Source organism: Borostomias antarcticus, assembly GCF_949987555.1.
Source record: "Borostomias antarcticus genome assembly, chromosome: 1".
Taxonomy (NCBI): Eukaryota; Metazoa; Chordata; class Actinopteri; order Stomiiformes; family Stomiidae; genus Borostomias; species Borostomias antarcticus.
The window spans coordinates 54,462,835-54,534,923 of NC_140234.1; the positions used below are offsets into that span (position 1 = coordinate 54,462,835).

The 72,089-nt window shown below is 44.6% G+C and overlaps 1 protein-coding gene across 1 annotated transcript; it reads left to right on the forward strand.

The window, feature by feature from the left end:
* The first annotated feature begins 36,427 nt into the window (after positions 1–36,427).
* LOC311316581 (uncharacterized protein) lies at positions 36,428–38,270 on the forward strand. The gene is made up of 8 exons (XM_084447465.1): positions 36,428–36,473; positions 36,563–36,652; positions 36,782–36,898; positions 37,001–37,072; positions 37,186–37,412; positions 37,505–37,662; positions 37,751–37,845; positions 37,948–38,270. The coding sequence occupies exons 2-7, from the start codon at positions 36,604–36,606 to the stop codon at positions 37,767–37,769; spliced, it is 642 nt and encodes a 213-aa protein (XP_084303591.1). The 5' UTR covers positions 36,428–36,473; positions 36,563–36,603; the 3' UTR covers positions 37,770–37,845; positions 37,948–38,270.
* The last annotated feature ends 33,819 nt before the right edge of the window (positions 38,271–72,089 follow it).

The window sequence follows — 72,089 nt, forward strand, 5'->3', positions numbered from 1 at the left end:
CAATGGTGAGTGGTGGTCATTTGGTCATTCACTACAAGTGTATCTATTCATACATCTCAGTGAGCAGTGCATCTCCCACTCTAGGACAGCATGTAGTTTGGCAGGTAGAGCGGCTGGCTGGGGATCACAAAGTCCCCGGCTCAATCCTAGCTCCTGGCAGTGCCAATGTGTCCTTGAGCAAGACACTGAACCCTAAAATCGCTCATGTCCTGGGCCTTTCTGTTTTGAGTTTGTACTGAACTTCTCCCTTTGTTCGCAAGGGTTTCTAATATGAAAAACATGCAGAAGAACAGATCGCTAATGCTGTCCATCCCTGCCGCGCTGCCTATAGCCTACTGTCTGCTCCTGGCCGCCCTTGGGGGACGACGGGATGGGTTAAGTGCAGAGAACATTTCATCGGTGACCCTAAATGCATGTGTGTGTTCCCATGTGTCACCCATTGCATGTGTTAGTCTTTTATTTCTTCTTCTTCATATACAGTACAGTACCTTCTGTACTGTATATGAAGACTGACATTTTGTTGTGCAATATTTTCCTGTGCCGCCACCACCACAGTGTTTTCCATTATAAGAGCCTGTAATTGGCTTGTCAGTGGCAGTGTGTACATTATGAAGAAACAAATACCATACCCCCAGAGAACAGCGTGTTTCCTCAGAGGTCAAGTCAGTCTAACTGTATGTGGTCCCCTGGTCTGCAAGCCTCTAATTTGTATCCGACAGTCATTTTCAATAGTGTCATTAAGAGATTCATTATTAACACGTTTTCTATGGAAATCCACAGGGATTTTTGCTATTGTCTCAGTGTGATATTTTGGTTAACCCATGGATGTCCATTCCTTAATGATTGAGATACTTGGAGATTGCAATATCTTACAGTATTTACAATTCTACCCATACACTGTGAACACAAGTATTGTTGAATACTGTGTGTGTGTGTGTGTGTGTGTGTGTGTGTGTGTGTGTGTGTGTGAAGACATCTCAATATGAATGACTTACATGATTAAATAAAGGTTTGATAAATATAACAGAATCTCAGTCTCTTGCAATTCTGAAACTTGATACAATTTGATCTTGTTAATTCAGTCACTTGGATTGAGGTAGTAGCCTATTAAATTGCCTGCATACACCTGACACCTAACTGTTTTGTTGTACAGTATAGTTTGGTTATTCACTGATTAGTATAAAATAAGCTTAGACTCACAGTGACACCAGGTGGTCATTCCGTAAAATCATAATTCAATTTGCTTTTAAGCCTCCCAAAAACAACACCAATGCTCAATTGTGTAAACATCAATTTGAAGTTTCAAAAAGGCAGAACATGACTAACTTGAATTCATATCAAATAGGCCTACTTTTCATCAAATCATGTTATTTCACAAATTGTGCTCTAACTTAACATCACAAGTGGAGCCAAATAATATGCCCTCATTTATGAAGTACTGTAGGTGGATAGAAAGCAGGAGAAGGAGTCAGTTTTCCTATCTAAGGAAAAAAATCTCAGCACCATTTTTCAGGGTACCATGGCAACCGAGCATTCATCAGAATTTTGATGAGAGTAGCAGGGAAGGAGAGGCTGATGACAAGGGAGACAATTTGTTACCTCAATTGTAAGCGCAACAGAGCCCAATTGCACACACAAGCATTGTGCCATAGTTCTTATCTTGACCATTGAGCAAAGACACTGTTTTCCGCTGTCCTATTACAATAGCCCTTCTGTCAGAGGATGTGTGAGACAGGCTGCAGCATCTTGATTTCAGTGGTGATGGAGGACGCTGTTGGGTTGTATCAAGGGGAGTGTTGTTGCAAAGGTTGGGCATAGAAATGGTAGATGTATACATTAGCCTACTGACGTGATTGACAGTGTAGCTGGATGAGCACAGGACAGGAATTGGACAGAGGACCGTCAACACTTTTTGAGAAACTCAATTTCAGATTGCATGGGGGGAAGTGGCAATTAGCATACTGGTTTAGCTGTCTATCATGGGCAGCCATTCTCATATCCTTTAATATCACTCTCCAGTGCTCTGCAAACAAGCCACCCGCCCTGACAAACATAATCACGCACAACAGAGATTCAGTGAGCGTCCGCCAGCAGAGAGACGGTGTTCTGACAGTCTGAGCGCTACCCACTCAGGATGAGTTTCAGACTGATGAACTAACCCTCTCACTTGTAATGTCCTACCCTAGCAAAAACGTTCAGTAACCACTCAGGTCAGAAATGTGAAGCAAACATACAACCCCTATAAATTGGATTAAGATAAGGATAGCTCATTCTGTCAGGTAGAAAACTATTGGAATGGACTACTGCCCTTATACAGTAAATGTGATTAAAAGTCCAGTAGCTCGTTCTGTCAGGTAGGAAATATATATCAGAATGGACTACTACCTCTACAAATTTGGTTAGAAGTAGGGTAGCTCATCCTGTCAGATAGGAAATATCTATCGGAATGGACTTACTTGGTCATACCTCTCCACCATGTCCACCTGTACTGGAAGATTAAACAATGAAGTGGTGATGTCAGATAAACTGTATGGAAATACACACAGACGGATAGGCACACTAAATTTAGCAACCGTATTACCGTACAGGACACATAACTGAGGGCTAATATGGCAATTGATACGTTTCAGATCTTGGATGCATTCTCTCTCTCTCTCTCTTTCTCTCTCTCTCTCTCTCACATCATGTTCAGTGAATGGAACCAGGCCAGTGCCAGAACAGATCAAGCAGACAGGCGTTTGGTGTTCGGGGGGGGGAGGTAGGTTTACAGGGAAGATGGAAGCTAAGCTAGCTACAGAATTTGAAGATTGGGCTATGCTCCAACAATGCTATGGAGACAATGCAGACAAATTAGTATACCACCATCATAGAACCATGTGTAATGGCAGAGCCTACTGTAAGTGAAGCATCTAGCAATGCCTTTGTCGAGCATACACTGGACAAAGGCATACCATACACTAGATAAGACAACATTACTTTAGGAACTGTAGGCCTATCAGAGTGCTGTCTTCATAGCAAAAACAAAGCCAGACCAGCCTGGCTAAAGGCTGATGGGCTACAATATTACATCCAGCTGTTCAAATTTAATTGTCTACTTCAAGTCTCTTGACATTTCTTGAAGTCAGAAAATCCTGGGAAGTTTAAAATTATGGGTGTGTCTTCAGGAATATTTGTTTCCTCGTAAACGCGCTACACATGCACACATTGTGCTCGTAGGTTATTCTGAGCGGTACAATAGCTCTATTTGTCAGGACACCTGCTGAACAAACGCCAGACCCCGGCACCCCTCAGTTAAACACCTTTTTACATACTGGTCAACAACACACAACCAGCTGAATATTATCAGTTGATGACTTATATTTATACAATTTAATATTTGCATTTGTTAACATTCATGAATATTTGTTTCATGTGTCATGAATTGTGCAGCTTTATTTGCATGGAGGTAAACACACTGAGCATCCGCGAAAGATAGAGATCAATGAATATTTATGTCTGGTGGTATGAGGGCTGCATGATAATACTATATGAGGCCTATAAATGAATAACTATATATGTCCGTTTGAATTTTTGTGGGAGAGCTTGATCAGTAACAGATGTGCAGACCATCCTAATAATATATTATGTAAATGATATATGTACATCACTTGTAAGTACATCATGTCTTCTATGTCCCCAAGAAAACAAAAACCACTGGCCTAAATGACTACAGGCCTAAATGATTACTGACCTCTGTAGTAATGAACGCCTTTGAGCGCCTTGTTCTGCTGCACCTCAAATCTATCACGGACCCTTTCCTGGACCCTCAGAGCCTACAGAGCAAACAGGTCTGTGGACGACAGTAAACATGGCCCTTCACTTCATTCTACAGCATCTGGAACACGCAGGCACCTACGCCAAGATCCTGTTTGTGGATTTCAGCTCAGCCTTCAACACTATCCTCCTGCCCACACTGGCCACTCCGCTGCTACAGCCAAAGATGGCCAAACTGCAGTGTGTCATCCGATCCGCCAAGAAGGTGATCGGCTGTAACCTGCCTTCCCTCCTGGCCCTGCACAACTCCAGGACCCTGAAGCAGGCCAGGAAGATTGCGGCCCACCCCTCCCACCCTGGCCATAATCTCTTTGTGCCACTCTCCTCAGGTAGGAGGCTGCGGTCCATCAGGACCTCGTCGGCACGCCACAGAGGCAGCTTCTTCCCCACGGCCATCAGCCTCTTTAACAAGGCCACTTGTGTTCCCCTCAGACCCCCATGTCCTCCCGCCCCACCACGGGTCCCGCCACTGTTGAGAGACACTGTCGATATACACTTGCACATGACCTGAATGTACTGTATAGGACGCACCACACTCACATATCACGCCGCACACACATATATAAGCATACACACACTTGCACATGACACACCACACTCACATTTCACGCTGCACACCCATATACACATACACACACTTGCACCTGACCTGAATGTACTGTATAGGACACACCACACTCACATTTCACACCGCACATACATATAGCCTACACATACAGTACACATACTCACATACACATTACACTCTGCATACTCACTGTACAGTATATACACTGACTATACTCAACGGCACTGTACAGAACATAACATAGTAAAAGAGCAGAGTAAAAAGAAAACAAAAAGGGAATAAAAACAACAGAAGGACATCGCTCCTCTGAATCATGGCCGTACAGTGGGAAGGTGAGTCTGAAGAGATGTGTTTTAGACAGTTTTTGAAGAAGCTGAAGTCAGCCATGGATGAAAGGTGGGAGGGGATGGATCGTTTGGTGTGAGGGATGGAGAGAAGTCCAGCATCAGTGGAATGCAGTCCACTGGTGGGGGTGTAGGGGATGGTGTACTGTAGGTCAGTCAGGTATGAGGGGGCCAGACCGTGCAGGGATTTGTAGGTGAGGAGGAGGACCTTGAAGGTTATGCTGTGTTTTATGAGGAGCCAGTGAAGTGGCTGAAGGGTGTTGGTGATGTATTGCCAGGGCTTGGTGCGGGTGAGAATCCTAGCAGTGGAGTTCTGCACATATTGGATCCGTGCCAAGGCCTTGGTAGGGGCACAGTAAAGAACTCTAGGTAGGGCCATGAAAGGAACAGCTCCCTTCTACCTCCAGGCCATGGTCAAGCCCAACACCCCCTCCTGACCACTACGCTCTGCTACCTCGGGGCAACTGGTTGCCCTGTCACTCCGAGGCCTTTGCGGTCGATTGACGCGATCACAACTCTTTTCTGTCCTGGCCCCACAGTGGAGGAATGAACTGCCAACTGGAGTCAGGAGTCGTTGCCCATCTTTTGATGCGGGCTCAACATTCACCTCTTCAAGAAGTATTACAACTATCCTCCCTCTTAAGCACCTATTGGTTGTTGTTTTTTTGCTTGCACTCTGCTCTAGATTATGCTCTTAGTCACTTATTTAGAAAGGAGATACACCTGTGAGTTCTGGTAAGTAGTAGTACACTGACTTCCAATGTTAAATGCAATTATTGTAAGTCGCTTTGGATAAAAGTGTCTGCTACTGTAAATGACTGTAATGGTGAAGAAAGAGGTGAAAAAAGCATGAATAATAGTTTCAGCGGAGGTGTCGGAGAGTGAGAGGCAGAGACGTGAGATGTTTTTGAGATGGAAAAAGGCAGACTTAGTGACTGCTTTGATGTGGGGTTCAAAATAAAGATTACAGGCTTCAGAGGAGGGGCAGATGGAACAGCCGTCGATGGAGAGGATGAGGTTGCCGGCTTTCTGGAAGGTAGACTTGGGTGCCATAACCGTGAGTTCGGTTTTATTGCTTTTTAGTTTAAGAAAGTTAGTGGTCAGTCACTTATTTATTTCATGGAGGGAGGTGATAAGGAAGGGGGGAGTTAGGGGGGGCAGATGATTTGGTGGGATGGTAAGATAATAACGGGTCGTCTCATCTCATGCTTCTCCTTCGCTGTCACCCCATTTCTACAAGATCATCAAAATTCAATAGCCCGTGTTTCTGTTTAGAAAATGGGAGAAAACATGGTGAGAATAAATCTTATTTTATAAATGGTAAATGGATTGCACTTTTATCTAAAGCGCTTTACAATGGCCTCTCATTCACCCATTCACACACCAGTGCTGGCACCATGGATGGTGCTAGCCTGCTCATTGGGAGAAATTTGGGGTTCAATTCGAACCGCCAACCATACGATCATCGGACAATCCACTCTACCTCCTGAGCCACAGCCACCCTCATCCTCTTATACTAATCATGTGAACAGTTATATACGTTGACCTAGGTACACAACGATCACTTGCTGTTTAACTGTAAACATAATTGTACACCTGTGTGAGTGTATTACTCATTGTCTCACGTCAGACAACGCGATGACTCCATCTGCTCTGTCATTCATCAGGATGCATGGCATTAGAATGACATCACCTGTTGTTTCAAAAAGCCTTCAATAGCCTTCAAAAAGGATATATAGAGTCCCTGGCTTCAGCAAGGTTAGACTGAAAAAGTAATTTGTTCATCAGTCAACCTTTTATTTTACCAATTAAATCTAGCTCTGAGCCATAGTCAGTAAAACAATAACGGTCATCTGTGCCCTCGTCTTTCACGTTTCTCATGTATGGTTGGATGTTAGAATGTATGTATGTATGTATGTATGTATGTATGTATGTATGTATGTATGTATGTATGTATGTATGTATGTATGTATGTGTGTGTGTGTGTGTGTGCGTGTGTGTATGGATGTAGTATTTTTTTGTTTGTCAAATGTGTGTATATGTTATATGTTGCATATATGAGCTGTGTCGCAAGACCAATTTCAGCATTGCTGACAATAAAGTTATATCGTATCGTTGTAAAACATTGGGAGTTGTGCTGGAAGTTTAAAATTGAATTTTTACATACCAATGGATACAGCTGCTGTACATGAAATTGGCTGTGTGTGAGATAACTATATAAAGACGCAATGGGTAAGAGGCTGCCTCTCCTGTCTAAACTGCCAATATGCAATAATGCATTATTACTAATGCATTATGTAGCAACACATCAATATTATCTTGTAACTAGGTTATTAGTGTTGGTATAACCAATGTAGTCTTTCCAGAGATTCACACAAACACAAAAACAAGTTTTTGGTCAGAACAAAAAAAAGAAACAGTAAAGCATTGAAATATAATCACATTAAAATGGCTCAATCGCGTCTCAGCAAAACTCAGAGTTGCCACTAATGATTGGGAAAACTTCACCCCCAGAGATGACAACGTTGGAGAGGGACAGAAAGGCTGGCTGACTAGATTCATGTGGAGGATATACTGTTTATTGGAGGATGTAGGTGAGTCACAAGGTTCCCTGCAATGGTTTTATGATGTAGAATAGATTAGTGTTCAGTGGGTGTATGGAATAGAGGGGACCAAGGTTAAGGTGAAGGAAGGTGCTGGCTTACACATTGCCCTCTGTTAGTGAACAAGAGCCCTATACGAGCAAAGCCCAACAATGGCCCAGAGAGCAGCCCTGATCTCCTCTCCCCAGGCTGACTCTCTGATGGAGTGTGTTATCAGTCCAGGCAAGACAGACTAAATCATTGGTTGAGCAAAGGTTGGAGCCACACTGGTCTACTTCTGTCTGGGAGGGCAAGCAGGTGAGTGACAAAGCAGCCTGAATCACAGGGAGAACACTCGGGGTGGAGGGTGACTCCCTCCTCCGTGGGGTAAACAATATGATGTAACACAGTGATGAAACTCAATCATGCACTGCTAAATCAAATCAAGCAAGTGCACTTGATGGGAAATCAAGGGTAATCTGCAAGCACTATCTACTCCACGTTCCATTGTATGCACCTTCAGTTTACAGAGGCACTCCAAGACTTTGAACATTTTGCTGTTTTTGCATGTATGTGTGTTGTGTAGCAAAAGGATGCAGATGTTCCTGAATTCTTTCCAGCCATTTTAAAGCATTTTGTTTGCTCTGGGCCTTGTAGCAATAATTGGAATCCTAAAGCACAAATACCATGACAAATATTTTGTTGATCAGATGTAGAGTAATCAGGAAGTACACTACCCGGTGTTGGAGCACTGTGTAGAACTGTTCACAAGATATAGGCCTACATACTGTACTGCCACGTTTTTTAAAACAAATTTTACACTAAGATAATACACAGTATAGGCTACTTCACCTGTACTTGATAGGCCCAGTGCCTGGTGAGACTACCAAAGTGGTATCATTAGTGTTCAAAACTTTTTGAATGTAATTTTGAAAAGGTTTGGATGCAATGCACTCATCCCCCATACTGTACTTTCCACTAGCTGGGAGGCTAATGCAAACTCAAAAGTTCCTAGTCAGAAATATCTCCATCATTCTGCCACACTGGTGAAACTTGAAACATAATGACTGAAAATGAGTAATGAAGAGTCCTTTAGATTGATAGATAGACTAGATAGATAGTGTCGTGGAAAGTTCTGTGACAAAGTATTATTAAGGAGAGAGTTGAATGCCAACGTTCAGGTTTATTACACATAAGCATGCAAGCAGCACAATAGCCATATACTGTACTGTACAATACACACGAACCGCACAATAACATACCAACAACCCCAATAACCCGTCTCGAGAAGGGGACTGTCAATTCTAAGTTGCTTCATGCACACAGCAGTCTGCAAAGTGAGAAATGGCAGCCCAGATCTGCGGTTACAGTAAGCTTTGTACAGTGAAAGAGAGCATTAGACAGAGACGTTTCGGCTAGGCCTTTTTCACTGTAAGTGGCGAATAAACGCAAAAATCAAAACTATTTCGATAACATTTGTTCCGCTTTTTCGCCCTACGAAACTTTGCATTTCATGTGTAGGCCTACGTCTTCATTCATGGGAGTTAATTCTATTATTTGCGAATTAGGGTGTGTTCACACCTACACATTTGATCCGTTTGGATTCAGCGTCAGCCATTAAACCTCTGGAACTTGTCCAGAAAGCCGCTGCTCGCCTGGTGTTCAACCACCCCAAGTTCTCCCACACAACTTCCCTCCTCCGTTCCCTACACTGGCTCCCTGTAGCGGCTCGCATCCAGTTTAAAACTCTGGCGCTAACCTACAGGGCAATGAAAGGAACAGCCCCCTCCTACCTCCAGGCCATGGTCAAACCCTACACCCCCTCCCGACCACTACGCTCTGCTACCTCGGGGCGACTGGTTGCCCCGTCACTCCGAGGCCCCTGTGGTCGATCAACACGGTCACGGCTCTTCTCCATCCTGGCCCCGCGGTGGTGGAACGAACTGCCCACTGATGTCAGAGTCGCTGCCCATCTTTCGTCGCAGGCTCAAAACTCATCTCTTCAAGAAGTACTACCACAATCCTCCCTCCTAAGCACTTATTGTATTGTATTGTATTGCACTGTACTTTAGATTGCTATTCTTGCACTTTGCCTTCAGCACTAGATTATGCTCTTAGTCACTTGTTTTAGAAAGAAGATGCACTTGTGAGTTCTGGCAAGTAGTAGTACATTGGCTTTTCCTACGTTAAATGCACTTATTGTTAGTCGCTTTGGATAAAAGCGTCTGCTAAATGACTGTAATGTAATGTAAATGTAATGATTCATTATGAAGGAGCTACAGAGAGCCAAAAAACGTACGGAAGAAGAAGTAAAAAAAAATAAAGAACTGGATAACAATAGTGTGAATGCTCTAAAGCCTTCACACTAATAAAGAAATAGTGGGAATATCACAAGTTGGGCTAGCTTCTGCAAGCTAGCCCACCTAATAATAAAGAAATAGTGGGAATATTACAAGTTGGGCTAGCTTCTACAAGCTAGCCCACCTAATAATAAAGAAATAGTGGGAATATCACAAGTTGGGATAGCTTCTACAAGCTAGCCCACCTAATTAAACATTATTTGTAGGCTATAGCACCTTTCATACAGATAAATTCAGCTCAAAGTGCTTTACAACAGAGCATTTAAATTAAAGAATGTGAAATTTAATGATGCTTCATTAGTAGACTATAGGAGGAAAAAACTGAGCCCAGCCTGCTAAATCTGCTCAAAGATGCCACCTGGTGGTGGTGCATCACTAAAACGAAATAACACCCGTCTGAAATCCCACGAGATTTCCAACGGGATTTCCCTGCCAAATACCGCGAAGATGTAATGCCGCAGCATGTGACATTTCTAACTTCCCACATCTGTACATACTTTCATATACACATAATGTCCTATATAAGTGGCAAGAGATGCTCTCTACTTCACTCTGCTCTCCACACACATCCACTACCTCTGCCTGTCTAGTCTGATATGGTTACATTTAAGAATGAGTAACGTTAGATTATTGATCACGCAACCAGTAAGAGCATTAAAATATTGTAGTAACGTTAGCCACCAACATCAAGCAACATATTTTACAACTAGATGGTATTTATATCTCTAGCTAAATCCTCAGCTGTTACCTATCTTCCTCATCCACCTTTCTCTTCTTTGAGAAATATCTCAACAAACTCATCTGAAAAGGCAACCAGGGATATTTCAATAGCTTCTAAACATCGTTGGCAATTCTACCGATGTTTATTGAAGTAACGTCTGTATGATTCACTGAGTTCGCTAACGTTAGCTAGCTAGCTTACCAAGCTAACTTGGCTAACGGGTGACGTTTGCTAGTTGGAACAATGACAATTAATTGCCAATGGACATCAATAGAGAATATAATGCTAAATTAAACGGTAACGTTAGCTACAATCTATCTAACTGAACGTTTGTATAATACCTCTGTATTCGCTCTGCCTGCCGCACTAGCTAACGCTGGAGTTGGGCTCTGAGGAGAAAATGCTCTCAGTGCTTGTTTATTTTGTTGTCATGACTTCATGAGTGATTGACATCCTGTCAGTTTTCCATTTGCTCATCCTCTTCAAAGTGGAGAGAGAGCGGAGCGATGACCATTCGTTCCGTGGAGCTTACAGCCGTATCTACCGCTGCGTAGTAAAATAAAAAATAAAAAAAAGAACCATTCTGAAGTAGCGGCGCCGCCGCTGCTGAATGTATATAGCGGAAACCCTGTCCTCTCTTTATGCCTTAAACAAATGCAGGCAAATCATGCATTGCAAGTTTTGTTAGGAAAATATGAAAGGAAAATGTTTAATTACTGTACAGCGTCCTGATCAGGATTTCTATAACAAGTATGCCATCGTAAAGACCAACAACAACAAAAATGAGGTGAAATGAGAGGTAAAGCACCATCACTGCAGTCTCTTCAAACTCATTTTTTCTTATTCAGATCTTGGCATGCTAACAGGCAAAAATAAGAAATAATTGATGGGGAATGATGGTGTTGTCCTCATATTGTTAGTCTGTGATGATGGATTGCTGGATGAATATAAGGTAATGGCATACTGTTTATTAAGTCTAGCTGTGTCTGGGCTGCTTGGGGTAAAGATGTAATTGTCTTTAACCAATGTCAAGATAAGGATTTAAGATATAATAAATAATCAACTTTATTTCTTAAGATATAACCGGACGCGAACTGCAAACTTTTATTTTGAAAATTAGAAGCTACAGTCTTGGTACCAGGATCGAGCTGAGCGTTGAGCTGCATGAGCATCGAGGTGGTATTTGTCTGAAGCTACGCTATCTTATTTCTCTACTTAGTCTACATCCCTGCTGCAAAGCGTTTATATTTATACATGTATCGTTTATAATTTAAGATATAATAAATAATACACTTTATTTCTTAAGATATAACGGGACACGCACTGCAAACTTTTATTTAGAAAATTAGAAGCTGGCTTCCGGTACCAGGATCAAGGCCATGAGCGTCGAGGTGCATGAGCATCGAGGCTCCAACCTGCAGACATACAGTCTTCGTTACTGCGGACAATGTTGGCCTGCATTTCTCTGTTCACACCACAAGAGGCAGTAGTCCCAGCACACCAAAACAAGAAGGACACCAAAATCAAACCGCCAATCTTCACTGCACAAGTAGAGTAGCGGTGAGAGCATTGGACCCCCACCCTGGAGACTGGGGTTGAAGACCCGGTGGGGATTACTTTATGGGACTATACCCCAAACCTCCACATCCTTTCACTCCAACCTTTACCCCTTGCCTTATAGATCAGATCCTGTCCCAACCATATTCTAACCCCAACCCACACTAGGGAGTGGAATAAGGACACCAAAACCAACCCGCCAATCTCCACTGCACAAGTAGGTAGTGGTGAGAGCATTGGACTCCCACCCAGGAGACCGGGGTTCCCGGTGGGGATGACTTTATGTTATCATCAGTGTAACTGCTTTAGCCACTCACCGCTACCATTAATGTTATAGAAGCTGCTGCTAGTTGTTGTGAGCTCATGAGCTAACTGGCTATCCCACTCTTATTGTGCTGGATCATGTCATTTCAATTCACAGCTATTTCAGTGGCATGACTAGCTTTCATCCTACCAGTCCTGAACAGAAACAAGCCAGCCTCGTACATAAGCCAGGCTGGACCTGGCCTGGTTATCATGTGAATTGAACACAGTGTAGGCCTATTCCTAGAGTTTTTTTCAAAAGCCTCCGGATCTGCCTATTACACTTGTTGGAGCCATATGTTGAATACATTTTTGTCAAATGTTTTTTGTTTGGACAATCATGGTTCATATGTTTTGGTTTGATTTATGTTCTCATTAATTGGTAATTCTTAGTTTAGGTCGTTTGGAATGACTACTCCCCCCTAGCCTATATTATGGTAACGGTACTGCACCCAGCATGGTTCGCTAATTGATACCAATTATCTATGTTTTAATGGGTGTCTACCAGGAAGGCAGGAAGTGTTGGACAATAGACGGGGTGATCATATATTTTTCAACCACCACCACACCACCACCACACACTCGTATGGACTAAGTTAATCCAGTTTTCGTGTCGAATTTGGAATTGTGAAACCTACCTGTTTGGAACTCGAAGGTGGGATTACAATAAACAACCTTGGATTTTATATATGGACTCGATTGGATTATTACTTGGAAGGTGCGTCTGGAAAGTTTGCTACCCCGACTGGTCACGGCTAATGAACGTTTGGGACCTCGAAAGCCGATACAACACTAGAACGCAGCTCCGGATTTCTAGCACCAAAACGTGACTCCGGTCGTATCCAAAGGCCTCCGGGTTCGAGGGAGGTTCGTTTTGGCTGGGGTAACTGTTCAAGGGCCCTTCTGGTGCTCAGAAACCTCCCGTCGGGACAAGCAAAAAAATTGTGTGCGGTGCGCGCGCTATAGAAGTGTCTCAAACAGCGTGCGTGCTTCGCTGGCTCTGGAATATCCGGTGCCAGGACCTACCAGGAACGTTTCGGTCATATTAGACCATCTTCAGCCCCCTTCAGCAGGGCTGAAGATGGTGTAGCTACGACTACAACGTTTCTTTTTGTCTGTTTTCACATTAAATCACTTTTTATTTGTATCCTGAGTGCCTCCTCTTTTTTTTTGTCAGTGTGCGGGCTTTTTCTTCTATTTTTTCCTTGATCAGTGCATTTGGGCCCACGCACCTGACTGACATTTGAATCAGCCTAATTTTAAGAGTGCAAACTTTTCCTTCAGTTTGACTGGGGATGTGTTTTTTTAAATATCCGTGTTCGTGTGGATGTGGCCTAAAGCTTCTCAGGGGATTCCTTTGTCCAAACCATCATTATCACTGTGTTAAGCCTACTACTCACTCGGAGAGCATGGTATAGGCCTACCTCTTTCTCAGATATTAGCAAAAATAGAAGTTTGAGCACCTGCTTGCTGCCGAGAAAGTTTCAGTCTTGTTATCATTAACAGTAGAATATGCCATGCAAAGCGTTGTTGCCTGACAATACAGCGGGCTTTACACTGTGCTGCATTGACAGTCCTTTATCCACGAATCCCAGATGGACAGTGTTGCTTCGAGTCAAACAGCTGTTGTTGCTCTTTCTGCAGCACCACATAGTACACAGGAAGAGGCAGAGCGCCAAGTAGCTGGGAGAGGCAGTCACCCCAGGGCCACACGTACGCAGCTCGCCAACATCTATAGATACCCTCAGTCCGCTCAGACATGTTTTGGCCCCTGGCACTTCCTCCTTTCTACCACTGTCATTATTACCAGAGCTGTGATACAGCCTCCACTGTAATAGCCCATTAATTTCCCCTGGCGCCCATCATTCAATATTCAATAGCCACTGTTCTGCAGCACCAACTGTGGATCAAGCTGTTGTGGTTACCTCCCTCTATTTCTCTGTACGAAGCCAGCCAGGCATCTCCACATAAATATATTACTTTATTCTGAAACCTAGGCAAGATAACTTGGCATGGGTAGGGGATAATCTATATTCTTATCTATTTGAGAAGATGTCTCAATTACATGAAATGCCACCGCTTAAAAAATATGGTAGCTCAGACTTCAGAGGACATGCCGAATGGAATTCTAGTAAATATTATCGGAATGCAGGAAAATATTTATATGCTAGAATTAATATTTGATTGTGATGATTTGATTCTATGGATCTGCTCAACAATCTCACAGTGTGAGGGGATATTGATGAACTAAATGTTCACTTTAGCTGCCTTACGTGCCATGTGGGGAACACACCTAATTATCTGAATTTAAAGGGCACCGCATATGCTGTTTTGACCTACCTTAAATTGGTTTCTGGGGTCTCAGAAAAGTGAATTTTATGAGTTTTTTTCTATGTAGAAAAAAACTCACATTTCGCCCCTGAGCTAATTTATTTTGTCTGTTTGAATGGATTCCTATGAAAGTCCCATTGACCAATGAGATGGAGGGGGGGGGGGGTCTACAATGAAAGAGAAAGACGGCGTCGCCTTATGTTTCATCCAGTGTCTGACCCTAGTTGTAGCGAAAATGAAGAAGACCAGCTAGAAAGAGCCCAAGCTCCAAGTAGAATCCAGCAAGACCCCCCCAATGGTTAGCTAAGAATTTATTGCACCTTTTTTTTTTTTTATACTTTTTTTTATTCAATGAATAAGCAGTATACAATAATATGCAACACACAGCAAGGGTTAACATTTTAACCCACCCCACCCCCCCAGGTCCTACAAAAATATTTAATAAACAATGCATACAATACATACAAGCAAACACAAGGCCTAGTGGTCTTACATAATGATCAGGTCCATGACACGTAACAGCAAAGGAGCAAGCAGAGAGAAAAAAACAACAACAACAAATAAACAAATAAATAAAACACACCACAGTCTTAAATGACCCAAGGTGCATGACCAGCAATTACAGCACGTGCAATACAAACACATTACCTGTCCTGCAAAGTCTCCAGATTCATTATATACTCAATCATGGGGCCCCAAACATCCTCAAATTGCCCATACATTCCTCTTAGGTCATACTTATTTTTTTCCAAGTTCAAGAACATCATGAGGTCCTTCAACCACACACCAGCTTTGGGAGCAAACGCAGATTTCCACCCCAATAATATCCTTCTGCGTGCAATCAGTAAAGCAAAGGCAGCACATTCTCTCGTTTTTCTCCTAATCATTGGATGGCCATCTCTGCACATAAAGTTACTTCTGCAGGCATGTGAAAGGCTTTTACGAAGTGAATAAAAATAGTTGTCCAGTATTCCAGTAGGCGAGGACATGAACAAAACATATGAGTCATGTTAGCTGATGACAAATTACATCTATAACAGGAATCACTAACATTAGGATATATTTCAGAAAGTCTAGAATTGCTAAAATAAATGTGATGCACCACTTTGAATTGGATTAGATTAAGCCTAGCGAGCTGCCATTCCCCCAGGCTAACGCACTATCCCAAACATCTTCCCGCATACCCTCACCAAGTTCCTTTTCCCAATCTCTTTTCAGTGGTGTTTCAGAATCAGAGAGATGTGAAATTAAATTGTATAGACTTGAAATAAGGCCCTTCTGATCTGCAGGGGAGTCCAAGATTGAGTCAATCACCGATTTGGAGGGGGGGAGTTGGGGAAGGCGGGGTTAATTGACTTGACCCATGCACGGACCTGGAAATACCGGAATAAATGACAGCGAGGGAGGCTAAATTTGTCACACAGGCCACCGAAACTACAGAAGATGCCCCCACTGTACAGGTCTCTTAACTTGGTCAGGCCTGATCTTCGCCAAAGGGAAAAAGCACTGTCAATGGTGGGAGAGAGAAAAAGATGGTTGTTACAAATGGGAGTGTGGTTACACATTCCTTGGAGTCCAACTCTATTGTCTGGGGGATAGTAGATATAGGATTTGAAACAAACAATAATAAATCATCAGCATATAATGAAAGTACATGTTCTGAACCTTATCTAAGGATTCCACGTCTAAAGCTGGCCGATTTCAGTGCAATAGATAGGAGTTTGATGGCCAGAGCGAATAACAACGGGCTCAAAGAGCACCCCTGACGGGTTCCTCTTCCCAGCATGAAATATCCTGATTTCATGCCATTGGTGTTTATTGAGGCCTGGGGAGAAGAGTACAAAAGGGATATCCAAGATACAAACTTGGGACCGGCACCAAACCTTTTGAGAACCTCGAATAGATAGCCCCACTCAACCCTATCGAATGCTTTCTCTGCATCCAAAGAGACCACAACCTCCAGTATCACAGAGGATGTAGATGAAGAAATGATGTTGAGGAGACGACGGATATTAGAAAAAGAGTGTCTGTTTTTCTTAAACCCTGTTTGGTCGGGCGAGATAATGGTCGGCATGGCTAACTCTAGTCGTATTGAGAGTGCCTTAGCTAAAATTTTATAATCTGAATTCAACAGTGAAATGGGGCGGTAGGAGCTGCACTCAGAGTCCTCCTTACCTGGTTTCAGTAGTAGAGTTATTGTGGCTTCGGTGAGAGTTTGAGGCAAGGCACCCCGGTCCAGAGAATCATTAAACATTCTTAAAATAAGAGGGGATAGTTTATCAATAAATTTCTTATAAAATTCTAACGGATAACCATCTGGGCCAGGTGCCTTGCCACTCTGCATTAACCTAATTGAGCCCAAAATTTCACTAAGCTCCAAGGGTTGATCCATTCCGCCCACTTGAGTAGGTGTTATGGACGGGAACTCTAGATTATCGAGGAATCTAAACATGTCAGTATCATCCGCGGGGGATTGCGAGGTGTATAATTTAGAATAATATCTTTCAAATGTTTCATTAATTTCAGAGGGGATGACTGTGAGTTCACCTGAGGGGTCTCTAATCTGTTTCATTTGTTGGGATGCCAGTCGACTTTTAATCTGATGTGAAAGGAGGCGTCCCGCCTTTTCTCCATGCTCATATAGGTAGCCGCGTGATCTTAAAAGGAGCTTCTCAGTCTCTTGTGTTGAAAGCAGATTGTAGTTCATTTGGAGATTCATCCTTTCTTTATCTAGTTCCGGGGTTGGGGAAATTGATAGCCTACTGTCCAATTCCGCTATATCTTTCAGCAGTTGGTCTTGTTTCTGATTCCTCAATTTGCTACGCCTGGTAGAGAAGCAGATTATATCTCCCCGGACTACCACTTTGAGGGTTTCCTGTTACGGCTCCGCCTCCGCCTGGGCGCTCTCCAGCTCCCACCACCGTTCCCGCAGCACGCGCGCCACGGCCTTCCACTTCAGCGCGCGCTCTGCGCGCCCTCCGACGTGATCACCCCCCACACCTGAACACGGTTCCGCTAACCAGCTCCGAGGGCGCGGCTCACCTGCTGCCACTACTCATCTAATCACCTCCCCTATAAGAACCCGGTCTTCCCAACGTTCGTCGCCAGTTCTTCCCTAAGATTCGTTGTGGCAAGTAGTGGCTTCTGTAGTTTCCGTGCTAGCAGTTGTTATAGTTGTTTTTTTCCCTTTGACTTATTCTACTCTCCACTCCTCCAGATTCCGGTTTGTTTGCTGCTCTTTTCCTGGACTGACACACGGCTTCCCCGACCCATTCTCCCCGGACCTCGACCACGGCTTGGATTACGTTTTCTGGATATTGTTTGTTGATCGATTGACCCCTGCCTGAACTTGACTACCCTTTGCCTTGCCCTCTGTACCTCCACTTTTGTATTAAACCGCCCTCTGGGCTTGGAACTGTCCGTCTGTGTCCGTGGTCCTGCGTTTGGGTCAGCTAGCCAACCAGCCCCCTTTCTTTTCCCATAATAAGGATGGGGATATAAGGTCTGAGTCATTATCTCTAAGGAAGTTATCTATTACTTTGGCAATTGTCTCACAGAATTCGTTATGTAGCAAAATACAGTCCAGTCTCCAAGGGGGGCGTTTTTTGTAAGAGAGCAAATGAGAGGTCAAGAAGTAGGGGGGATGGTCGGATATCACTATACTTGAGTACTCTGCACTACTGACTGTTGGAAGAAAATAGTTATCTATAAAAAAGTAATCAATCCTTGAAAAGGTTTTATGAACCTGAGAGTAGAATTGTTTTTTTTACTGGGATAGAGGAAGCACCAGGGATCTATACATCCTATTTGATCCATAAATGATGAAAATGTTTTGGCCATTTTTGAAGGGGTGGTACGTTTAGGACAGGACTTATCTAGTAATGGGTCGATTGAACAGTTAATATCGCCCCCCAAAATCAAGTGATGGCAGCTTAAATCAGGTAGGAGTGGGATAGTCTTGCCAATGAAAGTGTCATCATCCCAGTTAGGCGCATAGATATTAACAAGAACAACAGCCACATTGTTAAGGGATCCTGACTATCATAAAGCGGCCCAAATGGTCGGCTATAGCTTTGGATGGGGTGAACTGTGCTTTCTTATGTACTATAATAGCTGCCCCCCTCGCCTTGTTACTGAAGTTAGAGTGAAAGGTTTGTCCTACCCATGAGGCCTTTAACCTATGATGATCTTTCGGTACCAGGTGAGTTTCCTGCAAGAAGATCATTTCAGCTTTGAGATGTTTTAGGTGAGAGAGTATTCTGCCTCTCTTGACTGGACCATTGAGTCCTTTTACATTCCAGGAGACAAATCTCAGGCTTGCTGTGACATTATTCATTAGGCCTTTATTAGCCATGGCCAAACACTAAAGTACAGGGAAAGGTAAGAGAGAGCCTTGGCAAAGAGAAAATAAACTTCAGTATGCGTGTATACAGACAAAAAAGAAAAGAAAAAAGTACACCCGTAGGACCTAGTACCCAAATTCCCCGGAACCATAACGAACACTCTCAGAACAGAGAGCGAGCAAACACTCCTACAGATTCCTAAACTTGCCCTGAGAACTAGAGCTAGCAGCAGGACTCCAAAAAGCTTACCACTTCCGTATGACAAACCTACTGTCTATCTTAGTAATATCCCTAACCCTATACTAAGATGTGGCTCCTGAGTTTAAGAAATATTTTGAAGTGCCAATGAAATTGTGCAGTCGTCGAGTAAAAGAAAAGTTGGGACATAAACCTGCGCTACTCCCCGTTAACAGAAATAAATCTAGCCGTAGCCTACGGCATTAGATTGTAGGCCTATCAGACCAACAACGAGTAGAGGGGGAGAGAGAGAGAAAACAATAATAATAGTCAAAATGAACAACAAACTGTAGAACACGCTGTAAATAAGCGGAGATTGCAATATTATTGTTGAACGTAGCCTACCAACATATCCATACCTTTATTGGTTCCATACAAACCTGAAAAAAAGAAGAATGAACAGTGCGCAAAGCTAAGCGCTCTGACAGCTGTGGGAGCGCGGCATGGTCTGGATGGTGGTGCGAGTTTGGCCGAGTAACAGGTTCAGTCTCCGTTCAAGCGACCTGCTGGTCGTAGAAGTCCTGGGCACGCAGGATGGAGCAGGCGAAACTTGATCCCTTTCTTGTAGAGAGAGTTCTCTGTTGAACGCGGCTCGCTTCTTTGCCAGAGTTGCGCTGATATCCGCGTACATTCTCAGCTCGCAGCCTCCGTAATCCAGTTTGTGTTGCCTGGCCCATCTCAGAGTTTTCTCCTTCTCCAACGGAGGCAGGGCTGGACTGGGACAAAAAATCGGCCCTGGCATTTTTGGCCCAGACCGGCCCACCACAATCGGCCGGACACCACCCACCAGTACGAAATCCTTGCGGCCCCTTTAAATACGCAATACCACCGTACTATTTCCCCAAACCACTACAAAGATGAGTAAGTTCCGTGGACAAGTGTACCAGTGCAAATGGACGAGTGTACTCACTCACTCTTGACTCCCTGGTGGTCAGACGTGGCCGTGGAGTACACAATCTCAATACTCAAGTAACAGTTACAGTAGAAGTACAAGAAATTGTCAAAGAAAAAGCTCTGATAGAAGTCAAAGTATAATTTCAAATTATTTATTAAATTATTATTATTATTATTCAAATGTAAGTATAGAAATATATGTACAAAGTATACAAGTAACTCAAAATGTTGCCTGTGAACTCCACTGGGCTGAAAAGATCTCCTCCTCAAACAAGGCAACCTTTAAAAGAGTGAGAGGGAGAGACAAAGAGAGAAAGGTGAGAATGATAATTGATGGAGTTAAATGATCACAGTACTGGTCCAGTATCTTCAATTGAGAACAATGTAGAGAGATAGTTGCATGTATTTGATACTTACTTAGTAATAAAGGTTGCATGGCCCTCTGGATACCCTCAACAATAATGGCATCTCCTGAGAGAGAGAGAGAGAGAGAGAGAGAGAGAGAGAGAGAGAGAAAGAGAGAGATAGAGAGAGAGAGAGGGGGGGAGAGAGAGAGAGGGAGAGATGATACATGATCAATGATAAGTCATACATGATTAAATGACAGATTCAGATGATCAGAGTTGCATGAATTGTATACTTACTTATTGGAAAAAGGCTGCATGACCCTCTGGATACCCTCAACAATAATATCCTGACAGAGAGAGGGGGGTGGGGGAGTGAGAGAGAGATGAGACATGATCAATGATCATTTTTAAATTATAAATGATTAAATGACAGATTCTAGAAAATATAAAAACATAGTTGCATGTATTGTATACTTAGTGGAAAAGGCTGCATGGCCCTCTGAATACCCTCATCAACAATGGACAATGAACCACACAAGTTAGGGCCGGGCATCCTTTGAGAGACAGGGGAGGGGGGGTAATAATGAGTCACATGATCACACTATCTTCAGTCTATAAAGCTGCTACATTATTATGAATAATTTTATAATAATAACAACAATTTCATATCAACTTACTATAAGTTTCCTCAGTAGCTCACTCTTCTCTGACACTTTGTCAATGACAGTGTCTGTGTCCAAAGCAACAAGGACCTCTTTTTCAGTGGCCATCAACATGAAGGCTTCCAATTTGCTGGCAGACAGGCTGCTCCTCAGTCTGCTTTTGATATATTTCAGTGTTGAGAATGAAAAAAAACGAACTTTTTTAACCTAGCCCCTTAGTAACAGTCCTGAAAGGAGCTAGGCTTACCAGTCAACTGGCTGGTAAATTATCCATTACCAATAGATTTTTTAGCAGCCAGCCATTGGCTAGCAAATGGCTAGGGTTAATTTTGGACCATGGCCACACACAGCTAACGTTAGCCTGCTCCTCTTTTTCTTCGAAGATATAACGTTAAGTAGCCCAGCAGCAGCAACACTGCTAGGCTAGGCCAGAATAGATAACGTTAGTAATAGCGCTAGTGCTAATTGCCAAGCTAACGTGCTAACGTTAGCACTACTAGTACTGACGTTATCTGGCTGGCCTAGACAAACAGTGTTAACGCTAGCTAGCTCAAACGTAGCTAGCTACGACCCGATTTGCTTGGCAGGGAGGTGGGTAGCTAGATAATGATAGCTAGCTGTACCTAGCTAATGCTAGCTGGCGCTAGCCAGCAGATAGCTAAATATGAATATGGGTGACGGCTATAGCTTTTTTAGCTTTCAGCTATATTTCCTTACCGTTTCAACTACACACTCCTCCTGCTCACTCTGTCCTTCCTTGGCCCTGTCATGTCTCTGTCCCAACTCGGCTTCCCTCGGCCACCATGGCCACCAGCCACCTCTCCTTCAAGTTCGTGTTCAACATGGTGTTGCTGCACAACGTCGGCTGAGGCTGTAGACGTTGAAGCAGCCCCTGGCGCAAACATATCAGTAATTTTTGCACATGTTGCAGCATCCGCCTCAAGACTTTTAATCTTTTTAGCTCGTAATTTCTCTGCGCCCCCTTGCGCTTTGGTTTACTATACTTGTCCTTAATCATCTTTCTCCATCCACTGACTTTTGGCTCTCTAACGGCCCACGCAAATGACACCTGAAACTAACAGAGGGAGGGGTGGGACCTACATATGATTGGGCCAGCCCAGTGTCAGTATAGAAAATGGACCAATGGGCCGCTGTCCCTGCTCTATGGGCCGTTCGTTAGCCCCCAAAGAAAAAATTTTTTTTTTTTTTTAGATCGGCCCACAAGTAGGTCCGGCCCACCGGGCATTTGCCCGGTACGCCACATGGCCAGTCCAGCCCTGAACGGAGGAATTTGACTATGAAAACCCGGGGTCTGCCGCCGTTATCCGGCCTGGGGCCAAGGGAGCGATGTGCCCGCTCTATCTCCGTGGGGTCGTTGAAAGCACCAGCGCATACACCCATGAGCATACCGGAGATAAACTTGGTCGGATCCTGGCCCTCCTCGCTTCCTTCTGGGATATTTATAATTCTCAGGTTGGAGCGCCTGGACCGGTTTTCGAGGTCATCCACCTGTTCACGAAGCATCTCAGTTTGAGACTGTAGGGACGTGACCGTTGCCTCCATCTTGGTGAGTTTCTCAAAGTTGTCCCCCACCACCACCTCGGCTTTGGTGAGACGGTAGCTAAAGGCCGTTAGTTGTTACCCCAGGGAGTCAACCGAGTTTTTCAGGGAGTCAGTAGACTGTTGAATGGTGCCGAAATTCATCCGAATCCGAATTTTGCGGAGGTTTACAGCGTGAACTTGTATGTCGGTGAAATTACTACTGTTTACAAGTTACTGTTGTTTCGAAATGCAGAAGCGAAAGGACCTATGGTGTTTACAGGACGACTTCAGAGCTTGGTAAGCATAAACCATGTAATTCCTGAATTTGAAATCCATCATACTTTTTAGAGTTTTTCGAGTGCCCATAGCTAGCAACGAGCCAGGGTGCGCGCGCCGACGTTATTGACACAGAACTCTGTAGACTACTGCACAAAACAGAAATATTTTAACCTGTACTAGTCAGATACATGCCAGGGAAGCCAGGAATAGGGCCTGTAGCGCATTATGTAATAACGCTGCATTTTGTAATAATCTGCCGCATTATGCAATAACATTCTTGAATGCAATATGTAATAAACTTTGACGCATTTTGTAATAAGTTGTTAAATATTGCCTCGGTTATTAAATAATATGGTTGTTGCACTTTTTTTATGGGAGGGAGTTGCCAGGGAGGGAGTTGCCAGGGAGTTTACAACCAGTGTTGGGAGTAACTGATTACACAGTAACAGATTACTGTAATCAGATTAAGTTTTCCAGTAATTTGGGATATAAGGGATTAGAATTTACAGTTATTAGATTACAGTTACTGACCTAAAAAAAATGGGATTACTTTGAGCTACAGTACTTATGCGTGTGCCTGATCCCTTTCATTTGGTTGATATGTCCATGGGATTTGTCATTTGCTCGCATGGCTTCTCCTATCACTGCTATGCTGATGACACCTAACTGGTCCTGTCATTTCCCTCTTCTGACACTCAATTGGAGGCACACATAGCTGCATGCTTGGCTGACATCTCAGAGTGGATGGCGACACATCACCTCAAGCTCAACCTGGACAAGACTGAGCTGCTGTTCCACCTGGGGAAGGGCTGCCCGCACCGGGACCTGGACATCACTGTTGATGACACAGTGGTGACGCCAACTCAAACTGAGGAATCTGGTGTGACCCTGGACGACCAACTGTCATTCTCCACACATAACACATCCGTTACACGCACTTGCAGATTCCTGCCATACAAGATCAGGAGGATTCGCCCTTTCCTCACTGACGAAACGGCGCAGTTGCTCATCCTGGTCCTTGTCATCTTCCGCCTGGACTACTACAACTCCCTCTTTGCTGGGGCCCAAGCGTGAGTCAGGAGAAAACCTGGCTGCTTGGGCAGCTAACACCAAGTTAGGATGATAAACTATGCTGGGCTGGGGGAGGGAGACTGGTACTGAAATAATTATTTAAGTTTGATTGTCTTACTAAAAAAAAATATAATAATGTAATGAATAATACAAATAAGTCTTGCATATGTGTCATATATAAATGATACCGGCAGCTACTGTAAGTATAAGAATGTGTAATTCTTCTATTTTAAGTACAAATCCTCGAAAAATCAACTCAACTGTATTTGAAGTAATCAGTTACATTCCACCACTGTGTTTCATACATTGCATCATTATTCTCCATTTAACCACTGCCACTCTCGGCTCCATTTTATAGGCTAAATGATGAGAATTCCCACAGGCCTTATTAAAGCTGAGTTTGGTCACCACTAATCCTTTCTGTTGGTCTGGATAAGGACTGTGGACCGGAAATTGGATATGACTGCATGCAACATAACTGTTATATGTCTAGACAGCCACATACTCTATAGCAGCAAGTTCATGTTGCATGGTTTGTGTGTGTGTGTATGCAGGCACATACAGTACCTACTGTATTTCTATTTCAAGGACTCCACGCAGTGGCACTAGCATGTAGATGATTGTTAGCTATCTCTCTCTAAACCCTGTACTCTGTTGCTGATGACCTTCTCAAGAGACACTTATCATGAGGTACCTGTATTGGTTAACATTAAGCATTCTTGTACATAGACTGGACACAACAGGGGTGTGATGTTGGAGGAAAAACATCCTGTGGGCATCCCTGATATTTCTCCATGATTCTTGTTCAGAGAGGAGGTGGAGGTGCCGCCCTATCAGAACATGCCTCAGTGCCTCCAGATCCCTCTTGATTGCCTGACATTCTTTATCAACAGTCAAGTATTTCTGTTTCCTTGGCAACAGCTTCCTGCTGATACAAAGAATAAGGTCTCACCTTGAAAGTTGAGACCAGGCTGGCAGCAGCAGTTTTACACGTCAGCTACTTACACCGTCATATGGGAGGGAAAGTCAGGAGTTGATGGCATTGATTCTCGTCTAGCCCCCCTCATTCCCCTACTGACCCTGACAATATATGAATCGTAGACCGCTATCTAGCCTGCCAGGTTGGCAATAGGCGAAAGTTAGGGCATCAAACCTGCCATTCAAAAATACTTTCTTACTTTTCGTTTTTGGAAGCCAGATTTTTCTTTAGGAAGCTCCACACCAGCACTCCTCAGAATTCACTGTTCCGTCAGGACCAAACCATTTATTTTCTTGTCAAAAACAAGAAAAGAAACATAAACGATAGTTACCTATTGTAACTCCAGTTCTATGAGTGGAGCATAGCCCCATAGGGGGGCTTCGCTCCTAGTGGTTTACCCCGTTGCCTAGGCAACGCAGACTGAATATGAATATTAAAAATTTAACGCATCTGACAGCCAATCAGGTACAGGTGCCTTACTCTCTAAACTGTATAGAAGAGAGCTAAACCCATCAAACTGCTCCCAAAATATAAATATTTCAGCGAGCTAGAATGAGGGTCAGCAGGGCCCAAAGCCCTAAGGGGCTATGCTCCACTCATAGAACTGGAGTTACAATAGGTAACTATCATTCTATTTCGCGGAGCTTCGCCCCATAGGGGGGCTTCGTTCCTAGTGGTTTAGGCGGAGCGAGCGATGCCCTATGTACCCCTGCTGAGCCTGACATCCCGACGGGACGTCAAACCCGGCATGACTGAGGCCGAGGCGCCATAATAACACAAGCATTATAACCTTACAATGCCATGATACACAGGCCCCGACCCACCCGCCACTATCAGTGCACTGAAGGGCGGGGTAAGAGATGCGCTGAGAAGGAGACTAGGTAGGGCGGCAGTTACGCATGGTAACTCTAGCCTACTATGTCCTTCACACAAGTCAATTACGACCACAACAATCTCACACATAACCCAAAGGGGATGTGGAGATAACAGCTGTATCCACCTGCCAGGAAAAACCTGAGGGCAGGTTACCTGATGGAACTGAACACTGAGGCCAGTAGCACCCAATCAGTCCATCACTGCATGTCCCGCCGCGCACCCCTGACAGCTGTGCTCAGCACAGATGTTGCCAGCGAGTCAGATGGGACATCTAAAAGATAGTAGCGGATAAAAGGCGACAGCGTCGACCAAGATGCCGCCGCACAAATATCCTCCACACTAACCCCACTGAAAAGGGCCACCGACGTAGCCACTCCTCTAGTGGAGTGCGCTCTAACCCTCCCAGGCAGAGGGCAGCCCGTTGCCTTATAGGCTGCGGTGATGCCCTCACACAGCCAGCGGGACAGGCGCTGCTTGGATAGAGGCGACCCCACCTTGCCAGCGCCGTAGCAAACCAGAAACTGAGGCGTGGACCTCACCGCCGCTGTGGCCTCGACATACCGCGCCAACGCACGGACGGGGCACAGACTGTGTAGGCGAGCATCCTCCCCATCATAGGCGATTTTACCCTCTGAGAGTAGGGGGGGCAACATTTTGACGTGAGAAAAAACAAACAGTTCTGCCGTCTCGTCCCATCTATTTACAAAGAATACCAGTTGTGAACAGTATGCTAATGAGAAATCCGTATGACAATTAAATATGTACAACGCATCAAACTTCATCTAGACACCACGAGCATGTCAATATGACTTTATGACCGAGCACTAGGCCATACCCAACATCACAACATCAAACTGCAACTGCCTGCTGGTGCTGGCTTCCTCGCCGATGGTGATGTTGCTAGTGCTAGTGCTAGCTCCGATAGTAAATTGTTTTTATAGCTCTTTTTGCCATTGTGAGCAGGTTGGCTAGTTGTAGCTTGTTGAGCACTGAGCAGTACAGTCATCTCATTTTTTTCGACGGACGAGTTGTGCCATTAGTGGATTATGAATATATATTTATTTTTAAAGGTAGCCTAGTTTAAGTAATAAATTCACTTTTAAAATGAATGATGATCTAACACAAACTAGTACAAACCACAAGTATGTATTTAATAATTGTGTTAATTAGTAAAAAAAAAAAAAAAGTTTTTTTCAGAATCTGAGTTGGGCTGTCCAATAAGGGGGGGCACTTGCCCCCCCTGCCCCCCCTATAAAATCGCCAATGCTCCCCGTCCTCATGCGGTGGAGGATAAAACCCCCGTAACTCCAAAGCCTGTGATCTGTAAGAGCTCTTAACCACCTTCGGCAAAAAGCATTGGTTAGGACGTAACACTGCCTTGCTGAAATCACCGGTGATGGTGAGACAGCCTGACTGCGTCGACAGAGCACACAGATCACTGACACGCTTACCCGAGACCAAAGCGAGGAGTAGCGCCGTTTTCACCGACAGCCACTTGAGTGACACCTGTTCTAAAGGCTCGAATGGCGGCTCACAGCGCATTCAGCACCAAGGACAGGTTCCACTGCGGCGCCGTGGCTCTGACCGTAGGCCTAAGCCTCCTGGCGCCCAACAAAAAACACCTCACCAAGGGATGCGTGAAAACTGTAGTCTTGGCGAAACCCTCATGACAAGCAGAAATGGCTGACACATACACTCTAATAGTGGATGCCGACAATTCCATTTCCAGCAGGTGCTGTAGAAATAAAAGAATCGACTCTACCGGACAGCACTCCGGGTCGACTCTCTCACTCACACACCAACGCGTAAAAGCCGCCCACTTCCCAGCATAAAGCTTAGAAGTGGAACCGGCCCGCGCGCACTGGATGGTACTGATCACACCAGCGGAGAGGCCCCTACGGGCTAATCTCCGCCTCTCAGTAGCCAAGCCATCAGAGGCTGTCCCAGCACCGGCGGTGAGCAGATTGGCCCTTTCTGAATCCAGTCCCTCCCCACTCGCACTCAGTCACCGAGTGCACTCCGTTTTGTAGTCCCCTCACAGCTGAATGTAGTTCCCTTGATTAGGGTGTAGGGTATAAAAACCTTAGGGACGCACTCCCCTCACTCCAGCGGAAACAGGAAACACAAACCACAACGGTTACCATGGTTTCGCGTCAACAGCACTTTGCAGCGGCAGAGGCATCGTTCGTATCTTCCTTGTTACAGCTTATGAGGGTTGCCTATATCAGATAGCTACCTAGGTCCTAAGTGGAAATATCCAAATTACAATATGGCCAAGGCATTCAATTATATTTATACATCATTTTAAGAACTCTTACCTATTCATTTCACCGTTACCCTATTTCATTATTATTATTATTAGGACTATTGTCAATAAAATAATTGTCATTTTTCCACCGCTGCTGCTTCAGCACGATTATTTGTAGGCAAATAGTGTATTCTTTGTTTGTATTTTTGTTTTTATTTGCATTAAAACAAAGCAGGCCTGATTTTGTTTGACCTGATTTTATGCTCATTTCATCTTCACTGTTATGAAGCACTTTGGGCTGCAATTCGTTTTGTGTTGAAAGTTGCTATACAGTTTATTAAAACAAGCCCATAAAAACTGCACAAGCTGGCCGTATGAACCTGTTTGTCCTCTTTTCATTTTCTGCAAATAATGTCTGACATTCTAAATTTTGGGGAAAAGTAGTATATAGAAAGTGCACTTACTCAAAAACATCTATGAATAGTAAACCATACATAGTAAACCAGGATGTTGCTGTGATCTCATCCTTTCCAGAGCTGAGTTCACCTGTGGTCTGAAGTATAAGCTAGTTTAGATTGCAGACCATACCACTAATATGACAACCAGAGATTTCACATATTTGTCTCCAGATTCTGTATAAAGGATACACAGGGATTTCCACAATTCTTATTTATTGAAAATAAAATAATATTGAAAACTGAAAATTGGGCAGCACCGATCACAACTGAAAATTATTAATCCCCATCAATGGACCCCTGTCTTTCTTGGCAGGGGAGGGGGGGTTCAAGAGAGGACGCCCTGGATGTGTCTGGGAGGGATGGGGTATCGGACGTGGATGTGCCTGGGAGGGATGGTTGATCAGACGTGGATGTGCCTGGGAGAGGCAGTGGATTGGACCTGGATGTGCCCAGGAGGGAAGATGGATCTGGACTGGCCTTGATGGTGGGGTTCGACATGCATGAGGCAATGAGGACAGGTGGAGTCAAAGATTGTTTTGACCCCACTGCCTCATGCATGCCATCATAGAAGCTCCAAGTAGCAGGGGTTTCCTCTCCCTGGTCAGTCCCAGAGCAGAGTTGGTGGAGCTCTCAGCTCCTAAAACAAACAGTGGCATGAGATATCTGCAGCATCTAGAAGGCTATATTCATGTTATGTGAAACACATTTACTGTGTACTTCTTTAAATTCACCCATTTCTTTGAGGCCTGTTTTGGACTTGCCTTACCCTCCAGGTTAATTTCTTTTATGATGAAGCTGTTAAGAAATATGTCCGGGAAGATGGTTAAAATGTTTTGGTCAGAATGAGTGCTGTGTGACTCCTCCAATCACTCCACATCTTACCAAGTAGTAGTCCTACACATCATTTATCAAGTCCTAGTAATGGGATACAATCACACATTAAGGTGTTTTTGGTTGTAGGCCTAATCAGTGAAATCTGCCAATGGAACAAGTTAAACTTTGCTTAATCTTTGGAAGAAGATGCATTTATCTACAGACAAATCACTTGTCCTATATCTCACTGAAATGTTGCTTGTTGGTTGAGTGTCTACATTACGTGTAAAAAATATGTGTTTTGTGGTGAGTGGCAGGCCATTCATGGACTAAACCTGTGAAAAAACTTACTCCCAAGCTTCTTTAGTGCTGTTTCGTTTTTTTGTGGACAACTTTTCATTTTCCATTCTCAGTTTGATCAGCTGTTTAGTCTGAACAACAGTCCTGGTAAATATCCACCAGCCACCACTTTACATTACAATTAATGAACATAATCTAGCGTTTTCTGAACTGGAGAACGGAATTTGATGCGAAATACAATGCAAATGTCGTATAATTTGTGAGGAACTTACATTTGTACGGCGCATTTTCCATTTCGGACAATAAAAACAGCTGCACATGTGAATCGAGCCTGCATCGTTGCAGACTCGCTACCGAGGGTGTTATAAGCCACTTCCACTCGGCGCGAATTGGTTTCGGATGGCACTTAATATGGCGCGGCCTCCGCGTGAACGCGCAAACCGAGGAGGAGTGCATAGGGTGAGGGAAGAGGAGCTGGATTCGAAAAGGGCCATTGCCCCCGCCGCCTGAGACAGCGCGTCCCGCCGATACGGCAGGCGCCATGGGTCTCCCGACGCCATCGCCACCATCTCCGCAAACCAACGCGCCCCAGGTCGGTCCGGTGCTATCATGATAACTGACAGCCCCTCTGACCGTACCCTGGTTAACAGCGGCGGAATAGCCGCTACTGGGGGGAAAGCATACAGTAGAGCTCTCGGCCACGGAGTTTGAGCGAACGCGTCTACTCCCAGAGGGGGCTCGTCCCGCTGGTTCATGGAGAACCAAAGGTGGCAGTGTGCATTCCCTCGTGAGGCAAACAGATCCACCTCGGCCTCCCCGAAACGCTCCCACAGTTGTGACACAATCTGCGGGTGCAACCGCCACTCGTCCTGACGCGGACCCCCCTGAGACATAAGGTCCACTCCGACATTCAGATGGCCTGGAATGTGCCGTTCCGTCAAGGATCGGAGATTCATGCTCGCCCACTGCCACAATGCTACCGCTATGCGGCGCAGAGCTGGCGAACGAACACCCCCCTGCCGGTTGATGTAGGCTACCGCGGTCTGGTTGTCCGAGCGCACCAACACATCGCACCCCCCTACCAGGTGGGCGAAGTGCTGCAGAACCAACAAAACAGTCTTGAGTTCCAGGAGGCTGATGTGTCGCCTCTCCCCCGAGAGCCATCTTCCTCCTACGGCCTGCGACAGACATGTCCCTCCCCACCCCAAGAGGGACGCGTCCGCGAACCCAGGGCGGGCCCTCTCTGAAAGGGAGCGGAAGGTATCCCCGCCTCGGTGCGCGGGGGGGAAGCGTGGGCGTCGGTTAACAACGTTGTAACCTGAGCCTCAGCAACCCCTCGCACATTCTGGGCTGGGGAAACCCTCTGACGTGGATCGCGTCGGCTAGGTTCCCCCAGCGTCACGGAGGCTAGGTTCCCCCACCGTCGCTGCCTTGGCGTGAGGAACAGCGAGGTGCTTGGAAAGCAGCTTCTGGTCCTCCTCCAGCCTCCCGAACCGCTCCAGTGCCAGGCCCACGGAGGACCTGAACAGTCCAGTGCGGCAGATCGGGGCGTTGAGCAGCACCGGCTTATCCGCCTCCTTCATGCTGGTCAAGCCGAGCCACAGGTGCCGCTGCTGCATGACGGAGTTAGCCATGCCCCGTCATGCGCAAGCTGCCGCCGTCTGACAGAGCTGGAGAGCCGCGCCGATGTTCTTGGCGATCTTCGTAGTCTGATCGGCGGTCAGTGGACGATGTCCCTCCGTCATCTTGGCGATGGAGGTGCCCAGGATGGCGATGGAGGAGATGGCTGCTGCAGACTGGGCGTTCAGCACATACATCTTCTCCGCGAACGCCACAGTCGCCCTGTCCTTGGCCCCAGGTAGCTGCGCCTTCCTGCTGGACGCCCATGAGACCGCTCCCGGGACCAGGTGGGACGCCAGCGAGTGCTCGAGGGGCGGGGTTCCCTGAGAAATATCCCTCTCCAGCCCGACCACTTGGGTGGTGTGGAGAAAGGACTTCACAGGTGCCTTCGCTGTGATAGGCTGTTCCCACGATCCCTAGATGAAGGACTCCATGCGTGGCATCGCGGGGAGCAGCCTCTTCCCCTTCTTCGCCTGCCGGTCACCAAAGTAGGAGTGGCTCCATCCAGGCAGCTCCTCCTCGACCGGCTCCGGTGGTAGGGGGATGCTGACGTAAGCCGCCGCCCTCTCCAGGATACCGGGAAACTTCCGGCGGAAGGACGGCATAAAGCTCCCGGTCACAGAGCCCCTGTGCCCTCCCCCGGGACTCTCAGAGCGGTCCAACGAACGGTCAGAGTCCTCGGGTTCAGACACCTGGGAGGGGGCTGGACGACCGAACCGATCGCCGACAGCGCCTCTCCCCTCCTCCTCCTCGTCCTCTCCCTCAGAACCGGACTCCGAACCGGAGGCGGCCATAGAGAGTGAGTCCACGGGGGGCAGAGGAACTTCCTCAGCAAAAAACGCAGCACAATACTGCCTCTCTACCAATGGCAGGAGGTAGCACAGCGCGCACGGGGGAGGCACAAGCAGACCATCCCTCGCATGCTGGGCCCCGAGGCAGACGAAGCACAAATCGTGCCGGTCCATCTTCGGGTGAATTTATTTTTCTGAGGTAGCCTAGTCTTCTTCTATGGTGGTGGCGGTCTCTTTGAATTCAAGCTTAAAGTCGCACTGAAATGAAAAAAGCATTCTGTCCCATTTTGGTTGACATAATTGGTCATAGTGTTCACCTATTCAACGATGTATGCTTAATCTTATATGAAAGTATATATTTTCTTACTTCCTGGAAAACGGTAGGTCACGTGCAATGACGACAACAGGTACCTTAGATTTTAGGCCAATAATCTCACGACATCCACCCGTCAATCAACGCTATCCTTCTATCCTTCTATCGAATCTGTCTAAAGTTCTTAAAACCCGTCCACTTGTTAATGTTCCAATCAAATTCCTCAAAACATATGTCCCACCCCCATACCTTGTATGTGTCGGAAATACGTCAAACTACGGAAGTTAGATGATCTCAAACGTCCGTTTCAGTGCGACTTTACATCTCTTCAAGAAGTACTACAACAATCCTCCCACCTAAGCACTTATTATGTTATATTGCACTGTACTTTAGATTGTGATTCTTGCACTTTGCCTTCAGCACTAGATTATGCTCTTAGTCACTTGTTTTAGAAAGAAGATGCACTTGTGAGTTCTGGCAAGTAGTAGTACATTGGCTCTTCCTACGTTAAATGCAATTATTGTTAGTCGCTTTGGATAAAAGCGTCTGCTAAATGACTGTAATGTAATGTAATGTAATGTAATAACATTAGGGTTGGCCGTCTGTGACCACTTGTTCTTTAATTGGAACAGCTCATATTGACATGTGGACTGCTGTTTGTGTGATCTGGCTCACAGCCTTGCTTCACAGGTAAGATGACCTTAAGTAAAGAATAGAGCAATCCTCCCTGACTATAGGCTTCCACAACAAAAGGTAGAAACTGCATATTATTAAACCTGTTATCTGTTGTACCCACCATGTGTTTCATCAGAACGCTGGTTATTTCCGTTTACTTCGCCCCAGACTGCTCATGACATGAAACCCATTCAGCAAACAGGAAGAGACAGTACTATGTGCCAGCCTAAATATCATGAAAAATATTGTGAGATGTCTTAAGACAACAGCAGTTAGGATGTGTGAATGCTGGATTTCCACCTTATGTCGGGCTCAGACTACTGGATTTTTGGGCCGATTTATCCCCGATTCACCCCTCCCAACAATCGGAGGAGAAATCTGGTCTGGAACGTTGGTCGGGCCGATGATCGGTCCAGATGATCTTGTAATGTGAGGGGTTTACAGATCCAATCTTATACCTCCCGATCGGCTCGCAGACGCATCGGGGCGGCCCCGATAATATCAAACAAGTTTGATATTTAAGATTATTACGTCCCGACTTTACAAGTGAGACGGCGAGACCAGTGGTTCGTTGCTCCCTCGGGCACGATAAGATCCTGTAGTGTGTGATAAGCCGTTATTTTCAAATCTTGCTGTGTGTGCTCGTATGAGATGTGCAAGAAGAATATCTGTTAAAATTCTCCTTATGTGCATGATGTAACCCGATTTCGAAATTGGTTTAAATATCCTGTAGTGTGAGCCCGGCATTACTGAGCTGTGAGAGGGTGATTGCTCGAGGCATCTGCCTGCAGGCCTAACTTCTCAAGACACACCACTCTCAGGACAATGAGGCCACGCCCACACTACTCTCAGGACAATGAGGCCACGCCTACACCACTCTCATTCAAAAACTACCGGAGCGATTTTCACGAAACTCGGTGGAGGGGTGTAGAATGGGCCAACCTAGAACCCATAACATTGTAGAGCCGATCCGAATAACTGGGGGGATATACGAAGGAAAATTAACATTTGTTCCACTTCAAATACACCTATTTTACTAGGATTACCATACTGCCCGTCGGCCGAATGGTTAAGGATTTGGACTGTCAGTGTGACAACCCGGCGAGGATGACTTTTTTCCCGAATGATGGCTCTTTAGAATGACCCTACTAACACAGTACGTAAAACTGACGGGACACATTGGTGTAATTGTGGTAATTTTGCGACGTCACCAGCAGCGGACCTAGCTGACACCTAGCTGACACTTGCCTTTTCAGTCGCAAAATAACCAAAATAGCCGTCCTCAAGTACACTGTAAGGGAACGTAGCCGCCACTGCTGCTTAAATCCGTAACTACGATGTAATTAAATAACGTGACAATGTGGTTAGATCACAGTCCCAATCTGACTTTATTGGAAATGTGTCACAGTGGGTCAGAACATTTGTAAATTACTTAGGTTTTAAAATAAATTTTGAAGTCATACAGTTACAGAATTGTAATAATGAGGAGAAATCCTGCATGTCTGTTTTGTGTGTAATTTCTCATTTACAGTTAATATTAACACTAAAGATTTGCAGTCTAGGCCTAATAAAAAGAATGATAAAAAATATGCCTATGAATAAACTCCTAATTTTGCAACCTAAATGTGAGCAATGAACGCTGAGCAGTGAACGTAGAATGCAAAGCATTGGGCTACTTTAGGTGACACAATTTAATAACTAGACAAACAAGTTACACACTCTGTGCCAGTAGGTGGCGGTATGCACATCCGCCACTAAACCCAGCGAAGAAGACAAACTTGGAAACTTCCGCTCCGTTTGATACAGAAATTATTGAGAAAGACCAGACTGTGCAGTCTTTGTGTCGACAACACAGATCATGTAAGTATCTCAATTTCAATGTATACATACATACTATGTATTTTGGTATCGTCCCAGTAAAACACCAACGTTATGTGCAAGCTACCCTATTGTAATGATTATCTATATGCAGATGCTCTTTCCAATGTTGGCTAACTAGCTAGCCAGCTAACGTGATTAGCCTTTTTCTGTACATGGCTAGCTAAGTAGCCTACGTAAAATTACTCTCGCAATTATTGTTAAAACGTTCGCTTTTGTGTAATTGTAGCTTAAATTATAATGTTGGCTTGGCAACGTGAGAATATTTCAGTTGTGTACACTATAACTTTTATGAAGTGTTGTTGTGGGCCATTGTTTCCTAATAACAGGCTCGCGCGAGCTCCTGCACGTTCGTACTGTTTCATCGCTTGGAATAAAATGGAATAATTAGCTTACTCATTGATTTCGCATTAACCCACGACACCGTTAGTATGTGTTTGTTTTTAGGCATTCATTTTTCCGATTTTAACGTAAACAGAACACTAGAAGCCCCAACAACGGAGCTAGGCTAGCTAGCAGGATTTATATATATAGCAGCCATCTTGGCTTTTGGCACGTGGTCCTGTGGAGTGTGCATGTCAGCCAACGAGAGGGTCACCCACCCACTTTCTCTCTCTCTCTCCCTCTCTCCCCTCCCATGCTCTCAGTTGCCAACCTCCCAGTTCTTGTTTGAACTGAGCAAGAAGCAGGTGAGCGGGGCAGGAAGAGGCGCTAAGACGGGGACAGGCGTGGCCAGGGGCAGTCCTGGGACAGCACCACAGGCTCTGTGAGTCTTGTTCAGTTGAATGCCCTCATGAGTATTAACAGAAGAGCACCATATACATATGCACACATACACTCTAACATGTCGCTCTCTCCTCAGCTCAGCCCAATGGTCTCTGATGGTTCTGTCTGGCCAGCCCTTAGGTGGAGAAACACCTGATCATCAATATAGGCAGGCACACGTAAGTACAAATGCACATACGTTTCCAAAGACGGGATAAACAAATGGGAATATTGATATTGAGTTAGCGGTAGACATGTGAGATTCATAAGACGCATCACTGACGCCAGGATGTGTTCCCCACCTTTATGCCTTTAAATCAGGGTTGGAGTATTCCAGGTGTGTGGCCATGGCCATGAACACCAGTAGAGGAGGGAACCAAGTGTCTCATTCTCTCTCCACAGTTGTGTGGTTGTAACCCCCCACTAGCTACATATTCATTCAATCTTTATTTAACCTCGTGAATCAATTGAGAGTAAGCTCTCATTTACAATGACGTATAATCACTCTATATTTGAACTTGTACTACAGGTGAGATAATCCTTTTTAATGGTCTCTCTCATTGCTGTGCAAGACTTGGGTGTTCTCCTGCTCTGAGTGCCCATTCTCCTATACCTCCCAGATCTACCTCCACAAGCACATCAAGAGGAGCCATGACAACCTCTGTCTCTGCTGAGGAACACACAGAGCATTATGAAGTAGCCAGTGCCTTGGCGAAGGTGTTTGAGCAGCAGTCATCAATGGATTAACTCCCAAGACACAAGGAAGAGACAGCGCAACACACGCTATGACTCCAGTGACGAAGGTAATATAATAAAGTGCATTCAACAGTCCCAAAAGAGTACTACTTGAGTTGACTAATCTGAGCTAATTTACCTCTACTATATGTTCCAGTGCCCAGGCAGCCGGTCGGCAGAACTCAGACCAGACCAGCTATGCCAGGTGCCAGAGCCGGAAGGCCTGCTCTGCCAGTTATCAATGCAGGTATCCATGCATGTTTGTGTTGGTGAAATGTCTATGCATATTTGCACACTTACAGTTAACTCAGGACTGTCTGAAGACTCATGTACTCAGTTCACTAATTCGCTCATCTCACATCTCACTACTCGGCAGTAGATGTTCATCGCCCGGGTCCTTTGAGCCAAGGCGCTGTGAGCCCAGGCCCTTCAGCCCTTCAGACGTCCAGGCACGAGCAGCATGCATCAGCGATTAGCACCCCGGCCAGACCAGGTCAGGGTCTGACATGTCGAGTTGATTCTTCCCCTTATGCCAGAATCACTACGCCGCCAGCACCATAGTTTCCTGCTCATCCCTTTATCCTCTGGTTTTCAGGTAGTTCTCTGATGCCATCGCCTGTGAGACCAACAGCTCCAGCAGGGTTGCCATCAAGCTCTGCAGATGCTGGTATGCTGAATTTTGTGAACTACTTCATGCTGCATGTAGGGATATACTTTGAGCTGAATATCCATTATGGGACCGTACAATTACTTATAGCCACATCTGTGTTTAATATCCAGACTTCCAGAGGATGATGTGTCAGCAGTTCTCCAGCGTCATGCAGAGTCTGAGGGAGATGGCACAGACAATGATGAGGCTGGAGCAGAGACTGGAGCAGAGACTGTCCGGCGAGTCTGCAGACAGCTATCGGGGAGCAGTACTGGATGACCTGCACCCTGCTAAAACGGAGGAGGAGCTGCTGGTCTTGGAGGAGCAGCTGAAGGACAAGGATCATCAAAGGAAGATGGTGAGTAACTTCAAGGCAGAACTTTGTTCCTTATTTTTGCAGAGAAGTGTTAAGGAAATGTAAAAGTAAATGATTGTCTTTATGTTTTGCAGACACGATATCTGAGTTCCATTGGCGGCAAAGATCTGCCAGATGTGGTCCGGCGGGTGCTGTCAGCCATTGCCATACAGAGTGTGGTGTGTCTACAGCGTCCATGGGAAGAGGGGGAAGAAGCCTCTGAAGAATATGACCCTCTACAATGTCATATTACGTAAGGGATTGTTCATATTTTCGCAAAATAATACATTGTCTTTGCTTCATGCCATGTGCATTGACACCATTCCCTTTTTGGTTAAAAGGTGCAGTTATGGCCTGTAAGCCAAGCACCACTGTGACGGAGGTGTCTGCCCAGCTGCAGGAGATGCTGAAACATGCCCCTGCTCGATGCAAAAAGGTATGTGATGTCAGGCAGTTAATTTTCTCGTATCCAGTGACATGGCACGCTTCCAATGAACGTATGCGATTTGCTTTTACAGCCATTTCATTATGTCCTTAGGCATCTGCTCCAGCCCAGCTGACCTCCCCAGCCCAGCCCCTGACCGCAGCTCCAGCCCTGACCACAGTGGAGTATTCAGAGGAGGATGACCTCTTCTGCCCAGACCCTCGATTCAGATGTGGGTGACCCCCAGCCCGTCTCCCTAAACCTGCCTTTCCAGCCTGCCAGGATGGATGCCGTTTTTGTACATTTTAACCTTTTTTTTGTGGGATACAACGGTCTGTTCCCGGTCTGCCTGCCACAGAATGCGCACTGTTTCATTTTTGTTTTTAGAACTTTTGCAATTGTCAGATAATGGGTTGCTAGCCAGAGCTTGTACATGCTTTTTTTTGCTTTTCTGGCTATGCGTAATGTGACAGACCGTAAACCTCATCCTTGTAAATATGTATACTTTTAATTTGTAATGTACTTTGTGTAATAAAATGTTCTAAACTGTTCAGTCTTATATTGGTTTGTATCATAATGCTTGCTGCTATATCCCCATATAGCATTAATTCGTTTTTGTACTGGTAAATGCTAAATATAGCCAGTGGTACTGCAAATGCTAAATATAGCCAGTGGTCAGGGTTTAGTAAGTAAGTGACCATATTTGCACCGCGAAAAAGACGTGCAGACCAAGTCATATAAATACCTGTAAATCTAGTGTCAGCCAGGTGAGTTTATGACGGAGGTTCCTGCCCACGTTTTTTGCACGCGGCCGCACCGTATTTGCACCGTGCGAAAAAGACGTGCAGACCAAGTCATATAAATACCTGTTAATCTAGTGTCAGCCAGGTGAGTTTATGACGGAGGTTCCTGCCCACGTGATCACGTGCGTTCTTTGCACGCGGCCGCAACTTCGGAATGACGTGTCGTTCTTACGTAGCGTCTACTAAACGGCAGATCTCGCGTTTCCGTAAATGGCCGCGTAATTTCCGCACGCGGCGCACACGAATCGTCACCTAAAGCGGCCGTATGTCGAACGTTCGCGCAACCTGCGTGTGTTAGTAGGGGAGGAGTCAAATTGATTTGCTGTTTTCGCAAACAATATTATCTTATCTTTCTATACATGTATAACAAAATAATATCGGATTTATGACAAACAAATCAGATAAACAGTGATTGTATTAGGAAAAATTACATTTTCTTAGCCTGGATTCTATGGTATTACATATAAATCGTCGTCGTTGTCTTCTTCTTACTACTTCTTCTTCTTCTTCTTTCAACGGCGGCTTGGTTCCAAGTCGCAACCTACCGCCATCTATCGGAGCAGTTCGCTCTTACACTGTCCTGAGCGTGGCGGTGGTGTGTTCTGAGAGTGGTGTAGCAACACACTGTCTTGAGAAGGTAGGCCTGCAGGCAGACACTCTGCGCAGTGCACAGGCAGTATTGATACGCCTCGATGACTGTACATTAACCCATAATCGTGATGACAGACAGGAGCAGTGAGATAGATTTACTTCAGAATTTCGTCATTAAGTAAAGGCTTTTGAGTTGTGTTGGGTTAGATGTACTGTACCATGGCATTGTGTTTTTGCTTGTAACATAAATTAAATGTTGCTGTTTTTGACCATACATTATGATGTATTTGTTAACAAGATGCTGTATCCTGTTGTGGTAATTTCTGTCACAAAGTATTGTTCAGGAGAGAGTGAAGGTCAAGGTCAACTTTATTTAAATAGCACATTTAAAATCGACCGAAGTTGCACCAAAGTGCTTTACAGTATATACAAATAAAATAAAAACAGACAATACCTACAAACAATACTGAATATGAAAATGCACCATTTAAAACTATACAATCATACCAGGGCCAGGGATGTATGGCTTAACTAGCCTCAGAAAGCCAGTGAAAACAGGTGAGTCTTAAGCTGTGATTTAAAAATGTCTAGGGTCTGGGCAGACCGAATTTGTAGCGGCAGACTGTTCCACACTTCGGGGCAGCCACTGCAAAAGCTCGGTCGCCTTTAGTCCTTAGCCTAGACCTTGGGACATCCAGTTGGAGCTCATTTGATGTCCTCAGTACTCTAGCTGGGGTGCGAACATGGAGAAATCCAGCTAGGTACTGAGGGGCCAGTCCATTTAGTGCCTTAAAAGCAAGGAGCAGTATTTTAAAGTCAATCCTGAAGTGAACAGGGAGCCAGTGCAGGGAAGCCAGTAACGGTGTGATGTGGTTTCGCTTCTTTGTACCAGTCAGGAGGCGGGCAGCAGCGTTCTGCACTAGCTGCAGGCGTCGCAGGGAGAGCTGGTCTAGACCCACATACAGACCATTGCAATAGTCCAACCTGGATGAAATAAAAGCATGGATAACCCTCTCCAAGTCATTTGGAGAGAGGTAGGGCTTTAATTTGGACAGGAGCCTTAGCTGGAAAAAGGAGCCTTTCACTACAGAGGCTATTTGTTAGTCAAATTTAAAAGCACTATCAAACGTAACACCCAGACTTTTGATATGCCAACATTCTAACTGCAGAATGCCAACATACTAAGTTTAACAAAGTTTATTACATGCAAGCAGGCAAGCAGCACAGTAGCCACATACAATACATACAAACACCCCAAATAACCCGTCTGGAGAAGGGGACTGTCAAAATCTCCGTTGCTTCATGCACACAGCAGTCTGCAATGTGAGAAAATGGCGGCCCACATCTGCGGTTACAGTCAACATTTATACAGTACAGTCAAAAACCACCTTGGTGTCTGGGCCGATTCCTAGCCCTCGCCTCCCATCCCCCAGTCCAGCTGGAATCCTGTTTTGACGACAGCGAGACTGGCAAGGCTGGGGCGCGAGCAGAGAAAGTTACTTCTACAAAAACATAAGATTACAAAGTGCATAGCATTCTTTTCTCTAGCCAAGGTATGAGAGGCCAGTTCTGTGGCCTAAGCAGCAGACACTGTTAAAGAGATCTGCTGAAGGTCTATTATGTCAAATTAATTCAAATGATGTCTAATAACACATAATTTCCCATTACAATTCAAATGAACATACCTTTAAATTCCCTGAGGAACATGGGCCATCAATGAAACCCCTCCATCCTCTCTGGTGTTGTGCCCTCCAATCCAGTTGTTGCCATGACAGCCCTTCCCCCTTCATCTCCTGTTCTGTGGTTATTCTCCAGGTGGTAGGTCTTCCTCTCTTCCTCCTGCCTTGTGGGTTCCATACAGAGCCTGCTTTGTGATTGATTTGTTTTGTCTTTAGTGTGTGACCTATCCAATTGATCCAAATGAACTGCAGTCAGGAAAACAGGACCCCCTTTATCCACTGGCTCACAAATACATAACTCCCTTCAAACACAGTGGCTTCTGTAAGATGTGGAAGATACAGAGCCTCCCATCTTGTCATCCATTTTCAAACAGTTACTCCCGGTTTGTGCTTCTGTGACTGGAAAATATCACAACCATGTCTTGATCAGACCGGCAGTGATGTAATTCTGTAATTTCATCAGATCAATCATTCCATCCAGAGACCTATACCTAGGTCACATTCTAATTCCTGTGAAAGCAGACTGTGTACACGTTAGGGGTGTAATGGTACACTAATCTCACGATACGATACACGATATTGGGTTGACGATAACAATACGATATGATACACTAAGGGCAGGTGTGAAGCGTTGCAGTAGCGCTGCTGTTCACACCAATAGTGCATTTCTCCACATTTCTACTCCACTACACTTTGTGAATTTAGAGCTTAACTGTTGTGTTGTAATATCATGGATAGGCCTAGACAAAAGACGTGTTTGTTACCAGCGTTGTGTAGCCAGCGTTCACTGATATACAATAAACATATTGTTTTCATTCAACGATATTGTTTTCACCTTGACGATACGTAATGTGACGTTTCTGTATCGCGATATATTGTGGCACGATATATTGTTACACCCCTAGTACACGTGTATTGAGCAACAGTTAGCTGCAATCCTTGCTTGAACTCTATTCTCCTCTGTCCATATACAGTATAGTTAACCTAAATTTGTACTGCGACCATTTCAAAGGAATTTGTAGGCTATTATAAACATGTACAGTTGGTGGTAGTCCAAAATTCCCATTTTAGCTGGCAATTTCCCTCGGTGTTTTGCTTTTACCTCTGCTGATTTACACGTAATTACAAATAATAATAATAATAATACATGAGAGTGCAGGACAACACAAGAATTTAAATTGCACTGATGTACAGTATCTGTCACATGTTAATTGATCAAAGCAACGTGATAATTGCTGAATTTGTTTGAATCAAGGCCAAGCACTACTGTATGTGTAAACTACCATAGTGGAAGATTTGTGTAAGGTCTGATATCTTATTCATACTGACATGCACTTCCAAGGAGACTTTCTCCTTTCATATCAGCTCAGTCTCAATATGTGTATGTGGAAATCCATTGTATTAGCAATGAAGTGTAGAAGAGAGATATATGAGGTCCCAGTTTGCAGTCGGAGTCCTGAAAATCTCATTTGTTTTAGCGTGCAGTGGGAGCTGTGAGTACAGCTTATGGATGGCAGGAGCTGGGTCACTGTCACAGGCCGGGGCTGGACAATGCCCTTCAGCCACTTTGAAATAGGACTCCTACTCCATGGGAGATTTGTCAAAGCATCATTGATTGGGGGCTCTGTGGTTGGGAGTGTGACATGCAGAACATGCTGAAACAAGCATCTCCACATCCCTAAGCAACAACGCCAATATTTCATCCTGATCTTTTCCCAATAGGAACTTGCAATCACAAACATGGACACACATGATTTACTACTAGTCAGAAAAATGCAATTATACTAGTGCACAGTGCATGCGGAACCATTGTGGTTTGTTCTGCATGTTCATCTATCTATCTATCTATCTATCTATCTATCTATCTATCCATCTATCTATCTATCTATCTATCTATCTATCTATCTATCTATCTATCTATCTATCTATCTATCTATCTATCTATTTAACAACTTCGCGAGGCTGCACATGTAGGCTAAAGAAAGCATTACTCACAACACTAGGGTCAGAAAAATCATCTGAATCTGTTAAAATCCACCATTCAAATCATCATCTCCGGCATACACCAGAAACCAAATCCAACAATTTTTCTTTCATACCGAAATTAATGCACCCAAAACAAAAAAAAACACTACTCCGTTTCAATAGTTAAACAACCAACTATTTATCTGACTGTAGATAAGATCTAGCTATAAGATTTATGCCTGTTCAAAATACACTTGCCATGACACAGTTGTGCCCCCCTTCTATTATATCCCCCCAGAAGCCGAGATAGCGGTATCGAAACGGCCTCCATAGACAATGAATGGGTAAATGTATCATACCTCTGAATGGCGGTCAATGGGCAGTTATTCTCTGTGCTTATAATGACAATAATCGACTCCAAACTGCTCAAAAGCAGATACTGTAGCTAGGCCAAGAGGAATCCAATGATGTCCACCAGGAATCCAATGATGTCCACCTCTTGACATTTGGTTGATTTTACTCACCGATAGATCTAGGGGAAGACAATCAATTTCAGGCAACAGCGCGCTCGCATTCATCACCTCCGTCGACATCTTAGGGGACATGCTGTAATTTATATCAAACTAATTCTGTTCGTTAGGTAACATTATTTTCACCTACCTTTATTCCTACTATAAGCTAGAATGCTCATGGCAGGCTATCTGTAGCATTGTAAGCCAGCTGGTAGCATTGTAATCCACCCCTTGGTGTCATGGATCTTAGGTTGACAGCAGCACTGCATTAGCCCTGGCCCAGGGTGGTATACTATTCGGGGCTATACCTTGGCATACTGCCCTGCCAGGAACTATTCATTACGCCATTGACCTTTGTCACTTGGTCTGCAGTACCGTATCTGTATGGTGGCGTAGTACCTAGTACTGCCGTTTCACAGCAAGTATGTCCTGGGCCTTTCTGTGTGGAGTTTGCATGTTCACCCCATGTTCGCAAGGGTTTCCTCCCAAAAAGAACACTCCTGTCACTCCGTGTGTGTGTGTGTGTGTGTGTGTGTGTGTGTGTGTGTGTGTGTGTGTGTGTTTCGGAGTTGAAGCCCCATCACTGTGTGCTGTGCACCACTGTATGACAGTAAAAGTTTTTTGTTTTAGTTTTTAGTTTTAGTTTTGTTTGTTTGTTGTGCTTTGTTTGTTGTTTGTTGTTTTGTTTGTTTAGTTGTTTGATCTACAAATAACATTATTTCGTTAGGCTACTCACAGAAGTGAAGACAGTTTTCGAAAGATGAAAGCCTCTTCTCCAAGGTAGCTTCAGTTGCAGCCCTCTAGCTTTCATATAAACCAGGCCAGGTCCACTTGGCTTATGTGCATGGCTGGCTTGTTTCTGTTCAGGACTGGTAGGACGGAAGCTAGTCATGCCACTGAAATAGCTGTGAATTGAAATGACATGAAATAATGTCTGATAAATTATGATAGGTATTGTCGCCTGGACACATCAGTTCCAATGCTTCCAATGCTAATCCAGCACAATAAGAGCGGGATAGCCAGTTAGCTCATGAGCTCACAACAACTAGCAGCAGCTTCCATAACATTAATGGTAGCGGTCAGTGGCTAAAGCAGTTACACTAATGATTCCATGAATGTTAGCTATTTTGCTGTAATTGGTTCAACTTCTGTTTCTGGACAAAGGTAAGGGATAAACCCAGATAACCAGAGGCGGAGAGCTGGTTGGGGACAGTACAGTGACCTCTGACCAATCTCCATGCACCCACCGGTGATGACTGTGTGTCTCTAGCTCACTCAAGGGTTGAGTTGTGGGGTCCGTAGCTTGGATAGTGGCGTGGTGGCGAGACTCCGCCCCCTAAGGTCAGAGCAGGTCGGGAGCAGTGCAGTGACCTCCCGGCAATCTCCATGCACCCACCATTGAAGACCGTGTGCCTCTAGCCCACTCAAGGACTAAGTTGTGGATTCCGTGGCGTGAGTAGTGGCGTGGTGGCGAGGCTCCACCCCCTTGGGTTATAGCCAGTTGGGGACAGTGTATCCCTCTCCAGGCTACCCACCGGAGAAGACCGTGTGTCTCTAGCCTACTTGGGCTGAGTTCTGTGGTCTATGGTGTGGATAGTGACGTGGTGGCAAGACTCCGCCCACTCGGACCTGAGTTGGTCGGCGACACTGCATTGACCTCTGGGCAATCTCTATGCACCCCCCAGTGAAGACTGTGTGTCTCTAGCTCATTCAGGGGCTTAGTTATAGGGTCTGTGGCGTGGTGGCGAGACTCCGCCCCCTTGTGTCTGAGTTGGTCGGGTACACGTCACTGACCTCCGGGCAATCACTGCACCCACCAGTGAAGATTGTGTGTCTCTAGCTCACTCAGGGGCTTAGTCGTGGGATCTTTGGCGTGGATATTGGCGTGGTGACGAGACTGTGCCCCCTCGAGCCCACAGGGGAGGTTTCCCCTGTCCCCTCGAGGACAGTGTACTGCTCTCTGGGCCACCCACATGCACCCAACCGTGAAAACTGTCTTTAGCCAACTCAGGGACTGAGATGTACGGACCGTGGCGTGGATAGTGGCGTGGTGGTGAGACTCGGGTCAGAGGTGGTGGGGGGCAGGTCAGTGATTGCCAGGCCATCCCCATGCACCCCTCATTGGAGAACGTGTGTCTATAGCCCACTCCGGGGCCAAGCAGTAGCTGTGGAGGTGTTGTATGGAAGTTGAGGTGAGAAGCAGTAGCAGTGAGAAGCTCCGGGGGTAGTACTAATCTTGTGAAAAGACACTTTTGGGGCGGTGTTACAGGCAGAATATTTCTGATTGGTCAGCCATCGTGACAACTCAGCAGAAGACCAATTTAAACCCGCCATTTTTAAATCTGCAAGCACAGCCTATTCCTGCGACTGCACTAGCTTTGTACTGTAGCTTACTTTTTTGGGGAAAAGACATGGGAACACAACAGATCAGCAGAGATCCAACGACAGATGGACCGGCGAGGAGGTGCAGGCGTTGAGCATTTATGCCAAAGACGATATCCGGCATAAATAGCTCTCAGCGGTCCGGAATGAAAAGGTGCATGCGTAAATAGCCTTGAGGTAAGCACGAGATGACCGTTTACCACACTACAAAACAGGTTCAGGTCAAGATCAAGAAATTGAAACAAGACTATCGGAGGATAAAGGACCAAAACAACAAGAGCGGCTCCGACCGTCTTGTCGAACCAACAAGTGGTTCGACAAACTTGACGTGGTGCTTGGCCACAGGCTGTCGTTCTCTGGCACAGCAACAACCAGGGATTCTGCTGTTGCGCTGTTGGAATCGATTGTGGCAGACAGCGAATCTACTGAAGGTAACCACTAAAACTTTATGCTATGGCTAGACCTGGTCCAGGGCAATTTTACCTATGAATGCGCTTCCTCGGCCCGGTCGTCCGAGTCTACAGACAAAACCGTTTCGTTACTCACCAAAGTAAGCACATCGTTGGGAAGATGAAAGCCTTTTCTCCGAGGTCGCTACAGTTTATAGTCCCCCACCTTTCAAATAAAAGATTGACGATTCGGTGCTCTCTGCTTTGTTTAGCCTACTCACTGCTGCCGCCCATGTTGGGGATGATGCATTACATCTTAAATGGTGTTGAGAGTCTCGCGTTGAGTTATCTGATTAGCGGGAGAACATTTACGCTAAGTTATTAACTATGGCAAATTTTAAACTTTAAAACATGTAAATAAAACATGTAAATAATGTAATATAATGTAATGCATCATCCCCAACATGGGCGGCAGCAGTGAGTAGGCTAAACAAAGCGGAGAGTGCCGAATCGCCGGTAGAAGAATACAGTCGATGCGCTGCAGATATTAGCCATTTAAGTGTACAAATTTGCCTTTTATTTGAAAGGTGGGGGACTACAAACTGTAGCGACCTCGGAGAAAAGACTTTCATCTTTCCAACGATGTGTTTACTTTGGTGAGTAACGAAACTGTTTTGTCTGTAGACTCGGACGAGCGGGCCGAGGAAACGCATTCATAGGTAAATTGCATTGAGAGTAACAGGGCGTTATCTGTAGGATATCGCCCTGGACCAGGTCTATGCTATGGCATGCTGTTATTATTTAGCTAACAACTCGTATAACCCCACCATGACCCTTATGTGGCTGTGCTTGTGTATTTATTGTTGTGTGTTTGGGTTTTTTTTTCTTAGGAAAGAGGAAGCCTGACGCTGCAGAGTTCCTTGACACACTGAGGGACACCAGTGCGCAGCGAGTACGAGAGCAGCACAGCGAGTTCATGGAGATGATGTGGATGGAAGTTGAAATGAGGAGACTGGAGTTGGATCACCTCCGGCACCACGCCAATATCCTGACAAGTACCGAATGACGTCAGGTACTGAAAAAATGTAATTTTAAGAAAATGGCCGATAAAGATATGCATTATCAATTCATATGCTTGTTTCACAAGTACAACAATTTGAAAAATAGCAGTTTTTAATCAAATCTCACCATTTCTCTGTTAATGTAGTGATAGTATACATGTTATAGTAGAAGAATATAAAAAAAATCTGAAAATTTAAGTTGGGAAGAAAAAACACCATTTTGACTGTACAATAGTGTCTCCCCTTAAGTGACCTAGAGATCTGTTGATAACGCTACAACGACGTGATCAAAGCATGGAATATTTATTGAAGTATATTAATCAATTATCAGGATAATATGAAAACACACAATTTAACAATATATGGGAACACAAATGTGGCAGGATGGAAACAAAGCAGGAAGGGAATAGATGATAGGTGAGTGCAGCCTGTTCCTGAGATCTAAACTCAACAACACATAGCAACCACAACACATCAACCGAGCAGCGTTAGCATGGACCTTACGGTTTGTGTGGCGCGCGGCTCGCTTCGACTGGACAGCTCTCGGTGTTGTCTCGAAGACCCACGTGACCAGCATTATTGGTTTGGTTGATGGGCGTCGTCCGCCGGCTTGTTGCGTCGCAGTTTTGCTGTTGTTGGCGTTGTGAGTCGCAGCGACCCAGAGTTCAGGCTTGACACTCAGACTTTGACTTGACACTCAGACTCACCAGACACAGGTGAAACAAGAGAAAGAAAGATGGAAGCTCACAGATTACATACCTGCGGCTTGCTGGGGGGTGGGTGCTTGTGACCCCAGTCCAGTGATTGGCCTGTTGTGGCCAGTAGATTCTGTGACCCCTCCTTTGGGGGATCTGAGCGACTGATAACAATTTTCAGGATATGTTTTAATCCGATCTCATTACCAACACATTGGAAGGACATTAATACAAATGACATTATCACATTCAGTACCTTGGACCTTGCACATAGAGTCCAAACAGTTGTTTCTTTAATCACACCCACATGTTGGATTCACAATTTGTAATACTGTTCGCTCCCCACACTCCGTTTATTCACAGACATTGGCGATTTTATAGGGGGGCAAGTGCCCCCCCTGATTGGACAGCCCAACTCTGCTCAGATTCTTAAAAAAAAAAAAATAATAATAATAATATTTTTACTAATTAACACAATTATTAAATACATAATTGTGGTTTGTACCAGTTTGTGTTAGATCATCATTAATTTTAAAAGTGTATTTATTACTTAAACTAGGCTACCTTTAAAAATATATATATATTCATAATCCACTAATGGCACAACTCGTCCGTCGAAAAAAATGAGATCTGACTGTACTGCTCAGTGCTCAACAAGCTACAACTAGCCAACCTGCTCATAATGGCAAAAAGAGCTATAAAAACAATTTACCACTTCTTCATAAAATAAAATAAAATCTGGCAATGCTAATGAAGAAGCTACCACTCGAAATGACAGCCCAGCAGGTGCAATCGAATGCAGAAGTGCTCCAGAGGCTATCGGAGCTAGCACTAGCACTAGCAACATCACCATCGGCGAGGAAGCTAGCACCAGCAGGCAGTTGCAGTTTGATGTTGTGATGTTGGGTATGGCCTAGTGCTCGGTCATAAAGTCCTATTGACATGCTCGTGGTGTATAGATGAAGTTTGATGCGTTGTACATATTGAATTGTCATACGGATTTCTTATTAGCATACTGTTCATAACTGGTATTCTTTGTAAATAGATGGGACGAGAAGGCAGAACTGTTTTGTTTTTTTTCTCACGTCAAAATGTTGCCCCCCCTACTCTCAGAGGGTAAAATCGCCTATGTTCACAGATATGTCCCCTATTGACGAATAAACGCTGGCACTGGGAAAATGACTCAGTTTCATGGCTGGAATGGCAGTTTTCTTATGAGTGCATGCTCTGGAATGTTCTCCGGACAATATTGTGTACTGAAGTTGATGAGAGAGAGAGAGAGTGAGAGGATCGTAAAGTTGGGCCTGTTCCAGCCAAGTCCTTTGATGTGGTTCCAGGACGTCGGTGTGAACGGCCCTGGTTCTCTCCTGTTTACACAGGCCCCTTCCCAACAAAAGGGAACAGTATGATCTGACCCTCTTAACAACCTCCCTCGGAGGACGAGAGTGTGAGTGTGAAAGGCCTTATCTGGCCTTATCTGGAGTGGTGAGTGCCTGCGCATGGCTCCTCCGCTACATTGTTGACCAGCACACTGATTTACTATGCACATTATACATGCTTTTACTGTGACCAGGGCCAAAGGCCTACCTGTTGACCATGTAATTTGCACATTACTATTGCCTGTTGAACTTGAAACACGTACCTGTTGACCGTGTAATTTGCACCTTTTATAGCCCTTGTTGTTTATACTTTTGTACAGTTACAATAAATGTGTGTGGAACCAAATCTGTGTAGCGTGACTGTAAACAAAGACAAGAACGTAGCTCTTGTTTACTGCAAAACATTTATTACAAATGGTTGAATCAAGGACAATGATAAATGCTCATGACAGGTATTGCAGCCACAGTAAGTTATAGCATACAAAATACACCATGAGGAATGGCAAGCAGATAAAAAAAAAAGTTCAACGCAAATCAAAAACGAATGTCCCTCCTGATTCAGAATAATGAAATTTCACAAATGTAGAGGGGGAAAAACTACTCAACATTCTACACTGTGTTAAAAAAAACTGCATTAGACCTGCACGTGCATCCAGCCCCTCCGCCTCCACAGCGGATGGCTGTGCCCTGTCCGGCTGCTGAAATGCAGGCTGTTGCAAAGCAACCCAGTCTTCTCTGTACTCATCACCATTCATTTCACAGAGGTTGTGCGAGAGGGGGGGGGAGCAGATGGCAATAATTTCAAATAATGTGATCTTGAAATAGCCTAAATTATATTTCAACAGCCCTCCCTGGTCATAACAGAGGACTAAACATCAACTGAATGCATTGCTCAATGGTGATCGTCAAGTTTGTGTCAATTAATGTACACACAGTACATTATCAAATGATACTGTAGCCTATAGGTCACGTAACAGCATAATATAACAAAGCCAACCCAAATTTCTGAATTTTCCCATCCTTTTCATGCCTTCAATTAACCTGCAGGAAAATGAGCTCATACAATACAGCAGTACATTTCTTCCGGGGTATTCTTTGCTGTGGTAAATTTATTACAGTGACACTCCCATCAATTTGTGGAGTGACATTCACAATTAGTAGGCATATTCAGTCCCTTAGACCTGAAGGTCTGATATGTGTGAAAAGAGCAATTATACTCTATATGAATATGTAGATAATTAAAATAAATTGCTAGCACTAATTGCTTCAATGATAAACCATTCTTTGCCTTTATAGAGCCCCATAATAGTGGAATTATTGCCTCTGCCTGGTAAAGGCCAAGTGTGTGCATTTTATTCCATTTACACTTGAGTGTTCTAAAGCTTTATATTGTCAGCTGTGAACATTGGAATGATTATTTTAATGCTGAACAACATTTGGCGCAGTCCACCCTCCAGTCCAAAGCACACTCCAAGCATGCTTTTCTCTTACTTTCAATCCAACAGGATTCAGTGCAGTTGACAAATGTCGCTTTATGGACTGTGATGAATGTGGGCAAATGTCAAGGCGCAATGTCATGACAAAGTGGTATATCCCAATTGTATGCATACTGCGTGCAAAGTACATACTTTCTAGGGGCAGCTGTGGTACATACTGGTAGTAAAAAGTAGAAGTATGTGATTCGGAACGCAGCCCTAGAATAAAAAGTGTACATACAGTAGAACAGTGTCCTCTCTGTGCCCCCTCCATACTTCCCATACTGTTAGCAGAGCAGGAAACCTTCCCTATCATCCAGGTGGATGACCAACTCCATCAGCATTCTGAAATTATGTTGAACATTTTTTCTTCATTGCGTGTATTATTTTATTTATTTATTTAAAGACTTGTCTGTGAGGGCGTCATGCACCAGTAGCCCTGTGGATTTGTGCCTGAGGCGGCAGGTCCAATCCAGTTATCACAGCGGACATTAATCCCCTGGACTCACCCTCTTAGCTCCAGCACGCATGCGCACAGGCCAGCGCGCAGACTGGCTATTCTCCGGCTACACTCGCGGCTCACATTCTCTGCGCTACGATCGGATTGTTGGTGCCTAGAATATTGTGTGCAATATGGCTGAATAATTGTCAGATTTAGAGGATCTAGAAAATGAATTAGAATATGACGGACGTCCATATCGCTTTGAGCCGCGAGTGTAGCCGGAGAATAGCCAGTCTGCGCACTGGCCTGTGCGCATGCGTGCTGGAGCAAGTGGGGAAAGGCGTGTAAAGATCATATTACAGAGGCTAAAGACCCCGTATTTGAAAACCACAACAATGCCTCGCTTTGAGGAATCTCAACTGTCGATTCATCCAATCTGATTGATGAAAACAACCGTTTAGCGGCCGAAAATAGATTTTGAGAAACTGCATTCTCGTTGCCCCGATCACCGCCATTACATGGATATACTGGCTCGCGCTGGATTTTAAATTTCTTCTACAGGCCTCCGAACTACACAAAAGTGATCTCGGTGAGTCAAACTTCTTATAATATGTCGTAAATAAGGTCCAGGTTGTCAAAAACGAGCATTGTCCTTTAAGTACCTGCCATCAAATCACGATTCTCTCAAATATATCGTTTCAAAAAATTATTTCTTTATCCAGGCATCTTAGTTTTAACAGTTTCATTTTAGCGGAGCAGGTTATATTTGCTCGTATGTGGTATTTGTTTTGTTCACAAGTTCACGATCATACAGTGAGACTACAGAGCTCCAGAAACCGTAGCCATAGCAGAGGAGCGGCCGGAACAGAGTGCAGAGTGCGGCTAATAGCGGAGTTTGTGGTGCTATTTTCCATTCGCCCTTGATGAATCCTAACACAGACCCATATCTGTAACATATTGTCTGAGAAAAGCACAACTGCGCATGTCAAAATGTGTCAATTCGGCAAGATGGCGCTGATCAGAATGTTTCAGGAAGTAAATCGCAGCCTGGCCCCTTGGTCCTACTACATCTGGACATATTTTGCAGTATGCAAGCCAGCACTCTTTTCTGGCTATTCTGACCCACAATCTTGTGCACAGCGGAAATTATGTCACATGTGCAAGCCGCACCAGAGGCGTTTTGATGAATCCCAGCAGTGGACGATTGTCACTTCATGGACGGTGGCGGATATGGTCAAATTTCAAGGCGTAATAATAATAATAATAATAATAATAATAATAAACGTTATTTATAGAGCACCTTTCATGGCATAAAATGCAGTTCAAAGTGCTTTACAAAAGAGACATTAACAAAACATTAATAACAATTGAAAAATATTAAGAGTAAGGTATTAAGCAGTAATGTTAAGACAAGGTAGTATGTCCCAATTGGATGAATACTGTGTGCAAAGTACATATTTTCTTGGGGCAGCTGTACTACATGCTGGCAGTAAAAAGTAGAAGTATACGATTCGGAACCCAGACCATGTTTCTCTTCAATCTGGTGAGGAATTGCCGCTCTACAGGTGTCCCAAATTGCTCATAGAATACTTGATTTGTGCTCAGCTGTGATCACTGCAAAGGCCTTAGGTATCCCACTAACCAGCCTTGTGCTAGAATGCTGATTAATGTTCTGCTCAAAGAGATCCTACACAATGCATTACAGGCATAGTGAATGTTTTCCCCTTAACCTGTGAAATGTCTGTTACTGTACGTTGGGAGTGCAGTTAAGCATTTTGCCATTGTACACATGATACAGTATGTGCATTTCCAAGCACTTTGCCAGCTGAAGACTTAGTAGGCTGTGTGGAGAGAGATGTTTCTGATCACTTACCAGCACACATACAGTAACTGCTGTATTTCAGCCAACAGATGCACATTGCAGCTTTTTTTTACTTTTATTGATCATATTATATCCATTGATTTGTATTGACAACAAAGCCAGATATATTTAGATTCATCCGCATCCCATATTTGTTTTGATCAACAAACACTTCTACTTAACACTATCAATGAAATACCAGCTGCAAAGCAATCCTAGGCTTCTCGACTTGTGTAGACCTGTGACCCGGAAGCAGCTCTTCTTCTACAATAGCCTCCAAACTCAGTCAAGACCTCCCAAAGTTCAAGCCGAAGTTTACAAACGTATGTACTATGAGTGAAAATAGTTCTATGCTAAATGATAAATAAAACCCGATCAGAAGCATACTTTGTAGTGATTTTTTTGTCAGATCATCAATGGACACCAGTGCCCACTTGGTGAGTTTCCTGTCTTTGAAAACGAGAGTTAATGGCGTTTTTGAGGGATTTTGTCTATGCACCTATGCATCCATTGAGCGTGTTAGCGCAACGGGCTATACAGTATCTTGAGAGTGCACCGTTTTACAAAACTTGATATCGGCCATTGTATATGATCGTAAATAACCTTTTAACATGGCTTATAATGCTAAATTCCGAACCTGTCCTTTAAGAGTTCTGGCGTTCATGAATATCCTGTGTTTTGGGGATTTTTAACTGAGGTTGAAGTCAGGCAATAGACAGAAGAATGGGCAATAATTGTCAATATCTCAAAATGAAGATCAAAAGCCCCAAATAAGGCATTGTAAATGTGTAGAATATTTTGATATTTGTCTTAATTATACTCATTCCATAAACTGTAGGCTAGCGGTCATCAATTGGTTCTTGATTTCCCCAATCACATGTATCAGAAAAAGGTTTTAGCTTAAATTTCCCTGGCAGGGATCTGTGGTCCATTTCATGAAAATCTCTGGAGCACTGGGAGAGTCTCTATCTCATTATCCTAGTCCTGGTCCTACAGGGAGGGAAGACAGGAAAGGAACTGACAGGGACACCCCACATGGATTCTTAAGTGGATGGGGGCACAAAAACGCAGACTCCAGGAACCTGGTTCACTGCAGCATGTCACTGCTCTGAACCCTTCACAGCGTTTTTTGTGCATGGCTGTAAGCCAGCACACCATATATAGCGTTTGTCGGGTTGGCACTCCCTCCCTCCCAGCACACCAAAATAAAGCAGGACACCAAAATCAACCAGCCGTTCTCCACTGCACAAGTAGAGTAGTGGTGAAAGCATCAGACGCCCACCTTGGAGATCGGGGTTCAAGGCCTCGGTGGGGACGATTTTGGGAAACCATACCCCAACCCTCTGCAAGCCTGTGGGTTTATTCCTACGTTTACTTTCGGCCTTTCTATCCCTCTCCCTCCCTCCTTTCACTCTCCTTTCCCCTTTTTGTGCATGGCGACAAAGGTCAGGGGATCAAACCCCGTTGTGGGAGATTTTTTGTCACTGGATGTTATAGAAGCTATGTAAAAATGTGGTTATCTGGTGGTGCTATGTCAGTTATTGAATTTATGTGCAGTAATTGAACATTTGAAATACTCCTGTTTTGAAATTATACCTACAGGATAGGTGTCTCAGTAATTACCCATTATATACTGTATTAGGCTATACTTTGCATGTACATTTACCAGGTCAATGTTTAGTTTTTTCAGATTGACAGAAGGGGTCTTCTTACCACGACATCTCTGTTCCCCTGTTTCAGAAGTATGGGAGTGATTGTATGTGAACAAAACACCCAGGCCTTCCCAACCCCTCAGATCCTTTGGTGGTATAATGGACTAAGTGCTGGGCTCCCACTCTGTAGGCCAGGGTTTGATTCCTCTTTGGGAACTTCTAACCATGTTATCTCTTTTCCTCCTCTCTATTCCCCTGTTTCAGAAGGATGGGAGAGAATGAACGTGAACAAAAAGCCCAGGCTGTCCCAAACCCTCAGGCCCCTCTGTCTCAGTAATTACCCATTATATATTAGTCTATACTTTGCATGTATTTACCAGGTAAATGTTTAGTTATTTCAGATGGACGGAAGGCCTTCCCAAACCCTCAGACCCCTCGATGGTATAATGGGCTAAGCACTGGACTCCTATGCTGGAGGTCAGGTTTGATTCCCGTTCGGGGACTAGCCTTGTGTTATATTCTGCCGGAGGTCCGCCAACTTGTCCATCTGGGACCCGCTGTAGGTCTGCCAACTTGTCCATCTGGGACCCGCTGTAGGTCCGCTAGCCTTGTGTTATCTGGGTTTATCCCTTACCTTTGTCCAGAAACTGAAGTTGAACCAATTGCAGCAAAATAGCTATCGTTACAGGAATCATCAGTGTAACTGCTTTAGCCACTGACCGCTACCATTAATGTTATGGAAGCTGCTGCTAGTTGTTGTGAGCTCATGAGCTAACTGGTTATCCTGCTCTTATTGTGCTGGATTAGCATTGGAAGCATTGGAACTGATGTGTCCAGGTGACAAGACCTATCTTAATTTATCAGACATTATTTCATGTCATTTAAATTCACAGCTATTTCAGTGGCATGACTAGCTTCCATCCTACCAGTCCTGAACAGAAACAAGCCAGCCATGCACATAAGCCAGGCTTGACCTGGCCTGGTTTTATTTCACAGTAGCCTCAATTTGTCAGATGGGATTCTGTAAGTGTCAGGACTTTCCCCTACATATAACCCACAGCCTACCAGTATGACAGAAGCCTGGATAAACAGCTGCAATGAAACTGTTCTCGTGACTCAGTACTCCAAGGGTGTTGCCGTGTCAGGGCCTGCACGTAAATTGAAAACAACATTTCCATCTGTCTGGTAAACTAGCAGACTCGGCTGTCGCCTCAAATCACCCATATTGGCTTTTTTCTACATGAGCTTATTTGGTGCACTCAGATCCGTCCATTGTAACAAATAAAACATAAAGTTCGAAAAGTTGTGTTTGGTAGATTTTTACTCTTTTGTAACAATGCTTCTTGGCAATTACTTTTAAATCGTTGGAAAGCCTCTTTATTTCCCTTTTAAATGGTGCCCCATTTGTAAGGAACATGCATTTGTGGGATGAGCAGCAGAGTTGAGTAATCTGAGTAATGTGGGGTGCCCACCAAACAGCTTATTCTGCTGTTGCTATTTACTCTTGTTTGGTGGATTGGATGATTGAAGTCTATCAGTAACAAAGAAGAAACAATACATTGGCAATTTTAAATATGTTGTTGTTATAGCCACAGTGGATGATTTTGATTCTCTTCAAAACATGACACATTTAGAAAATAGGATGACATTTACAGTAGGTTATTTAAATAAAGTCAGTATTTCAGATGCTGGACATATGTTGTGGAGCATGGATTTTTCTGCTGAATTCACAGTGCTTCAGAATGAGAAGTCCATCTCCCAGAAAATGAATTGAGTGGGTTTCTTGATTAGCCTGATATCAGACAGAATTGTCAACTCGTTACATTCTGTTGAAAGATTCAGTCAACTTGATTGAGGGGGCAAATTCAAAGAGCTGGACCCAGACTAACTCTTGATTGAAGTGAACATTCAGGACCCCCCCTCCCACCTCCCGCATATCAATAGTGTTTCAACACTCCAAACTGGAACGTTAATTTCCATGTTGTACTGTGAGTAGTAAATTCTGACTTTGCTTTGCTTAGCTTTGCTTTGCTTTTGAATGCACAAATTCTGTTTTGGTCAGTGTGCACTCAACCATTCAAAAACACAGCCTGAGATGTAGGCATCAAATGTGAGCTATTCTGAAACGGTATCATTTTAATGGATTATTTTAGACAAGATGGATTTGATGTTGTTGAGACATACAGAAGGAAGGCCTTATACTTCAAGCCACTACAACTACTCTCAAATCAAATCAATGTGAATTTCAAGAATTAATGCCGGCAACAAGTGGAGTAACAGAGACACACTACATCTTGAGGCGTGGCTGTGATGACTGCATTGCAGATATGACAATAGCTCTCTCTATACAGAACTTATTTGCCAAAGTAATCAGCCACCATGTTGCAGGTAATCAATGCAGAAATGAGCATATGGCCTAGCCCGACACCGACTGAATTGGATTTTTTTTCACTTCATTTTTCAGTCTGAACTAGTCTGAACAGGCTTCTACTGCATCCTGAGATTTTCTGACATGTGGTGTTGCCAAAGAGGGAGTCTTCAGTGATCGGTTCGTCCCCTAACCAATCACAGCACTTGAAATCGCATTCAAGGGACACTGATCGGCCTGGTTGGAGATATCGCTCTGGACGAGAGCCTTAAATTGCATGTACGCTAGCACAATCAACCCGCGATGATAATCTTAAACCCATTCAAAACCAATGGGGGTGCAAAACTGGAAAGTGGATGATGCAAGTTCCGGTGGGGAGGTATTCGCTCGAGACAAGCGAAGTCTAGATGCTGCGAATTAGCATAAAATAGGATGGATGTCTATTTTATGCTAATTTGAAGTGAAATTTGGCATTCAATGTACAATCAGCAGAGGGTAAAATGGAAAGTGTAAAACACCCTGGCCAGCAATCTCCCCAAATGTGGAAGTCAGGGCTTTATTTCGATAAATTGCCCACATATTGAGAATCTACATCCTTATGATGTAAGGCAATGACATTGTCTTTGTAGTGGACTACTATAACTATGCTGTATAGAAATTGTACAGTACTTAGGCCTATTGTGTAATTATTGTGTAATTTGTAAATGTGTAACTTGTACATTTGTAATTTGTAAATTGATTATTGGAGTTTATCTGTATTGAGCATAATGTTGTTAGCAGCAATATTTAACTGTGCCTGTATACCATAGGGTCTACATTGAGTGCCTAAGCGGAAGCAGGAAGAGAAAACCGCCATGGGTCCTTAAATCAGAAAAAATCAGAATAGTACTGAACAGCGTGAGAAAAAATATTTATTGATCCCGATTGAATTGTGCCATGCCATGACCATATGTTTGTCAATTTAAAATGATGGATGAAGGATGAATTTGCCTTTTCTAGTTTATGTAAGTTTGTTGCAGTATGTGCTATTGCAGATAGCTTATTCTGGATTCAGTAGTTCGCTGTGTCCATATGTGACCGGTGTACGTCTGTGTTGTGTTTTTCTTCTCAATGAAGATACAAACTTTTCCCTTTTTGGTCTTTCGGCCATGTATTTAACGTTCCTGGCAACAGACAAACAAGGCACATAGTCGTACATCAGGAAACGTAGCTCTTACCAGCTCCTAGCTAAGGAAAGTGACCACAATTCAGAAATTAATAGTTACAAAAACAAAAAATTCAATACACAATATGAAACATATTAGGACTGGATAAATTAAAGGTATAATATGTAATATGTGGATTATTTTCCCCATCTAGTGTCTAAAGATAAGAACTGCAACAACACAACGTATTGGTTGCCAAAATGCCAGAGAATGCACTGTTTCAGTCATACTGTGATAAGATCTTCACTCCGAGAGGAACATACAGTTACACTAATCAGTAATCACAATCAAGTATTTCAGAGTGCCATGTAATAAGTTACGTTAGATGCTGTAGTGTGGAGATAACGTTAGGTCTGGCTATGCAGATTCCAAGAAAGTTAACGATAGCTAGTTAGCTAGCTTACCGGTCTAGTAGAAAAGTAGCCATGTCACCATGCGACTTTATCCCATGAAACTCCATAAACTCCGTCCAATGAGCTAAGGCTGACTTTTGCCCCTTCTTCGGTCACTGAGCTTTTGAGATTCGTATCGCGTGGTTCACCGGGGCTCAGGCGGAGAAGCAGGACGACGAAACTAGGCCATTTAACCAAACGTTTAGCTGAAAAGAGTGAGCGGAAGTGGACGGAAAAGCTGCCGTTTAATGCTGCTAATTCATGGAAGTATAACATTAGCTGGGTACTGCTAATCTCACAGTGGTGAAGGTAGAATAATAGGCTACCTGGCAACCCAGCACGCAGTACAGTACCAACGCTGTAATACTATTGGCTGGTATGATATCAACAGAGTGTCATTGTCAGGCTGTCAAAATTTCATAATGTAATAATTTCAGATAAAATATCATTTTTTATGGAAAAGCAATATTTTTACTCCGCAGGGGTGTCATACAGGACATGAGGTCACAAAGGGGACAGCCAAAATGACTCAGTTTCCTGATAATGAGCGGTAGGCTACACATGAAATAAAAATAATAAAACAATACGGTGAATAAAATAATGAAGATTTTGTCTAATTCTAAAATTTATATAAATAACAATGCTACACATAGACGTTCATTGCTGCGACAGCCTGCAGGGTCGGGGAGTCCCCTATGCTATGTCATCGCGGGAATATGAGAAAAATGACAGTTTTTGGTGCGCAGTTTACTGTAGAAATCCACCTTTTTTCTCCATATTTCTGCCCTTGGTGTCTGTAAAATGTGATTTTTTTTTCTCTTTTTTTTTTTAAATTGGCCTAATGATAAGATAAAAAATGAAATGCAGGGGTACCGCGGTAGCTCACCGGGTAAGGCACGCACCATATGAAGGCTAGTCCTTTGCGTCCTGTGCCGCATGTCCTCCTCTCTCTCTCCCATGTTTCCTGTCTCTCTACGCTGAAAAGCCCCCAAAAATATCTTTAAAAAAAAGAAAAAAAGAAATGCAACCTGTAATATGCTCTTTAAGAGCCTAAATCATATTTTGAAAATAAGAAAATTCAGATTAAGGAGCTGGAGCCAGGCTAGGCTACATATGATCACCACTTTTATTTGTTTTTTGGAGGGAAACGACCTGTATTTAAAGGAGTAGTAAAGGGACACAACGATTGCAACGGAAATCTGCTCCAGTTTAGCACGATATCCACAAAATATTTTGCTCTAATGATATGCCCAGGCAAACGCGCCCACAAATTTGCCAACTGTGTGCAATTTGCGCCCCTGAGTGACCAGCACAACACACAACGACGACAATTACTCATCTAGTAGCGATGACAAATGTGTTTGTAGTGAATAGCAACAGTGACAAAATGCAGCCACAGACATACATGAAGCTTAATGATGTCAAAATATCAGCACTGATAGACTCAGGAGCTGCAGTGAACATTATCAGCAAATCTATTCTTAACACAATGACACCTTGCCCGCAGCTTACCCCAGCCAGCATAAAGATATTCCCATATGGCTGCACTAATCAGAAGTGGGTCACGCACATCCCAAAACAACTTACAAGGCAGGCGCTGGACTAAAAAAGCATATGTACAAAAGAAAGTTTTCTGAGTTGTCAGTTGTCTGAGGAAGAGTGTTGTCGCTCGAAACATCACAACATTTTTTTGTCCATAAAATGATCTAAATGGGAGCTACAGCATATGGCTGCACTAACCCACTGACCATAGCTGGTGTGTTCACATGTGACATAAAGGCAGGAAACAAGAAGACCAGAAGCAGGTTCTATGTGATGGAGGGTGATGGATGCTCCCTGATAGGCTACAAAACAGCTGACGAGCTAGGTCTGATCAAAATAATCAACAGCGTCTCCACAAGTGACCGAACAGTAGCAGACGAGCTGGTAGACAGTTACTCAGAGCTCTTCCAGGGAATTGGCAGGCTAAAAGACTTCCAAGTTAAGCTACACATCAACACTGACGTGCAACCTACCTGTCCGCCAAACAGGCGGGTGCCATTTCACATCCGGAAGAAAGTCGAAGATGAACTGAAAAAACTTGAGGATCATGACATCATTGAGAGTAACAGGCCCTATGCAATGGGTCTCCCCCATTGTGACGCCTCCCAAACCAAAAGACCCAGATAAAGTGAGGATCTGCGTCGACATGAGACAGGCCATCACTGCCATACAGCGCGAGCGTCACATCACACCCACCATGGACGACGTCATCCACGAGCTGAACGGAGCTACAGTCTTCTCCAAGCTTGACCTGACGGCTGGATGTAATCAGTTAGAGCTCCACCCGGACAGCAGATACATCACAACCTTCACCATGCATCAGGGTCTGAGGTCTGAACTTTGGAATATCATCTGCGGCGGAGGTGTTCCAAAAGGCAATCTGCCAGACACTACAAGGGATCAGCGGCATAAAAAACCTGAGTGATGACATCATTGTCCATGGCAAGACACAGATTGACCATGACAACAGTCTCAGAGCAGTGTTTAAGAGACTGAAAGAGAGAGGCCTCACGCTCAACCGCAAAAAGTGTGAGTTTAAGAAATACAGCCTTGAATTCTTTGGGTTCATCCTCTCAGCAGGCGGGATCTCAGCCGACCCCAAAAAGGTTGCCGCCATCCAGCAAGCCAACGATCCACAGGACCCAACGGAGGTCAGGAGCCTACTCGGCATGGCAAACTATTTCTCTCGGTTCATTAAAGATTTTGACTCCATCTCTGCTCCACTGCACGAGCTGACCAAAAAAGACACTCCGTGGAACTGGGGCCCGGAACAAGCCGGAGCACTGCAGACAATCAAAGACTGCCTGACCAGCGACACAGTCATGTCGTACTTCGATCCAGCCAAGGACACAGAGCTGATCGTGTCAAAAGGACAGAAAAGGGGAGAGGCGCACCGTAGCATATGCCAGTCGTGCTCTGAGTGACATGGAAAGACGTTATTCACAGACTGAACAAGAAGCACTAGCCATCGTGTGGAGTTGTGAACATTTCCACTTGTACCTCTACGGTAACCCCTTCACCCTAGTCACAGACCACAAGGCGCTAGAAGTGATCTGGAACAACCCGAAATCAAAACCACCGGCAGGAATAGAAAGATGGTGACTAAGACTCCAGCCCTACAACTTTCGCATGGAGTACAGGAAAGGCGCAGAGAACTCCACCGACTACATATCCCGTCACCCCATCCAGACACCGACAGGAGAATGCACGAGAGCAGGGAAAGTAGCAGAAGAATACGTGAACTTCATAGCCCATCAGGCTATGCCCCAAGATAAAAGAAGAAACACTCAAGGACCTGATACTGCAGGAGGTCTCTTCTTACATCAGAAACAACACATGGCACAGAATCACAGACGACACACAACATGCTGCTACTCTGAAGAAGCACAAACAAATCAGTGAAGAGCTGCACACTGACGACATCATCCTCTGAGGCATAAGAATCCTCATCCCAGAATCCCTTGAGCACAGAGTGTTACAGCTAGCCCATGAGGGACATCAGGACACTACTCAGGTCAAAGGTATGGTTTCCTGACATAGATCAAAAAGCAGAACACATTGTTAAGAACTGTCTAGCATGCCAAGCAAACACACCCATACCACAGTCAGAGCCCCTGATAATGTCAGAATTACCAGAAGCCCCCTGGCACAATGTCAGCGCAGATTTCTATGGCCCCCTCCCTACTGGGGAGTATCTCTTAGTTCTCATAGATGAGTACACACGCTACCCCGTAGTTTAACTAGTAAGGTCTACTTCAGCTAATACAGTCATCCCAGTCTTGGATAAGGTGTTTTCCATGTTTGGTATCCCCAGAGTAGTAAAGACAGACAATGGCCCACCATTTAACAGTGAACAGTTTTCCAAGTTTGCTGACTAGGTTTCCATCACCGCAAGAGAACACCCCTCTAGCCTCAAGCCAACACAATAGCAGAACGCTTCATTCATATGCTGGGGAAAGCCATCCGCGTGTCAGAGACTGTGGGCATCCCGTGGAAACAGACACTCAACACCTTCCACTGTGAGTATCGCTCCACACCTCACAGCACCACTGAAGCATCACCAGCAGAACTGCTTAGGCCCCGCCCACTCACGTCATCACAACAAACTCCACATATGCGCAGCTAACCTGAAGCCACTGCTCTGGGTTGACAACATTGCTCCAGCTCTGTCACTAGTCATTCCCTCTAGAAACAACACCCCCAAATTTATGCTACTGAATACCCGCTCCCTGAACAACAAAACTTCACTCATCCATGATATCATCACTGACCGGAATATTGATTTTCTCTGCCTCACTGAGACATGGATAAACCAACAGGACTTTTTAACGCTAAACCAAGCCACTCCCCAAGGATAGACCTATCTGCAAAAACCTCGCTCCACTGGTCTTGGCTGTGATCCATCGTGCTGGCATGCACATCAAACAGCGGCCTGTGCCCACCAGTTCCTCATTTGAGTGCATTGCTTTCTTGCCTGTTGGTCACTCACGGCTCCAAGTTTTCCTGATCTACGAACCACCCAAAACCTCCTCTACAGACACCACCAACTTTCTGTCAGTTCTCCGAGTTTCTCACCTCAGTCTGCCCCAGTTCTCCATCTGTGTTGCTCCTTGGCGACTTCAACATTCATGTTGATTCAAGCTCCTGCACATTTGCTGCTGAATTCCTGGCACTTCTGGACTGTTTTAACATCCCACACCAAGGGTCATACACTCAACCTTGTGTGTTCACTTGGCACCACCCCACCCATCTCCAGTGCCTGGACTCAGCAGTTGCTGACCATCATGCTGTTCTGTTCTCGGTACCGTCAAGACCATCAAGAAAATATATTCCCCTACTCTCATTGACACGGTTACATCCCTCCTCTCCCCCCTTCCCTCCGACACCCCTGTTGACTCCCTTGTCGCCCACTACAACACTGCTCTGTCACTCAGCCTTGATGCCCTTGCACCTCTCAACACACGCTCTGTCTCCTACACCTCCCCCGCTCCCTGGTTCACCACCAAAATCCACTCCACGAAGACAGCGGGGCGCCGGCTGGAGAGATTCGTCAAAAAAAAAACAGCTTCACCATCCACCAGGAGGCCTACAAGGACCATGTACAGTTCTACAAGGAGGCTCTCACTCGGACCAGGACCCAGTACTACTCCACCTTAATCAGTGACCAACAGGACCAACAAAGAAAACTGTTCTCCACCATTAACCGCCTACACCGCCCCATCGACCCCCCTCATCCACCGGACACTGACAACCTCTGCTCTCAGTTCCTCAACTTCTTCCAGAGCAAGGTTGAAGCCATTCACCAACACCTCCTACCGTCTGCCTCTCCAGCACTGCACACAGCCCAGCCCCCATCCACTGCTAAGCCCTGCCCCCCAGCATGTCGCTTCTCCTCCTTTTTCCACTGACCAGGTGGTGGATCTGATTGCCAAGGCTAAGCCCTCCACCTGCTCTCTGGATCCCATGCCCACAGCTCTGGTCAAGGCAGCCGTAACCACTCTCTCCCCTATCATCACTGACATCCTCAATTCCTCCCTGCTCTCCGGCACTTACCCCACATCGTTCAAAACTACCTCAGTCACCCACATCTTAAAAAAAGCCTGGTCTAGATCCAACCGACCTCAACAACTACCGGCCAATCTCCAACCTTCCATTAAAAAGCAAGATCCTGGAAAGTGCTGTCGCCAACCAACTCCAACTACATATAACTCATCACCGACTCTACGACTCCCTCCAATTTGGCTTCCCCACACACCACAGCACTGAGACCGCCCTACTGAAGATCACCAATGACCTTCTCAATGCTGCTGAATCTGGGCACGTCAGAATCCTCATCCTCCTGGACTTTTCCGCTGCATTTGACACTATCTCCTATTCCACTCTCCTCACACGGCTATCAGACCAGCTTGGCTTTACAGACTCCGCCCTCCGGTTCTTTCAGTCAAACAATTTGTCACTCACACTGGCAAATCTTCCTCCTCCGCCTCTGTCAACCACAGTGTCCCTCAGGGGTCTGTGCTTGGCCCCCACCTATTCAACATCTACATTCTCCCCCTGGGGTACATCATCCGTCGCCATGGTCTCCACTTCCACTCATACGCCGATGACATCCACCTGTACATCAGTACTAAACCTTCTGCCCACCTCCCCCCTCAGTCCCTGGTCAACTGCCTCTGCGACATTGAATCCTGGACCACAGAGAACTTCCTTAAACTCAACACCAACAAAACAGAATTCCTGGTTGTCGCCCCCAAGACCCTGCTCTGCAAGGTCGGAGACTTACTCCTCACGGTCGGCAGTTGCACCATTTCTCCGTCCTCACAGGTCCGCAGCCTGGGAGTGATCCTCGACTCCACTCTCTCCTTCCAGACTCACATCAAGTCAGTCACCAAATCCGCTTTCTACCAACTCAAGAATATCTCCAGAATCCGTTCATCACTCACCGACCCACGCATTCATATCATCACGCCTGGACTATTGCAACAGGGTCCTATTCGGGGTTCCCAACAAAACTCTGGATAGGTTGCAATATGTTCAGAATTCAGCTGCCAGGGTCCTTACCAGCACATCACTCCCACCCTCCTGCACCTCCACTGGCTCCCGATCAAGTCCCAGATCACCTACAAAATCCTTCGCCTCACCTATAAGGCTCTTCATGGCCGTTCCCCTCAGTACATAATGGACCTTCTCCACCCCCTCTCGAACTCTCCGCCCCGAAATGCCACCTCTCTGGACACTTTCAAATCCACCCTCAAAACTCACCTGTTTAATGTTGCCTTAAATTTTTTATTCCACTCTACACACACCCAGCCTCCATTAGTTTATTTTTTATTGTCGCTTCTTACTGTTCAGTCTGATTTGTTGTCTGTGCTTTCTTTGTCAATTGTTGATGATTTCCTGATATGTTTGTAAAGTGACCTTGGGTCCCATGAAATGCACTATATAAAATAAAGTTATTATTATTATTATTATTACTTGTAATTTGCCAGACAAGGCTACAGCAATGGGTTAATGAGTAGTATTACTACTCCCTCTATGGGCATGCGAGCAGCAGGGCCGGACTGGCCATGTGGCGTACCGGGCAAATGCCCGGTGGGCCGGACCTACTTGTGGGCCGATCTAAAAAAAAAAAGAGCTAACGAACGGCCCATAGAGCAGGGACAGCGGCCCATTGGTCCATTTTCTATACTGACACTGGGCTGGCCCAATCATATGTAGGTTAGTTTCAGGTGTCATTTCAGGTGTCCTCTGTTAGTTTCAGGTGTCATTTGCGTGGGCCGTTAGAGAGCCAGCTGGCCTGTCCCCCCGTCAACAAATCGCGCAGCAGCACCCCCCCCCCCCCCCCCCCCCCGTCAACAAATCGCGCAGCAGCCCCCCCCCCCCCCCCCTCAACAAATCGTGAAGCACCCCCCCCCCCCCCCCCGTCAACAAAACGAAACTGAAGGTGTTCCATCTCACCGCGTCGGCTCGGCTAGTGGCCTGACTGGGGCTACATTTCCCGGTAGGAAATATTCACCCAGTCCAGCCCTGGGTCCGGCCGATTGTGGTGGGCCGGTCTGGGCCAAAAGTGCCAGGGCCGATTTTTTGTCCCAGTCCAGCCCTGGCGAGCAGTGTTGCGGAATGATGCAGACGGTGCGTTGAGATCCCGCGTGTAAGATTACTACCGCCAAGGGCTCACTACTGTACACTGCCACGATTATAACCGAGGTAAACTCTCGGGGGAGGCACACATTTTATTGAGAGGAATTCCAAGTCAGACGAGCAGTGGCGTTGCAGTGTCATGATGTTTTTGTTTTTACACCATCCCTGGTTCACCATCAAACAGACGCCACCACCCTTCTCCTTGTATTGTCAGATTCCTCCACAGTGCTGTCAGAGTTTCTGCCAGTGTGATGGCATGGTCCATTTTGGAGGGACCTAACCATGTTTCTGTCAGTAAGGGAATGTAACAATTCCCAATGTCTCACTCGCAAGCAAAACGTAGGCGAAGGTCATCCAATTTCTTGTCATTCAGGGACTGGACATTAGTCACCAGAATGCTGGGTAGTGGGGCTTGGTGCCTTTAAGGCACTACCCAACTACTGCATCTGCAGGTGTGGAAAATGTTCTGTTGTCTCTGTTGTCCTTTGTCTGCTCTTCTGAGAATCTATGCCAGGAAAGACCTGAAAGGTACTCCAGAAACAAGCTGTTTTAGTCAGAATATCTAATAATATGATGCAAATAACAAACAAATAGCACAATGTACCATGATACACCCTTCCACCAAGGTTCATGAAAATTGGTCTAGTCGTTTTTGCGTAATCCTATGAACAAACGAACACGCCACCAAACACATTACCCCTCACCCTGCGCTGTCACTGGGGCAGAGGTAATGATCTTTACATTATGTATAACGCATTATCAACATTGTACTTGATTTGTTCATCATTAAATAATAAAGTGATATGGCACTCGAACCCCTGGTATATCATGAATTTTGGAATAGCTAGGGGGTGTTGTTATGAATAGGATTTTCATGAAACTCAGTGGACCATGGTCCAACATAGAACCCATTACATTTTGGAGCGGATCTGAAACACAGGGCGGGTCCACGAGCCGCCCAAACACGGCCGGACATTTACCGCTATTCAGTTTTTGGACCAGGTTTACGCAAAAACTCTCAGACCAATTTTCACCAAACTCGGTGGTAGGGTGTGTAGCATGGGCCAACATAAAATCACGGTGCAGGTCCATGAGCTGTTTCTTGGTGTGTTTGTTTGTTTGTTTGCTGGATTACGCAAAAACTACCAGACCGATTTTCATGAATCATGGTGGAGGGGTGTAGCATGGGCCAACTTAGAACCCATTCCATTTTATAGTGGATCCAAAACATGGGGCAGGTCCATGAGCCACCCAAACATGGTCAGCCATTCATCTCCATTAATTTTTTGGACTGAGGCTCAGGAGTAAAAATTTCCCCCAATTCATTGTCAGTTGCCAATATATCGACATGGGAAGGTCACGGAGACATGGGGTTTGGACTGACTATAAAGCTCTCAACCTAACGAATGTAATAATACCAAGCATGTCCTGCTCGCACGTATGTGCACACGCACAGGGCCATGAAATTTATTCATGGGGGAAGGTCTGTGCTCTCCGAGCACCATTTCTAGTTATTTCTGTTTGGATGAGATGTTGAAAATAACATTCTTTTATATCATTTCTGGAAGTGAAAAGTGTGATAGGATAATCTCTCTGTTCCACTGACGCTTGGGTCCTGAGGTGCAGAAGACTCTCTCAGCTGCCCACCTTGGAATATATATTTCCACTGAACAATGTTGTGTTCTTGATAATGTATGTCCAGCACATCCACGGGCAGACAGAAAATCCCAAATCAAATTTCAGTGAGACAACAGCGAGTCTTATCATCAGAAGAAGGTAACACCTCAGACTGATTGTGATGCCATGGCCTCCACACAAGGACTTAAGTAGGTTAAATAGCACCAAAGAGAATGCATTCTTTTGACAAGATTGCCACATTTTGGATTTCTCAATGGAGAATATCTGTCAACACCATGAATAGGTCGGCAGCTGTGTGCATAATGTGTGTTCCATGTCAGTGTTTGTAGGAAAAACAAAACAACCAACAACTTTTAATAATTAAAACCTTTAAGTACAGTGACACTGTTTTGCAACGGACTACAGTGATTCCCCATATGACATTTACTGGTTGATTTATTCTAGCATCTAAATTGCATGGAAATACCTGCCAAACACTCCCTCCTATAGACACCACACTGGATTTACATGGTTAAATGGAGAAAAGGCACGAGGGAGCCAAGCTATGTTGTTTCTGCAGCCTATCTGTCAGTCTTTCCTGGCTTTTGAAGCTACACTGATGTTAATGATATCTGCAGTGGCCCTTGCCCAATAGCTACAGCACATCAACCAATCCAGGCTCATGCTTTGTAGATCTCATTTGATTTTCACTGCTGATAGTGAATGTAGTGATCTATGCCAGCATTCATTCAAGGCGTTAGAGATCAAAGAGCCTCCTCCTTCCAAGTTCCTAACCCCTCCCTCCTTCTAATCTCTGTCTTCATCAGATCCACAGTAGGACTACTTAGAGAAGTTTTCTGATGTATCCTGCAATTCAGGAGGTCAAACTCAATTCCTGCAGCGCAAAGTGTGTACAGGATGTTATTTTCAACAGCTGTTTGTCAATGACTGCGTGGATTGATGGGGTTGTAGAATGAGTCTGCAGGCCTCACTCTAGGCTCATACTATAAATACAGCACACTGAGACAAAAAGTCTCTAAATTTTTACTTTAAAATCATAATTTTCAACGGATATGCATTGTGCTCCAATAAAAGTTGAGGTTTTCTTTGAATCTTTCAAAATTACAACAGTGTAGTCTGCTTCCTTGATTATCTTTTTTCTTCTTTTATCTACAGTACCAGCAGGGAAATGAGAACATGGTCAAAAGGCATGTTCGTTAAATTTTTTGGAATGTGACCATTCTAGTAATCTAAAATAACATGCGGGGATTATAATGTCATGTTGTACTATATTATTCATAAAGCTTACCCCTGAACCATCACACTGTGTCTGACTGATAAATGCAATTAGTATTCCAATTATCATAATGGTGTATTATAACAAAACTGAGAATATTATGCAGTTTCATTCGGAGGGATGTGCTTGCATAGCAAAAAATGTGGTAACACGTTATCCCTTGTAAACCCTTTATTAACCCGCTGTAGAAGTTGAATATTATTGCTTATAAACAGTTATAACTTATCAGTAGATAGCTGGAACCACTAAATGAGGATGAGGTCAACCCCAATCAAGCACAAATCTCCCTAAGGCGATGCACTTAAATGGTAGCAATGTCCATCTGGTAGACTAGACTCAGTCTTCAGGCTCCCCCAGGGTTTGGCTCCTACATCAATCTCTCAGTCTGAAAGTGTACAGTAGGAGCGGCAAACATCATGAATATCTAAACAAGACAAGAAATGTAATACAGTATACATGAGGTATTGACTCTTCTATGAAGCCAGCACTGAGGAACCTTTCCCCCACCCCAAGTCATGTAGTTATTTAGCAGACACTTTTATCCAAAGCAACTTACAATAAGTACAGTAAGTGAAGTGAGTGGAGCCACACATCCCAGACATCGTCAGTAAAACCTTCTATGAGAACAAGTGACATCAGCAGTCACAGTGTCAGATCATAGCCTACACATACAGTATACACTGATTAGAGGTTTAGAGGTTGGGGAGGGAGGTTGGCCCAGTGGATATGAACCTAGAATATGGGTAAGGGATTTTTTTATTCTCATACACACAAACATGTACCAAAAGTAAGATAGGGTAAAAGTGAGTGAGTGAACACCAAGGGCAGAGAGAAAAACAATTGCTTTACATTATCTCTGCAATACTATTGTGCAGCATATTTAGAACCGCAAGAAATATGTATGTGAACATGCGTTCATATATTTGTGATGCAAAATCTGTAAGATGTAGTTCAGCCGTTAAAGAGAGCTGCTTCCGTTGCTCCTCAGATCTGATGTCCCAGTGGTTTCACTAACAAGGCAATGAAAGACCTCAGAATAGAAAAACATCCTGAGGGCTTTATCTGATACTTACTGGGAGTTCGCTAAGCAAAGGAAATGCAGTGATGGCAACCAGCAATGTTTGCAAACAAAAGAGTCTTATCAGACAATGAAGTGCTCATCTCCAATTCTCATGCTTTGAGGTCTCTCATGGAGGTGTAGGGAAAGGAAAAACATGATTTGCCTCCATTGCCGCACACTTCAGGATCATTCTCTGGGATCCTACATGAAAATTATGCCTGACATTACAGCTCAGATACAGTAGATACTGATTAAGCAGATGCTGCAAATTATTATATATACATTTTGATCTTTCCATTGTGGTAGATAATATGAATTTTTTGTGGTATCAGAGGAAATGTAACGGTGATGTCCAATATCAACAATGAACTGGTAAACCATACTCATGTGCAGAGAATAGTAGAATTCAATGTTGTCTTCACGGTTTCTTTCATTATCGACCGTCCTCTTTCAGATGCAAACTCTGCACCTCCAGGCTATGCATCTGTCTTCTCTTGGATTATTTTCTGCCTGGTGTCAGGAAAGACAATTCCCACCAAGCTGTAAAATAACAAACAAAACAAAAAACATAAGGGGGTTGTGTTCTCGAGCAGTGACTGAAGGGGTCCAAGTGTCTTTCAAGTCTGACACCCCCTCAACTTTTTCACTTGTTCTGAGGTGTCAAGCGCAACCTTTAAAGCTCAAATGTCAGCTGTGTCCTGAAGGCCACGGTGACATAGCAGTTCAGTAGATGTGGTTTATGCTGCACCAGACATATGCAGCAGAATAATCTGCTGCATTTGGGTCATCTTGAATAAACACATCTTGGAAAAGGATGCTTCGTTCTGAAATCTGGATCTGAACATTCCCCTGTAGCAAAGCATGATAATGGGTCAGCCAATAAACAGTATGTTTCTGTCTTGTGATGTGATATTCTATAAATGTACATGTGCTCCTCATGTTTGATTATTCTACATTTACATTTAGTCATTCAGCAGACACTTTTATCCAAAGCAATTTACAACAGTACAGTTGTCTAGAGTAAGTGAACCAACGGTACAGTCATCTTCAGTAAAGCCTTCTATAAAAACAAGTGACACCAACAGTCACAGTGCTAGAGAAAAGAAGAGGACTTCCTATACACACATGCAGTACATGTACCACAAACTGAAATTCATCTAGTTTGTGGATGCTGCCACCACCGTTGTCACAGCTGGCAACAATAACATTGTTAACATAAAAAATGGAATTAATCTCAATAATGTAGGTACATTACACACCACAATAGCCTTCCTTTGATGGCACTGTGTTGTCTCCTAATGTGTCATTTGAATCAAAGACCGCTGCAGGCAGAGCTATGGTAGCCCTGGAATGAGAGTCCTGGGCTGTTAGTTCTTAGACCCTTTGCAGCTCTCTGTGAAGCCTCTTCCTTTTGAGGTCTTGGAGACTTCCAAGGCTATCATCACCAACCCTGAGGGAACATTGCTGCTCCAGAATTGATGATTGCTAGCCACATTCTGAAGAGGGAAACAACAGCAGTTGAAGAAAAGAGAATGGTTTGCAGAGCCACAACTATGGCGTAATGACCCGGAGAGCATGTATCATAACTGACTTCATCCCCTCGGCCTCCCTCCTCATCAGTCTGCAGTAATGATGTATGGGCTGGGGCTTATCTGGACTCACGTCTCAGAGCAGGTCACTTCTACGGGGTATATGGAAATACTGAAGCAGTGAATCCTCACGTACTTACCCAGCTATAGTAGGCTTAT

Coding starts and splice junctions, on each gene's coding strand:
- LOC311316581 (XM_084447465.1), top strand. CDS start 36,604: ATGCCAGGTGCCAGAGCCGGAAGGCCTGCTCTGCCAGTTATCAATGCA. Junction 36,899..37,000: donor TAGCACCCCGGCCAGACCAG/GTCAGGGTCTGA, acceptor TCTGGTTTTCAG/GTAGTTCTCTGATGCCATCG. Junction 37,073..37,185: donor ATCAAGCTCTGCAGATGCTG/GTATGCTGAATT, acceptor TTTAATATCCAG/ACTTCCAGAGGATGATGTGT.